We start from the raw sequence: 72,089 nt of genomic DNA, 5'->3' as shown, positions 1-72,089 counted from the left end.
AAATCTCATTACCTATAACATTTATACTTTTCTTTTTTACTTTTCTTTCTCTCTCACTAGGTATTGTTAGCATATTAGGTATTTATCAATAATTTTTCTATTCTTTATGATATACTTCATCCTCTGTTCTTAAAAATATAAGATTATTTTAAAAAAAATCCTTAAATACAAGGCATAGTGCATTTTAATTATTAACAATTATTTTTTTATATAATAAATTGTAAATTTTTTCTATTTTAAATAATCATCATAATTAAAGTTTTTGACTCTATAAAGCTCAATATAATTTTAAAAATTTGGATCTTTTTGAGCAAATCATTATAATGTTGATTAATTTTCATGGGATATAATCACATTTTTTAAAATATGTATCTTTTTAATGGCATGTATTTAGTATTATGCAAGAATCATATCTTAAATTAATTTTTAGAATTTTTTATAAATAACAATGATTTTATATTTATTCTGAAATATGTCCATTGAAATAAATTATTTTATCGGTCAAAGAGATCTGACTAAACAATTTTTTTTTTGTCTTTTCTTGGTTGAATAGTTATTATATATTTTTATGTTTAATTTTTACGAATAAAAAAATTAATCAATCCGACCCTACACTTACTTGGGTAGTAGTTACACACTACATTTGGACATTTGCGGTAGACCGATCTTTGACAAAAAAAAGTTACGCAAGATTTTAATTTCTATAAAGAAACCATATAATTTTTTTATATCATTCATTAGTTAAAATTTATTATTACTACAATTTTTAGGATAATTAACATGAGAAAAAAAAATTGTACATAATAATTTATTATTAAATATTAGTGTAAAAAATTAAATTATTAACATACACTATTTACTCTTTTTTTTAGTAGCATCCACTATTTACTCTTAACACAATGCATTTGGTAATAACCAAAATATTAAATTTCACCTCCATGTGTATGTTGGTCATTTAAGCAGTGAAGAAAAAACTTTGCTTAGTCAAATGACAAAAAATATGGCGAAGTCTGGTCAAATTTTGTTGATTAAATAATAATAAAATTAAAATTAGGAAATTCATTTTAAAAATTTAGTTTAATTTTTAAATGTTTACCTTTTGAATTTATAATTGTTTCTTAATTATTATATTTTTTAATTAAAATATAATTAATAACGCAATATATGATTTTTTTTAAAATATATAAATAATTAAAAAAAAATTTATATTAACATCGATTTTTTGGAAAACCGATGTTAACATATCATATGTTAACATCGGTTTTTCAAAAATCGATGTTAATTAATGATGTTAACATCTAACGTGTATGCATTAACATCAGTTTTTTTTAGAAAACTGATGTTAACATATCATACGTTAACATCGGTTTTTGAAAAATCGATGTTAACATCATTAGTTAACATCGGTTTTTAAAAAACCGATGTTAACGTGTATGCATTAACATCGGTTTTTTGGAAAACCGATGTTAACATATTATATGTTAACATCGGTTTTTGAAAAACCGATGTTAACGTGTATGCATTAACATCGATTTTTTGAAAAACCAATGTTAAGAAAGATACTTTATTTACAAATATGTCACCGCGTTGAACTTAACATCGGTTATGTATAAAACCGATATTAATAAGCCGATGTTAAAACTACTACAAAGTAGTAAGTGTCTTTATTAAAAGTATAAATGTACTTTTTTATAATTTTGACGTTAAATATTTGTTATTTTAATTTTTTAAACATGGGTTAGCAAGATCCATTTCTTAATAATTATACGGAAAAATCTTGTATATATATATTTTTTAACAAACGAAAAATTCTTGTGTATGTATAGTGAAAGTAATTGCGTGAAATAAGATTTATGTTCATTTATTAAATGTTCCTCAACGATCAGATTCCTAAAACTCCACAAAATTCACCACTCATCACAGAGTTCTTTTACGTATACTTGGATATTAATTCTCCATGTAAGAGTTGTCACATGTGGGTGATATATGCAAACATAGACACTTAGCCCCACGTAATCTGGTCCAAAGATACGTTCTCCCTTTCTAGTAAACATTGCTTCATCAAAGGACCCTTGACTTCCATGAATTAAGCCCAACTAATTGGTAACAAAAAAATTATCAAACTTACCACCCCGTTGGAATTTTTCATTGACAAGACACATAAAATAGACATATTTCCATGCCTCACGGGAAGTTATTGAGTCGTTAGTAAATTGGCATGTGGAGACAAAAAGATCTGGTCATAGAAATTGCAATCAGATCATACATATAATAATGCATACAAACTTTGTGTGTGTAATAGTAGTTATTTTTTGTATATGAAATGTGGGTCGTTTTTACTATATAGATACATATCTCTTCTTATTCTCAATTGTGACCCGCATATGCAACTTATTGTAACTACTTAATAATGTTGATGTGAGATGTAAAAGATGAAGCGACATGAGTCCAATCAAATGTAATTTGAGTTAAGGTCATGTTAGGTATGCTAAGTACTCTTTTTTATATTATTATTTTTGTGTTCCAAAAATGCAACTTCGAAACATCGAAAATGATCTTGCAAAGTGATGGTTTGGTGGTAGAGCTAAAGGTCCTTATCCTTTCCATGTGAAAAGTACTTTGAATTGTCTGAGCTGACCCCACTAAGCCAGAACTTGAGGGACTTCATAGCACTCTGCCGACGAAATGAACTTCCTCTTCCATTTGGGTGAGATCAATTTTCATTGGTTATTTAGCATTTTATATGCACAATTTAAAATGGATATATGAAGTTAATGAACCATTTGCATTATGTAAACACACATATTTGTGAGTACATGGCATTTATTTACAACTTATTTAATCTTATCTTGTATTATATGTTTGGAAAACTTTTAGAAATAACTTATGATATGTTTAGAAGTTGTTTCAAACTTATATTTCAATATGTTTTTCAAGATAACTTCTAAAAGCAATTTATATATAGTTTATATGAAAACAATTTAAACTCATTTTTTATTAATTATAAAGCAACGTGTGCATAAGTACTTATAAAATAAGTGTTTATTCCATAAGCACTTCATTAATTAGGTTGTTTATCCAAACACACATGTTTAATTTCAACAATTTTTTAAGGAAACAATTGTTCTTAAAAACTTTTATCAAATCGTAAATAATTTAAGAAACAAGACACTTGGTTTTCTTAAAAACAAATTTCAGATTTAAATTTTATATGAAAAACAATTGGTAACATTTAAAGGTTGATTTTGAACAACAAAACCCAAATATTTTTATTAAAAAGTTATTATTACTTTTAAATATTCAAATTGAAAATTTGATGAAAAGAATAGACAATAAAAAAGTGACCTTTTCATACAAGTTAATTCGATTTGATTCTGATTAATTAAATTTAATACAAGTTTTAAATGTTAACTATCTTAAAGTAATTATCAATACCCGATCATTTCTTTAAATTAAAATAAATCAATTCAAACAAGCAGTTATTAATTAATTTGTTGTTTCTATTCATGTATATGGTATCAATATCACGAGCATAGTATAATAGTGACAAGTAGATATCGTGTCTGCAGATGTGAATAAATACCACATGTTCGAATTTAATGAACAAGCACTATTGCATGCGTGCCAGCCAAACATATATGTCATTGCAGGAACTCCTCTGTTCTGTTAACTACCCCATTGTATTGCGGAGACGTAGACATAACCGTTGAGAAATTATTACATACTCTCATAGTATCCTGTGTCTATCATTCTAGCCAATTTCATATACCTTATGATTATGAATTTTTTATTTATGAATAAAAATAATAAATTTCAATTATATGTTATATCATATGAAGATGGGTTTATATTTTAATGATCTCAAATCATATAATAATTTCCTTATAAATGTTGAAGATCTTATGTTAATTAGTGATTTAACTAAAATAGGACATAAATGAGAAGTAATAATTATCTCATTAGATAGTTTTTAAAATTAAATTAGGTTAAAAACTCAATTATAATAAGGTATATTAAAATTTATCTTACCACAGTCTATTGTTTAGTCAATCAAGCTACTCATTTTGAAGTCATTGTCATGCTCGCAGATGTTTTTCTTTAGTCCTATAGACTAATGACAACTAAAATTATATATATATATATATATATATATATATATATATATATATATAAAGTAAAAGTATTTCTCACTCTACAGCTAACTCAAGTTAATTAAAACCCAGTTAATAACTACGGTAATGATATTTTTATTTAATTATCTTTTTGAATTGATCGATTATGAATTGTGATGGGATAGATATTTATATTGATTGCACCATAAACCACTGTGTCTGTGTGTGCTTTCTATGTGTGTGTATATATATATGTGTGTGGATGAACATTGTACATGGTGGCCCTCCTTGGCGAAATGAATTTGGTGTAGTTGGATGTATATTTCATATTTTCACGCAGACTGCAGAGAATTATAATAGTTTGATAAAGATTGAATAGTTCAAATCGCGACTTAATGAATAAAATATGAATTATTTAACTTCATTTAAAAAATTTAATTTAATAGTTATGAGAATGTGTGGAAAAGTTCACTGCAAACAACCTCGTGGTATCCCTTGATAATTGTAAAAAATATTAACCGACACATGTGGATTTAAATAATAATTTTTTCTTTTATTTAGAATTTTGTTTATGTTATTTTGATGTAAATTGTTAATTTGTAATTTATAGTTTTTAATTTGTTATTTTACTAGATTGTATGTGTTTATTGATGGACTATTTTGTAAAATATTGAATTGGATTGAATTACATTTTTAGAGTAAGATTTAGTGAAAGCTTAAAGTAAAATTTTTGTCTCAAATAACTTTAAGTAGAAATTGGAGGATCCAAATTGAAATTCTTTTTTGGAAAAGATGAAAAAGAAACTGCAAAGGAAAATTAACTTAAGCAAAATAGTATTTAACTTAAGCTGAATTTAGACAGAGGTATAGAACTGCACAGTTCTAGTATTTGTTTAAACCCAAAATTTTGACTTACTTAAGTGCAGATTTTTTGTTCTGTATAAATGGACTCTTACTCTTTTAGGGGGGATGTTTCCTCATTGTGTAAAAATACCGTATTTACTAAAGTTCTCCTCCAACTCTCTTCTTCTATTGTGCTTCCATCTTTCTTGTTTTTGGATGTTATCCATGAAAATGAGTAACTAAAACCTCTGTTGTTGGAGTTAGATTGTATTAGAACCTTATGCTTTCATGTATCTCTTTTGAAATAGTATTATATATTCATTTTGTTCTTCAATGTTAGCTTTTTACTCCTATGCTTCATGTTTGTTATGGATTGGTCACTCATAGCTTGATTTCTTGGATGAGATTTCTATTCGAAAATACTTTTTTTATCTTGAATTGTGATAAAATGTCTATTAAACCTCAGAGCTAGGAATAGAATGAGGGATAATAGTTATCTTTGGGTCATTGAGCTTAAAGTATGTTTCTTTGTTAAATGTGCTAGGAATTAACATTTTATGGAGTAACTTAGGTCTTTTCACCTATGGAATTAAGGATTAGAATATTATTTTTGAACTGTGATTGATATTAACATTAGATTACAAGTTGAATATCATGTTTTAGCATGAAGAGATGTTTGGTCAGAGAAATCTAACCCCAGCAACCTTCGTCATCTGAATTTCATATCGCTTTATTGTGTGTTTATTGAAAATTCCAAAAATATTTTAATTTTAGCTTTGTTTTACTTAATCTTTATTGTTGACTTTTATGTTCAAATCATCATTGTTTAATTTTTAGTTTAGATAATAAAACTTGTGATATTTGTCGAGTATTATACAAGTCCTAATATTACTTAACAACTTTGTATGTTTGCCAATGAGTCAACACCCCTCCTTCCTACACCTTGAAGTTGAAAATATTAGAAGTTAACTTCTTTTTATCCTATTATTGGTATGAAATATTTACTTGTTTTGTCGGTAACTCTTTTATGTCAGGAACTTGACTTGCCATGTTTAGTAGATTTTCTTCTCTTAATCACATTTTTTCATGCTCAAATTTAACATCTTACTCAAAAAGATAGAATTCATACCATCCGGATCAATGACTTATTGATATATTGGAAGTTAAATGATTAGGAGAAGACTGAAATTGAAAATGAGAAATACTATTCCTATGAATATACCTTCTATTATTAATTAAAATTTATTATAAAATATAAAATTTTATAGTTCTGTTTTTTATTTAATAAGCTTTACTTGTACATGATTTCTAATTTTTTTTTACTAATAATAAAAGATATATGGAAAAATAATATTGGAAAGTGTGCTATATGTGCTCTTCATAGAGAAATACAGTATATGTTAGGATTCTTATATTTGCTTAGTGAAAATGGAGAAAAACAAAGTGAAAAAACTGGTCGGAACTTTGTTTGTTGTAATTATATAGGTAACAAAACGGCTTTACTCGCATCGCATCCAATGAATGCACCTCACTATTACAAGGTAAGTATATATCATTGATGTTTTAGTTCTTTTAAAAAATTATTGATATTTTATCAAATTTAAAGTTGTACTTTAAAAAAAAAGGACATTTATATATTTTATTGGGTCTCAAACTAGATTATCTTTAAAAACCGATAAATATGAAAAAAATCATTCTAGTTAAGACTAATTTAGGAAGAAACAATCAGTTTTAAGTGTAATTAAGTTTTCTCATGTTGATCCCAAGGATCATAATTTGTGAGGATACTTTGGGATACCATTGGAAGCATAAAATCCTAATTATGATGGTATCAAATAAAATAAATATTGAGTGAAAAAATCAAGACACGTATATAGTCATCTTTTTCATAAAATTGAATAGTTTTATATATTTGAAATTTTATTTGAATTCAATAAGGACTTCGGACTTACGATAGTTTTTCAGATAAAATAAAATAATATTGATAACTCATCATTCAAAATCAAATATCAAGTCAGTGAATAAAAGACAACGTCTTTTAAAATGTTTTTATTATAATTCCTTGCACAAAAAGACAGCCGAGTACACAAGGCTCTCAATAAAGTCTAAAACGAGCGAATGTACGCAACAACCTTGCAATTTACCTCAATAATTCTCTTAAAAAATTTGACCAATTGACCCATATAGTCATATACAGAAATGATATCCACATATTCTAACGTACTTTTTTAAACAGTATTTATTGTTGTTTTAAATTTATTAAAAATACAAAATTATGCAGATCATACTGTTTACTTAACGAACTCAATCATAAATTTATAGTTTTTCAATGAATTTTAATTAATAAATGTTTTGAGAAGTGTATTGCTTCAGATGATTGTTAAGAGATATGTTAGAAAATTCTACAATTATCCGTTACAAAAGTTTAAAAGAAAATAATTTTGACTATGCAATATGACTTGTAACAAATACGAGTACTAACATATAATAGAAAAATATTGTATATGGAACACCAAGATTAACTAACACAGATTGATTCAGTTTAATTAGTGATTGTAAATTTAAACTTTAGATATCTAAGATATGCAACTATGTTAAGTTTAAGTATGTGAAGGGAAAAGTCTGTTGTCCTCCATAATGGTCCTCTAAAAAATACCAATGATTCATAAAAATAAAAATATTATAAGAGTAATTTGGTTTGTATAGTTAATGCTTTGATCCCATTGAAAAGCACAGTTTCCACATAACAGAGTTCCAATGCCGCTTACTCTCTCACAGTTTTTCTGCACTTGCATGGTCCCAACAGCTCAAGTGAGTGTGTCAGGGTTTGATGTTGACTGACCTCTATTTATTCCATCTCCAATGCCCCCCTTCATTTCCCAAACAAATTCCACTCAATGTGCAACTTCATGTAATTAATTTATCTCCCCTTATGTCTTCCTTATGTTTTCTTTCAATTTATTATAGCATTATAGTGTGCTAGCTCCATTTGTACATCACATTGCTGAATGAATGAATTGTGAACACTATACTCTTCTTCTGCATTTATGCAGGAAAAAAATGGTTCATCTTGGCTTCTTCCTTCTGGGGTGTCTCTCCATGATCTCATATGCTAATGGTTATGTCAGCAATGGGGGTTGGACCAATGCCCATGCTACATTCTATGGTGGAAGTGATGCTTCTGGGACAATGGGTATGTCTTTTTTTTTGGTCGGTCAATGCTAATTGTTTATTATTAATTTTTTGCTAGTAAGATATGATCTCTCCCCTCCTCCCTTATTCCTTTATCATCAAGTTAACCTTATAACCCCTGAAACAATGAATATCTTATTATGCATGTATGAACAAATGTGACTAACAAAAAGTATGTGTATGTCAAAGTTTTGCTTATATATCTTATCATATTGTAGGTGGGGCTTGTGGTTATGGAAACTTGTATAGTCAAGGATATGGGACTAACACAGCAGCACTTAGCACTGCCTTGTTCAACAATGGCTTGAGTTGTGGCTCATGCTACCAAATCAAATGTGCAAATGACCCACAATGGTGCCTCCGTGGCACCATTGTAGTCACTGCCACTAATTTCTGCCCCCCTGGTGGATGGTGTGACCCTCCCAATCACCATTTTGATCTTTCTCAACCTGTGTTTCAGCAAATTGCCCAATACAGAGCTGGTATTGTGCCTGTAGTTTACAGAAGGTAATTCAGAAATCTTATGTTTTCTTTATCCTTCAAGATACTTGCACATTGTATTGTATGCAGTATGTGAGGGTGTGTGCATAATTCAGACCACTAACAAAAATAATATAGAGCTTTTTTCCAGAAACTCTCAAAAGTACTTTTAGTCTTGTATCCAAACAGACTCTAGAAACAATATGACTAAGTGTTGTCAAATAACTTATATACAAGTATATAAGCAGTGTACGTGTGCTAATGTACTTAATCTGTACAAGCATAATTACTTTTAAGGTGAAACTTAAATGCAGTTCTTTGAATTGATTTTTGTACTATTCTCCGATCACAATTAAAGTTTCACTTCACAAATTACCCTGACCTTAAATGTTGACCTCTATTCTACTAGTTGCCGAGCTTAAACTAATAAACTCTAATTTTAATGGGAGAACACGTGAAATGAATGTAATCAAGTTTTGATTTTAATTGTTATTAAAAAAATAATTATATGATTAACCAATCAAAAATCATAGTTGATATGATTTTTAACTTTTAAGTTTATTAATATAAAAGTTAACAAATTTATTATACATAACAACAAATTGGATCACAGTTACACGATCAGGGCATACACTAGTTACTCTATGTTTTACCCTTACTTTTTATTTTTTGGTCTAGAAGCTAACATTTTTATCTTGATGGATTTTGTTTGAAGGGTACGGTGCATGAGAAGAGGTGGAATCAGGTTCACCATCAATGGTCATTCATACTTCAATTTAGTCCTTGTGACTAATGTTGGAGGTGCTGGTGATGTGCATTCTGTGGCCATAAAAGGTTCAAGAACCAGATGGCAACCCATGTCAAGGAATTGGGGCCAAAACTGGCAGAGCAACTCCTACCTTAATGGACAGAGTCTTTCCTTTTTGGTCACCACTAGTGATGGTCGCAGTGTGCTCTCATACAATGCTGCACCACCAAGTTGGTCCTTTGGACAGACCTACACTGGAAGGCAATTCCGCTACTAATTTATCAACCCTTTTCATGGAGGGTGCATTTTCTCTCAGGTACAGAAACTTTCTAGTAGGAGAAAGAAACACAAAGAAAATTGTATTTTTTTTCTCTCTCTCTCTCCTACTGAACGACAGTTTCAGTAACCAGAGACAAGGCAGAGGAGCCAATTCCTTTCATGGAACATCAATTTCATAATGTTGGTTACCCACATGATAATATGGTTGCATTATAAAAAAGAACTAAAGCCGTAATTTAATAGTGTACATGATGTGTCAATATTGGGCCACAAAATAGGTGGCTTAGTTTAGTCCCTTTAATATATTTTGGTTTGTGTTGCAAGTTTTTTTGCAGATGAATTGCTGGTACCTTAGTTTATGCTAAGCTATAGTCTCAAGGGTACTTCTGTTTGTTTGCCTGCTGAAAGAAAAGTAGGTTAGAGGTGGGATTTTGTGAGCCTTATTGCACTTTGGCAAATGGGATTCTTGCCTTGTTCAGAAAGATCAACTTAAATAATAATTGAGTATATTCTTGTTGTGCTTTAGTTATTGTTGACTGAGCAATGTCAAATATTTATGCTTGGTTTGTGTGAGAAAAATTAAATTTCTTAACTCTACGTCCTAAAGTTCAAATGTTCAGTGCACAAAAATGATCACCCGTTCTGAAAGAGGGATGGCTCTGCTCTAACATATATAAAAGAGGTGAATGAATTCACTTTAATTAACTCGTGGTTCAAGTCTTCAAGGAAACATGGATAAAAACTAATTCATTAACTGGGTCGGATTATTGATACTCTAACGTGTTTATTTACGTTGTTCCTTTTTTTTCAGAAAAAGAAAAATGCCAGAAACAAAGGTTCTTCCCTTTTTAGTTTTTATCTGACTTTTTTTTTTATCTTTATTTGAGTTTTTATTTTAAAAAAAGTTAAAAATAATTCTTAAAATAAAAAATGTAATTATGGTCTGCTTTAAGCTTAGCAGGCAAAATTTCGTCGAAAGTCCAAAAAAATTTGTCTTCAATTTTACTTGACTAGGCTTAGAAGCATAGGGAGTTGTTATTGTCACCCCATTTTTAACTTTTACACCCCAACTTTTTGAGTTCTTCATAAAAAGACCAAATTACCCCTTTGGCATCCCACCCCACCCCTTCCCTTCCCTCTCCCTCTTCCCACCCCACCACACCCCCTTCTTCTCAATGATAAATATATTTAGAATAAGAAAGCATGCATCTTCCATATATAAAAGTTAAAGGCTTAGAAATAATTTTACATTTGATTTTAAGAAAATGTTGATTTTCTGATCTTAGATTGTTCCAAAATCTTCCGTCACTTTTCTTTTTGCAATCATGCACATAATTTGTATTTTATTTCTTTTCTTAATTAAAAATATAAGGGCGTGTTTATTTCTAATTAAACAATAAAGTGACATTTGAGCAATTTAAAATAATTAAAAGATGAAAATAGAAAAATTAAAAATCTTCAAACCATACAAGCAGCATTAAAAAATAAACTAAATAATGCATTTACTAATATATTAGAAGAAAATTTTCTATGAAACAATAAGTTGAATTTAGGACATACTCTTGAACAAATGGTTGTCTAAGCTTCCTTGAGACATATACTCATATACTAGTAACCTTTTAGCATCTTCGATGCAATAGCCAACCAATCTAACCAGATTTGGATGATGGAGCTCAGCTCACTAAGATAATTAATTTCAGCCTGCCATGCATGAAACAGTAAAGAGATTCAATTGTAAATCGATCATAGCACTTTGTACCAAAATAAAAATGAGCAAAATTACACTATGGTTGCAGCCTTTATGTTTATTTGATTCTAGTATTGTGGTTTGATTGTGGTTTCTAAGCCTAGAAAAACTATGTTTCGGAATGCTTTCTGGATGGATTTAGTGTAAAATTTTCTTGTGTTTAGGGATGATGTTAATTTGGTGCTGCAACCATATGGCAACAAATAATTTCTGTAATGTTTGGCTTATATATTTATGTCACATCTTGTGGCTTTGATAAGTTTATGAGAATAAAATTTTGTTTTGTCTCTTCAAAAAATCAGCAAAATTACACACTAATACCTTCCTTGATATCTTGAGATTGCGTAAACTTCTCTTGCCTTTTTAACATTTACAATATTTCCCTTAGAGGACACACATTGTAATGTGTCTTTTTTGTGAAATAAGGGTGTTAATGTAATGTATTTAGAACAATTAAAAGGGATTACTAGAGGGGTTAGAAAGATGGGATATTTTTTGCAATCTCAAGAAGTCGAAGGATGTGTCAAAGTAATTTGCTTAAAAAATGGTGGAAATTAAATAAATGGCTAAAATATAAAGAAATATAGTTAGGATTAGAATGGTACGTCACATACAAGCCATTCTTTATGACCTTGAAATCCATTTGGGTTGAGAGTCTTCACTGCAACTGGAGTCCCTGTTCCAGGTCGTGCTGCAACGTTCTCATGCTCATTGACCCAACCTTTCAACACAGTTCCAAACCCCCCCTCACCAAGAAGATTCTTAGACTCAAAATTTCTTGTGGCCAACCTAAGATCATTAAAGGTGAATCTTCGAAGAAGGGAAGAAACTTGGATTATTTCCTGGCTTAAGTTGGTGGCTGAGGATCTTTTTGACCTTTTGGTGGATAAGGATCTTTGAGTAACTGGTTGGTGTCTAACCAAATCATTTGTAACATTTCTTCCTGTTGATTTAGATGGAAAATATAAGATAGCAAAGCAAATTTGATTAACAACATAAAATGTATAGACCAATGAGGAAGATCCTAAATTGTCCGTTTTGTAGCATGCAATATACATGTATAAAGTAAATTTCATTTAAAAATTTTAGGACCATTAAAAGTTTTAGGACCATAGAATCAAAACTTATACTTTATAATAATCATTAATTTGACAAAACAATCTAAACTTAAAATTTAACCGTTGATTAAAATCTAAACTCTACAATATTAGGCATTAAATAGCTCACATTAATAATTTTTATTATACAATTTATGCACATTTTTTTATACAACTAATAAATACAACATACTAAAATACCTATTTATATAATTTATGAATATATTTATAATATCTATTTATATATTATTATTATTATTATCTATATTTACACAATTTAATAATAATATACTAGAATTTTTTTTAAAAAAATAGAAAAAATAGCATCATTATAAATACAAATGTATTAAGTATCTTTTTATATAAGATATAAGTAGGTGTATTGCAAAAGAGAATTTGGAAAATTGATTTAATAAAAATATATTTTTATTAATAGAAATAGAGAAATTAATAAAATGAGAAATCATGTAACTACTACAAATTGTAGTATTCATTCTCACTTATTCCGTCTTAATGACGATAATAATAATAATATATAATTTTAATTATATTAAATGAGAGTGTTCTACTTATTATAGAATGAGATTAGTCGATGCAAATCTTTAATATTATCACATAGTTAAATTTATATCTTTAAATTATTAGAAATGTTATTTTAAGATAATGAGCAACTATATCTATCTAATAAAAACTACACTATTTCAATAAATTTTAAAAAATTAATTTAGATGATAAATGCATTTAAAAATTACTACATATTAACATTATATAATGAATAAAATAAAATTATTTAATTAATTAATAATTATATTATATTATAAATTCATATTTATTATTTTTTGATTATTTTTTAATATAGAAAAAATAGACTTAAAAATAAACAAAGATTTTATCATACTTTCTCTGTCCCTTACTTCAAATTAATTATATGAGTGAGAAATTACATAAATATAAAATTACTTACACTGTTATTGTGATTTTTTTCATAACCATTGTTATGATTATGTGCTATAAATATAGATAAAATGTTTTGTAATTGAAAAAGTATAATTACAAATCAATCATTATATAATTACACTTGTATAATTATGTATAGGGCTATTCTTAATGTATATGATGTTAGAGATTGCTCAATCTATAGTTGTACAAGTATAATTAGATATCAATAAATTCATAATTATATTCATAGAATTATGGACTGAGCAATCCATAATGTATCGACTTTTATGGATTGATCAATCCATAATTGTACAAGTATAATTACAGATTTACTTTCTTTTTACTTAGTAGGTTATGCAAAGAAAAGAAAAAAAAAGGAAGGAATGAAGAAGAAGTAAAAAAGAATAAAGTTAAATTTTTCAAAAATATTTTGGGTGTAGAAGAAATTTGTTGGGTGTAGAAAGAATAACCCAATAAATTATACTACTATTGGACCGAAGTAGAGTCGAGGAGACCTTAGTGGACAGGTCCAAGTTCGCCCAGAACAAATGCTAATGCTAGTATATAACAGCGTGACAAACCTATTTCAAATTTCAAATTTATAACATCAGACTTTGCTTCCAATTCCTGTTCTAGAATTTCTTTAACCCTTCCTCTCCCGAATTAGCTTAAAAAACCGGTTCGGCTCTTGAACCGCTTTAAAAATTTGGTTCGTAATTGAGTTCAGTTATTATAACTGAGAACATGGCCGAAAGCTCTTCGGCTACGCCTCCACCACCGAAGCCCGTGGTGGTTAGGGTCAAACGCAAGCCCTCGCAATCTCCACTTGATGCTTTCTGTAAACCCCTCTTCTTCTTTTTATTTATTTATTATTTACTGGGTCTCATCTGGGTTTGAAGTTTTGGCATGTCTATGTAGGGCTCGAAATTAACGAGAGGCCGTTGAAGCGTCCTCTCTTGGATTTTGGAAATTTATCAATCTCCTCCAATTCTGCTCAAAAGGGTATGCTACTCTTAATTTGTTTCTTTTGTGGATTTGTTATATCATGTATGGTTGAGCCTCTTCATATTTTTACGCTAGTAAATGTGTGTGTATTATACGAATTATGAATTGCTTTTACTTAATGTGCCAATTAATGAGAACTTAATCTGTGTTAGCTTATTTGATGAACTCTTGGGTATTATATGGTGTTTCATTGCTGTATAACTGATAATACTTACATACGTGAAGTTGTTTAGCTAGCATTGGTTTATGGTAGAGAGGAAAAGTAATGGAAACAACGCTTATACTATAAGTTAATTTGTGTCTGTAGGAGGTTTCCCATGACATAGCACGTCTCAGACAAGACTCACCATGACCTTTAATCAATAATTGATGAATAATGCGATTTGTGTGGTGCTGCATTAATCAAATTTGTCTATGAAATCAATCACAGTGCCTCACAGTCAATTCTATTCTTTTATAACCATAATTATTACAATTTACAAGCAATGATCAAACGTTATTAGAGTATTATAAGGAGCTGCAGTTATTCAACTGTTAGACACTCTAACAGAACTGTCTATATAAACTCCTTTGTGAACCTCAATGACTTGGGTTAATAAATAACATTTTACTCCTTTCATCCCTTATCCTCTGAGACTAGAAATTCTATGATGGTATCCAGAGCTTAGTTGATCATCAACGGCGACAAACTCTTTTTCTTCTTCCTCTTCTTCTTCTTCTTCTTCTATCAAGAGCTTAGTTGATCATTAGAAGCTAGTTAGATAATAAATGTTAGACACTCTAACAGAACTGTCTATATAAACTCCTTTGTAATCCTCAATGACTTGGGTTAATAAATAACATTTTACTCCTTTCATCCCTTACTCTCTCTCTTTATTCTCTTAGACTAGAAATTCTATGATGGTATCGAGAGCTTAGTTGATCATCAACGGCGACAAACTCTTCTTCTTCTTGCGACAGAAAATTGAGCATGTCATCAAATCTCACAAACTTAAAAGGTTTGTTGTGCATCCGCAAATTCCGTTACGATTTCTCACTGAAACAGATCGTGATGCAGGAATTGAGAAAGGCGTGGTAACAAGAAGATCAGGTTCTTCTCACTTGGTTGCAGTCGACTCTGTCTACATTGATTTTATCTCGAATCACTGGTTGCATTCATTCGTATGAGGTTTGGGAATGAATCCGTGATTATCTTCACAAACAGATGCGAGCCAAAGCAAGGCAGCTTCAAACTGAATTGCATGAGATGATGCTTGAAGACAAGTCGATGCGTAAGTTTTTTCTTAGAATCAAAGAAATTTCCAACTTACTTGCCTTTGTCGAAAGTTCCATTTCTCTTCAGGAACACATTAATGCTATACTTGAAGGGCTTTCGCAAGATTACCATTCAGTAATCTCAGTTATCGATAATAAATTCCAACCTCTTCCTGTTGAAGAAGTTGAAGTGCTGCTATTAGCTCACGAAGCTCGATTACTAAAGTTTTGAAAACACATTTCTGATTCGCCTTCAATTAATCTTACTCAGGTGAACCCTAACTCTTCTTTGTCGTTTGGTTTTGATCCTTATGCAGCATCGAACAAATTTTCCCAATGGTATGATTCGGAGAACTTTCGTGGTAACTTTGGCCGTGGTGGAAGTTTTAATAGAGGCGGTCGCGTGGTGGTGTGGCGGCGGTTGTGGCCGTGTAGGAGGATGCTTTGCAAATTTTCAATGTCAAGTGTGTTACAAATATTGGCATACAGCATCTGTCTGTCACTATTGGTTTGATCAGAGTTATCAATCGAATCCTTCACTAACACTACATGATCCTTCAAATCAAGGAAATACTCAGACTAATTCCTTTTGGTCAAAATCAGTATTCAAATCAAGGAAATAACTCTGGTCAAAATAACTATGGACAAAACAATTGTTTCAGATCATCAAATTCATGGAATCAAGGAACCAATCAGAACAGGTCAATGCAGAGCAGTCAGAATCAACAGCCTCCAAGTGCAATGATTGCAACTCCAATTTTCAGCCTGGATCCTCTACAACCTGGATTCCAGATTCAGGTGCCTCTTTTCATGTGACAAGAGAATCACAGAAAATTCAGCTATTCTGTCCTTTTGAAGGTCCAGTTCAAATCTATATTGGTAATGGACAAGGTTTCGCCATTAATTCCACTGGTTATTCCACTTTTATTTCTCCTATTAATCTTAAAGTGTCTTTATCCTTGAATCATTTTCTACATGTGCATACTATAACTAAAAATCTAATCAGTGTCAGTAAATTTGCACCGGATAATGGTGTATTTTTTAAATTCCATCCTAATCATTGTCTTGTGAAATCATAGGGAGCCAATGAAGTCTTACTTCAAGGCTCACTAGGACCTGATGGTTTATGTCTTTCCAAATCTTCAACTCCAAGGCTCAACTGCTGCTAGTTCAGCTTCTTGTTTTGTTTCAAATTCTGTAAATAATTCCAGTTCTGATGTAAATTATCTCAATTCTGATGTAAAAACTACATCTGTTGCAAGTGCATGTACTAGCACAGGTTCTCAAATTCTTTGGCATCTTAAGATTGGGTCACCCTAGTTCTAATGTTTTGAGACTTGTTCTTAATCATTGTAAGATACCAATTTCTAATAAAAATATCTTAGTTTTGTGCAGCATGCTGTGTTGGTAAGTCTCACAAATTACCTGGCACTTTATCTGAAACAGTTTATAATCAACCCTTGATATATAGTGATCTATGGGGTCCTGCACATATTCCTTCCAAAAATGGTTTTCACTATCATATAACCTCTGTTGATGCCTATTCTAGGTTCACATGGATTTACTTGCTTAAAAATAAATCAGAAACTTTCACTGCTTTTCAACACTTCAAGTTAATGGTTGAACTTCAGTTTAATTCCAAAATAAAAAGTATTCAAACAGAATGGGGAGGGGAGTTCAGACCACTAACCAATTTTTTGGCAAGTCATGGAATATTCATGTACTCACACACGACCAAAATGGTGCAGTGGAGAGGAAACACAGTCATGTTGTAGAATTGGGCCTTACTTTTCTCAAACAAGCCTCTCTGCCTCTCAAATTCTGGGACTTTGTTTTCACCACAGCAGTGTATTTGATCAATAGATTACCTACCATCTCCCTGAACTTTAATGTTCCCTACACTGTTCTATTCAATAAACCCCCAGATTATAATTTTCTTAAAGCCTTTGGTTGCTCTTGTTAGTTTCCCTTTTCTTAGACCCTACAATCGACACAAACTTGAATTTAGGTTTCATGAGTGTTTTTCTAGGATATTCCACATCTCATAAGGACTATAAGTGTCTCTCTCCTACTGGCAAACTCTTTATCTCCAAGGATGTTGTTTTCAATGAAGTTAAATTTCCTTATCTGTATCTGTTTTTGCTTCCCTCCAAGCTTGAGTCACCTTCTATTAACCCTACTTCTCTTATCACCTTCAACTCATTCCCTCTCAATCCTCTTCCAGCTACTCTATTGCTGGTTCTTCCTCTGTCAATCCCACAGCTGATTGAAATCCTGATTCTAGTCCTAATATCAATGTTGATTCTAGTCCTACAATTGAAACTGAGTCTGCTAGTCCTAACATTGAAGCTGGATCTACATCTGTGCAAGAGAATTCTATTCAGTCATCAGATCTGTCTCTTTCTGATACTTCACACAGTGTAGCATCAGAAAATGTTCCTGCAGTTTCCTCACCTGCAAGACCAGTTAATTCCTATTCAATGCACACCAGATCAAAGCCTGAAATTCATTTACCTAGAATTAACCCAACTTAGTTACTTGCTCACTGTGAACCAAAGTCTATAAAGCAAGCTCTGGCTGATCCAAAGTGGTTTACTGCAATGAAACAAGAATATGAGGTACTGATACATAACAAGACCTGGGATTTAGTTTCTCTTCCCTCTAATAGAAAAGCAGTGGGCTGCGAGTGGGTGTTCAGAGTCAAGGAAAATGCAGATGGGACTGTCAACAGGTATGAAGCTTGACTAGTAGAAAAAGGGTTTCATCAAGGGCTGGTTCTGATTTTAGTGAAACTTTTTCTCCTGTTATCAAACCTGTTACAGTAAGGTTGATTCTAACCTTGGCTCTAACCAATAATTGGGAACTATTTCAACTTGATATCAATAATGCTTTCTTAAATGGTTTTCTAGAAGAAACCATTTATATGAAGCAACCTCCAGTCTTTGAAAATCCCAATACTACTCTAGTTTGTAAACTAAACAAAGCTCTATATGGGCTTAAGCAAATAACAGGACAGTGGTTTGACAGACTTAAATCCAGTCTTTTGCATCTTGGCTTCTCTGCAAGCAAATGTGGCCCGTCTCTCTTTGTTTTCAAAGATGCTTCTCATATCATTTATCCCTTGGTATATGTTGATGATATCATAATCACTGGCAGTTCTGTCACCCTAGTCCAGCAATTTACTGTCAAGCTTCATTCTAATTTTTCTCTAAAACAACTTGGGAAGCTAGATTACTTCTTGGGAATTGAAGTCAAGACTATGGCTGATGGCTCTATTCTTCTAACTCAGAGGAAATACATAAGAGATCTTCTACAGAAAACTAAAATGGCTGAGGCTCAACCTATTGCTTCTCCCATGGTTTCTGGATGTAAGCTCACTAAAACAGGAGCAGATATATTCTCAGATCCCAATCTATATAGATCAGTGGTTGGAGCACACCGATACTCCACCATAACCAGACCTGAGCTTAGTTTTGCTGTAAACAAAGTCTGTCAATTCATGGCTAGTCCTCTTGAAACTCACTGGACAGCTGTAAAAGAATACTTAGGTATCTAAAAGCCTCTTTAAATCATGGCATACTTCTCAAAGATGCTACTCCAGGGGTTCCTATTCCGATTAAAGCTATATGTAATGCAGATTGGGCATCTGATCCTGACAATTGAAGGTCTACATCAGGAGTTGCCATTTATTTTGGTCCTAATCTTATTTCTTGGTGGTCTAAAAACAACAGATTGTTGCATGGTCAAGTTCTGAAGCTGAGTATCGACTAGATTTCTTTTCTTGAGGTCCAAACTCAATGTACCTGAGCCTCCTTCAAAGACTCAACCCCATTGAGTTTGAGAGGGGGGGGGGGGGGGGGTATTAGAGTATTGATTTTGCCCTAGGCAGGCTCTTACAAATTCATTTTTCAAGTTGATTATTACTCATTCTCCTTATTGGGCATGCAATCATGCTGCTACTTTTCTGTTTCTTTCTGTGCTATCTGAGAGCAATTAACATGACTCGGAGGTATCTATTTTTAAGTATATACCTAACCTAAGTAGTCTGCACCAGATAGTGGTGTAGAGCAACCAGCCCCTAAAAGGCTAAAGTGGGATAACAGATAGCGGGATGACCGCTATTGGAAAGTCCAGAAACAATATGCATTAATTTATAATTTTATCTCATGAATACTGAAAAATAGAAAAATACACAAAAGATAGTAATTACTAGGGGCGGCATAAGTGAGTAACAGAAAAGATTTAAAAGATAAAATAATACAAAAAAATGAAAGACGAAATTGCCAGTTGTTTAAAAGAAAATAGTTAATAATCAATAAGGGACAATTATTGGGAGGGGGTAAGCGGTAATCGAAATGTTTTAAAAAAAATACAAAAAAATGAAAAACAAAATTGCAAACTGTTTAAAAGACAATAATTAATAGGTAGGGATAATTAATTTTGTGGGTGGGTGGGGGGTGGGGGGTTAAGTGGTAACCGAAAACCTTAAAAGATATAAAAGGATGATCTCAGATTTTTATTCGATGTTGTAATCGATAAGACGATCTCAATTATAATCGTGCTTCATCCTGCACACACCTGCTGCTAGCTTGCAGCAAAATTTGGCCACAACTGGCACTATTGCAAACCTGCATCGCACCAAAGTATTGCGTCATGTAAGGTGAAATACAGTACCACTATTTACTATCTGCCGCTAACACATGATGCATTGTAACAAGCATCCACCATGACAGAGATATGGTTTAGATGATAGTGGTTTTGCTTTAATGTGTCTATAAGCATTTTCTCTTTCATTTATTTTTGTATATAAGAAAACAAAGTAGTCATGGTGCTATCGAAAAATAAGGTTGTCAAGTGACTCATGGAGAAAATATAAAAAAAGTCTTGCTAGAGTTGAGATGACTAATGACATAGAATGAAATGCTGTGAAATTGAGAGAATAATTTTTTCCATTGAATGCGTGTTTAGTATTATGCATGACTCCTGATATTACGTCTCTCTTCTTTAGTGGAATTTTATAACAAGAAGGTTTTTGTGCAACATGTGGAGACAATAAGCAGCTCTGAGGTCACCTTTGATATCGTGCAATCCTTTGTGGTAAGTTGCCCACCTAGACGGTGGCGACAAATTCTTTCTCCATATGATATAGAGTAGCAACATGATGTGTGTATTTTTGGACTGATGCTCTCTTGTCTAAGTCACTTTGTTCTCCATTTTCAACATCTTTTATTTCAGTTTATTGAGTTGGTCTTCTCAATAAGTGGCAACTTTTAAGCATCATTGATAAACTGGATAAATGTGCCCTTATAAATTGTCTGTTTCTTTAGGATCTTGGTTCCAGTGGTGCATCTGATTCCAAGTCAAAAATTAAGGAAAGAAAGAAATTCTTCAACAGGGACAATGTAAGCCCTTTCTTCTTCCCTTCTCTTCCCCTTCTCATCTGCTTGTGCAGAATCACAAACTAACATCTGCTTGTGCTTGCTTAAAGTAACCAAATAACTGCCCACCCTAATTGTACTTTTGTATTAACTTACATTTCTAATTATACTTTGTCTTTCAACATTTCCTACTTTTAATGTCTACAGAAGCAAGATCAGCTATTGTCTAAAGCTAAACAAGAAAAGGAGGTTTGTTACATGACTTATATTACTCATATTTATGGATGTGCACATCTTTGGATACCCATAATGCTCTTTCTTAAGGGATGGTAATATATACTTGATTGTTCAACCTATTGGAAATTGTATTGAAGTCTCTTCTCTCTCTATGGATGTGGACATGCCCTTGCATCATTTCTTCTTATATCCTTTTATACTACTTTCATCTTACAACCTCCTTTCTGAAATTTTGTATGATTCTGTGATTAGTTTTGCAACTGTTTTGTTTTTGTTTTTTCCTGTTCCTTCTGTATTTGTGCTGAAGAATTTCATTTCATTTGATTTTCCTAGTTGCTTTTAACTACATTACCTTGACCTTAAATTAATGAACTTAATGTGTAGGGCAAATTTTCGCTCATCTATTTTGAGTGTTTTCCAAACTCAGATCTAGTTTATTCTTAGTCCTGTTCAAAAACATTGCAATTTTATTACTTTAGGTAAAAAGTACGTTGTTTCCTTCATTAGGAAAAATAACCTAGTTTCTGAGATGGTAAGATTTGAGAAAATAGGCTATTAAGCTCAATTTCATATGACTTTTGAGAATTCTGTAATTAATTCTCTTGCTAGAAAATAACAAACAAACAACAACAAAGCCTTGTCCTACTAGGTGAGGTCTCCTGCTAGTAAATAAAGTACATGTTTTGCATTTTTATTTGAATTATTCTAAATTTTTCAGGGTATAATGCAATCTCCTCCCCTGTTCTGTATCCTCCAATAAAACTCTTTGTATAAGGCTTTGGATATGACTGTGATATGAAAGTCCTATGCTAATTTTCAGTGTAATTGTAATAACAACATTCCTGGAATTATTCCCCAAGCATTAGTTCAACTAGATATGAACTCATTTGTAAGATTGGGAAGTTTCATTCAGCCTGCCAGGGTTCAAAATCTGATCATTGCTTTATGGTGTATATGGGTGCATACACTATGCTATAATATTATGTTTTTGGTTAGATATGGTTGTTCCATTACTCAATTAATCAGTGACTAATGTTTTTTATTTGTTTTTTTTATGAAATAGGATGAGGATTTAAGTAAATGCACCTAAATTTAAGAATAGTCAATGTGTTTTTTGTTATTATTTTTGTATTAGAACTCCAATGCTATTTCCAATATTAAATTCTTAATTAGGGAGAAGATGATAAACATGTAAGTCTATTAATAATTGTGATATCCTTGCAAACTCAATTTCCGACTTCCATTTCAAAAATCTGCTTTGCTGTAGGTCCCCTCCCTCTTAACCCCCTCCCCCCTTTCATATTTGAAATTATGTTTTCTGTAATAATATCTCCTCCCACTGATGTTGCATCATCTATCTTGAGTGACAATGAAACCAATGTTGATGACATACTGCTGCTTCTTTAGCTTTTATACCTAACATGGTTTACTTGTTGGTATCCTGAATCACCAACTGACCTGCTTGAGTTGTAATCAATTCACTAAAAATATCTACTCAATAAAATCTTGTTTGAGATTTTGAGTGTTGTTCCTTGTATAACTCACCTTTTAACGGTTTGTATTATGTTTGGAAATTGTTTAGAAGACAATGAATTAGGTACATGTTTGCTTATAGTCATGGCAATAGATTTTTGTTAGGAGTACACAAATTTCAATTCTACAATTTGTCAAAAGTAATTGGCTTTGGAGTACAGCACAAACATGAAATGATTTTGTCAGTTTCCTTGTGGCAAAATTACATCTTTTCTATTCTTTCTTCCAGTCTTTGGCAAAAGATGCTCGCTTTGAACAAATATGGAAAAACAGGAAGGGAAACAAAGGGACAGCACATGATAAAGCATTACAAGAAATGTGCCACTTGTATGACATTGTTCGCATTGACAATGAAGAAAAAAATAAGGAAGTGCAACAGGAGTAAGTATTTCCATCAGAATGTTAATGGCAGCAAACATCTTGGTCTGTGGAAACTGGCAGAAGCATGGCAGCAACAATAAATGTATAGTTTATATATATATATATATAAAAAACCAAACATGACTGAAGAATCTGATAGAAAAATAAAAGCGAACTATAATTGTTGGAGTGTTGTGAAGTTTAATCTTCATTTGCCATTGTTAGAGAGGACTGGAGGAGAGTCACTGCTCAAACCAACCAATAGGACAAAGTATAGGGAAATCACTTGGCAGTGGGCACTTGGCAAAGATGAGAATAAGTGAAGAGGCATAATGAGATTAAGAGAACTAGAGGGCATGATGGAACAAGAGAACACAAGGGCAAAATAAAAACAAACAAGATCACAAGGATAATAGGTGTAAGAAAAACACAGTAACAGAATTAAAAAAATGAAAAAGATAAAACGGGCAGAATACAAACAAAGCAGAGAGAGGCGAGAACAAAAATAGAGGCAAAAATAGAGCAGAATATAAACAGAAAATAGAAAGTGAAGATAAAAGGGATATACAGAGGGAGAAAAACAGAACAGAGATGTTAGTTGCCAGAGTTAGAGTTGGGTTGATGGAGGTCCCTGTTGCTATAGATGGAAGAGAGATGGAAAACTTGAGCGAAAATGGAATGGTGGAGTAAGAAGGCTGGGGATGTGAGTCTTTTGTTATTTATAGGGAAGCTGGAGTAGTGAGTGAGATTTCTATTATTTAGGGTCAACTGGACACATCTTTTGTTTTTCATTCTTTTTGTGGGCTATTTCTGCCATAATCACCACCTGTGCCGTGGTCACTGAGAATGGTGCTGCCATGGCCCACCATATGAAACACAGCCATGCCATGACCTATGTTATCTTATTGTATTTTTTCCATGCCATACTGTCATGGTAGCCATTTAACAACACTGTTCCATCCGAGTTTTTGTTATCCTTTGTTTTGATAATTATCATGGGAAACCACATTTCTTGTTATCAATGCAGAGAAATGTCATTGGAGGATCAACGACTTTTGTCTAGTTACCTCCCTTTACTGAGAGAGTTTATTCCTAATGCGGCTGCAGAGGTTGAAACTGATTTGATTGCTCAGTTGGTTGGTCATTCCAAAGAAGGTAGTTATTTAGTTGCTAAGTACCATTAAAAATTGCTACTTTTTGCCTAACCTTTATTTAAATAACTGACAGATGAGTGGAGGAAAACACATTTTCTTATTCTTGTTTATCATACAATAGTTATATTTTAGAGTTATCTTGTGAAATTTTATCATTGATGTTGACACTTCAATAAATGCTGACCTTTTTTTTTTGTTTAATTAATTGGCTGCGATGCATTGTTTTTTGTGACATACACAGAAAATTATGTGTACGACCTCTACACCGTGAAAGATGAGATGGATATAAACATTGATGATTCTTCGTGTTCATATCCACTGTGAGTATTGTCAATACTTGTTCAATTAGGTTTTGTATTTTCTTGCTTCTTGACACTGTCGGTTATCATTGGCTCAGAGTTCAAGTTGATGAGGAGGAGGACTATTATGATGGGACACAGCATTCAGATTATGAATCTGATGACTCAAATGGTATTTAGCTAATCTACCTTTTCTCATCATTATTCTTTAATGCAAAATCACAAATGGTTAAAGAATCTATTACATTTGTTGGTTACAGCTGAAAACAATCCACTGAATGATTATCCAGATGAGGTTTCTGAAGAGGATGAAGAGGATGAAAATTCTGAGAATGAATCAGAACGTGAGGATGGCAACACGAGCAGTGAATCATCAGATGAGAATATAGAACATGGTTTTTCTGAAGATGATGCTGATCCATTATATGATGAGGATTTTGATGAATATGAAGGTGCTCATAGTGATGATGTTGAGCATATGGATGATGAAAATTGGAGGTGGTCGTACCGATGAAGTTGGCTTTAGTTTTATTTTGCAAAATGTAAATCTGATGGGGTAAAAATGTTGTAGGAACAAAATCAAACCTACCATGCCGGAGCCATCCAACTAGACAGGCTTTTTTGCTATTATAAGGGATGCTTTAAGGCATTTTTTATGGACCTATTAGTTTTATGTTGAAATTTGAGCTAGAATGCTTACAAAAATGGCATTTACACGCTGGTTTCTTTAAGTTTTCTATCGTTACTTGTTTATTTATATTATTCTTTGGTAAAAGCTTGTCACTGAAATTTATATGCCTTTAGATATTAGAATCTACAACAATAGTAAATGGTGATATCATTTTAGTTTTTACACATTCTTTCTCAATTTTATCATGTTTAACTCCCTACTTTACCATTTAGGCTCCTCACATTTCTCTATTTGCTTTTTTTTTTTTTTAATTTTCTTAATTACTGTTGCAAATTATTTCACTATTTTATTTCGATTCTCAATTAACTACGTTAGTTATATTGATAGTAAATCACATTAACTATATATAACATTAACTCTAAAAATTAAAAAACATGAACACCTAGTGGGTTTAATTTTTGAGTCCTGATATTTGAATACTCACACAGGAACAGTCACTCGTACACTTTTTTTTTTTTCCACTTGTATAAAATGATGATTTAGCAATGCTTATATGTAATTTTTTTAATAAGAAAAGGGAAAATTGGAAAAATAAAAGAAATCATCTAATAATTTCGTTTAGAAGTATCTGCAAACCAATTACCCATATATGAAACCAGTTTTGGGATTTAAAGAATACATTTCTAAATTCTTAGTAGAAGAAGGAAGCATTTCTACAATTTTGACAATGGCAGCAGATACAACAAGCAAAGTCAATTTAGATTCTTCAGTTTGTTTCATGACCTTTTTTCTTCAGCTTTTTTGTTCTTCAAGGATTATCTTGTAATAAATATGATGTAAAAAATATTTGTAATGTAAAACTATACTGCCTCCATTCTTTTTGTAAACAGAATATTTTACTTACCATCCTTCTCCAACATGCTGTAAAACGCAGAGCATCTAGGACACAGGCCCACCAGTGAATAAGGAAAATCAGACTACTATGAAAAAATCCCTAAAGCATGGATATCACTTGCTTATTTATTTATTTTTACTGAAATACTCATCATTTCATTCATAATAATAGTCTTAATACATGGAATAGCATGATATAAATTATAGAGACGAGACAAGATGGAGCCACCCTAGCCAATTCATGAGCAAATTGTCTCTTTACAAAACCTATATCATAATTACAATCATCTATAAGAAATCCGAACTAGGCAACAAACTTCAAAGCATGTACATCACTTTAAGCACTTGTTATGATATCTCAACTCTGGCCATGGGAGAGTTTTGAAGCAAATACTCTACTACGCTACTTCTGTTGGAATTTTTAATAAACTTTATAAAATATCCAATGAACACCAAAACATATTAGGTTAGATTATTAAAAGGTTTTAAAGAATACCTTGATCCATAGAACTTGATTAACACGCAATGGAATCTTATAACGGTCACGAACAATTGGTTTAATGAACTTTCTCAACCAAATCACTTTCTTCCTTATGAGACCTTCGTTTTCTCTTCAAATAGGTAGAGGAGAAACTGTTTCTTGATTTGATGTATTGGGGACCATAACCATACCTTACGTTTTAACATATTAAGGTTTCTATTATCTCTTAATGGGCCAAACTAGTTTCCTCTCATTAAGTCCATATCAATCTTTTGGGTAGTCTAATAGATTCATTGAATTAGATCACTTTAAATTGAACCCATATAAATATAAATAATTAATATAAATGATATAATATAATCTGCAGTCCATATTAATTAATTAGGAATTATAAAATTCCTAACAACTTCCTCATCAGATATCTTGTCTATAGGTAGTTTTCTTTTCACTTTCAATGACTATCATCTAACAAAGTGGAGGTTTAGGTCTCATTGGAGTGCTTAAGAGATCCTAAAAAAATTTAGAGTTAATAGAATTTAAATGGATATTTTGAAGTACAAAATTTAGTAGCAAAAATTGACATATGAACGCAGATATGAGCATTAAGAAATATATTTTTGGACATAAATAATACAAAAAAATAATTATTTATGCAAAAAATACAAGTGATTTTTTTTACATGGATGATACATTTTACTATTTAGGTTACGAAATTAATTTATGGAGAATTTGTCAGACAAGTGGCCTTAGTTATCTTAAGAAAGGAGGGTTGAATTAAGTTACAAAAACTAATCCTTAATTAAAAATTTCACTCTCTCTTTTTGGATTGACAATGCACCCTTAATATGAATTACTCAAAAGGCAATTCAAAATAAACTTCTTTAAAGCAAAAGATAAATAGCAATAAACAAAAAAAGTTTAAGGGAAGAGGGAATGCAAACTCAGATTTTATACTGGTTAGGCCATGCCCTGTGCCTACGTCTAGTAGTTCCCAAGCAACCCACTTGAGATTTCCACCATCTTGTAAAATGTCTTTTACAAAGTCTGAACCATACAGGGACAACCCTTCCCTGGTGTTCAGAAATCCTTACAACTTAAGAGACCTTCGGTCCCTTAATCAACCTCTTTGAATAAGAAGAATTTTCTCTCTTTAAGAGAAGGATATTACAATTGAAGATCAATCAAGATTCCTTATTGAATATGCAAGTGTTTGACCAAGGAATCTTTTTGAGAGGATAAGACATTTTAGTTCAGAAAAACTCTCTGAGGAATTTTCTGTCCCAAGTCACTTATTTATAGGCCTTTGATGACCATTCAAAACTCTTTTGAACATATGTGACTCTTGGGAGTTATTTTCGAAAATTACTTATTGGTAATCAATTACAAGCCTTGTGTAATCGATTACATGCTTTAAAATTTGAATTCAAATTTCTAATAGCTGTTATAAACAGTTTTCAACTGCTGGTAATCGATTACAAGCCTTGTGTAATCGATTACATGCTTTTAAAATCAAATTCAAAATTTTAAGAACATTTCAAAAACTACTTTGGCCACTGGTAATCGATTACATCCTCTGGTAATCGATTACTAGAGAGTAAATATCATACTTTTGAAATTTTAAAAAGCTCTTTGGAAAATGTCCTTTGGCCAAACCTTTTGGATCATCAAGTAAAGAATGTTGTCTAAGACTCTAAGGACTAATTTCATCATTTATCATGAATTTTTGAGTTCTTGACTTGGATTGAACTTGAGAAGTGCTTGTCTTATGGCTTCATCAAAACTTCATATTAAGTATGCTTCTACATAATAGATTTCTTAACATGGAATATTATATTTTTCCTGAAGAACAGATTTCATAATGTGTTATAAAAAAAATAAATGTTCAGTTGAACTGATTTCATAAAGTGTGTTCTTTTTTTCATATCAACGTTAAGAAATTAATTTATGGAGAATCAATTTCTTAACGTGAACAATTATATTTTTCCTGGATAATAGATTTCATAATGTGTGTTGTAAAAAAAAAATAAATGCCAGTTGAACCAATTTCATAAAGTGTGTTTTTTTTCTTTTCATATCAATGTTATGAAATCGGTTCCCAGGAAAAGAATTCATATTGCGGTTTTTATTTATTTATTTTTTAAATAGATTGATTTTAAAATATAGTTATTTTGTATTATATTTTTTTTCACATATTTTGTTTTATAATTCATATTACAATTATTGAATATATTTATTTTAAAATAATTTAGTAAAATGAAACAAAGTTGATTTAAAAGAAAGTGTTGTTAAAAAACAATTTTAAGATGATACTTCTACTACATAATTTTGATTTTTATAGATTATAGTTTGTTTTACATGGATTTTTTTTCTTCTTAATGTTTATGAGTCTATTGTCCAATATAATGAAAATTAGACTTGTATAAAAACATTAGTATAAAATAGATCTTTGAATAGATTAATAGACCAAATTTAACTTTTAAATAGATTAAATCAAACCTAAAAAAAAATCTATAACAGATAATAGACCAAACACAATCCTTACATTTCATTCCATACTTATTAACACATTTAATTTTTTTTACACATTTCTTTTCTTATCATATCATAAATCCTATCAAACTTATATATTTTATTTTATATTAAAATTTTAATTTAATTTTATTTTTGTTAGAAAATTAAATGAGCAAAAGAAGATAAAAATGTAGCAACAAGTTGAATTGAACTTAAATATTTAAATTTGAAACAGTACAACAAATTTTTTTAAATAGAAGGAATATGACATAAATTCAACGTTGTTGGCTTGAGCCTACACCATGTGGACAATTTTTCTTTGAATGGCTTGGGATGTGACACAAGAAACATCACCTTGGTTGATCCGGTTCTCAAATATCCATTTCGGTGTGGATATGAGAGGAGACAGAATGACCCTTAGAATATCTTTCATCTAGACTATTCATGAAATCTCCACCGGGCTGATTCTTTCTTGGGTTTATTGTCTCCTAGACCAAGAATCGTGTGTAGCATCGATTGAACTTAAGAATATTGTGAGTATTTGCCTTTCTCTGTGCGTCTTCGATGGTCTTGTTTAGTACTTGCATATAAACTTGGCTAGATGCAAGCATTGCTGCAGCTGCTCTCCCTCTTTTGTTGAACAATGCATTACACCTAGGTATGTTGATTTTACTAGCACACCTATTGGTAGATTTCTTGAGTACCAAATTAATTGACTCAGAAAGATTGGTGGTCATGTGCTCCCATCGTCAGCCACCATGCCATGGAAAGTCCATTTTTCTCGTGAAATCTCATTGAGCCAATTAATTGCTTGATCAATATCTACTTCCTCTCTCAGAATGTTGTAGTGGTGATTGAATGTAGGTTTTATCCTTGCATATGTTGAGTAGTTATAAACATATAATTTCAATATTCTAAATAATGCAAATGAAGTGATATTTAATATGAAGAGAAAGAAGTTTGACACTCACCCATATTGATAATTAGTTTTTTGATGGCATTGTTCTTATACCTCATCATGTAATTTTGTGCAATGTGTCGAATGCATAAAACATGCACAAAATTCTGTGTCATCCATCCATTATCACGTCTTGAGTAGACACTTTTTATTGACTCGTGTCTGTTTGAAATCAAACGTAGACCATGTTGTGGGGTGGCATGCCTTTTTAAATTTTGCAGGAAGAAGAGCAATGCTTTCACTGATTCACTCTCGACAACAACAAAGACTATTGGAGGGATTTTATTGTTTCCATCTTGTGAAATTTCCACTAGGAGGGTCCTCTTGTACTTACCGTACAATTATGTTCCATCGACCTAAACCATGAGCTTGCAATATTGAAACCCATTGATACACAGTCTGAAACTCTAAAAAAGATGATAGAACATCACAAAACCCTCTACTGCTTGACTTTCTTGTGGTGGCATTGGCAGTGTTTCCTTCCCCGCGACCATACCAGGAAGAAATTGCTGCTTAACTTGCAATAATCTCGGTAAATCGTGATACAATCTTTCCCAGTTGGTGTAGATGTTTTCAATAGCTTTTTGCTTTCCCAACCATGCTTTGCAGTGCATGGTGGTGTATCCTTCAGTGCTTTTGATGTGTGCTATCAAGGGTAGCAATGAAGTTCATGGATCATTTTCAATCAAGTTGTGGATGCTTTTACTGATGAGAAAATATGAAAACTTTGCATGATCTTATGAGATTTATGGATTTGAACATGTATGGGGTTTGTAGAGCTTTCTTATTTTCCACTGCTTACTTTCAAGGATGTATGATGTCTTGCACCTCCAAGCACAACTATCATCATTACAAATGACAATTAGCTTTGTTGGGTTCGGTAGTTGTGTCTTGTAGTTAGCTCTTTTGCTCACATGATACTACAGCAAAGCATGTTGTACTTTTTGTTTTGTTAGAAAGCACATCCCTTCAAAGAGAGTCCCCACCGGATTAAAAATCTATGAAAAGTACATTCTTCAAAGTTTTGCATGTGTGGTGGTATGTAGTATGGTGGTACAATTGTTATTGGTGAAACAGGCACAACTTTTTCCTCATCATCTTCCTCTTAGGGTTGATTGTGTAGAACATCATCTTCGTCCTCACTAAAGGAATCAAGTTCTTTGTTAGGTAAGACAAACTCTATTGTAAACTCAAGCTCATTTGGTTGGGTTGATGAGGTAGGCTCTATTGGAGGGATACTCAAATACGGGTGAGGTTGATCCTTAATAGCATCAAATTCTTGTGAGTTTAAAAAATTGGTGGAAAATGGTGCAGAAAGAAGTTGGGTAAAAGAATATGTGTTTGGCTCAAATAAATTTTGTTACAATTCACATCATTGAAGTATCTCACTTTGGCGAATAACAAAAATCATACCTTTGATGTCTTCATCATCAACAAGTTGCACTGTTGTAATCTTGAGCATTCCACGCCCCATTACTTATGGGTATCGGAATGAAATATCGAATACTTGGTCCAATGGTTGAAGACAGAGCCTTTCATGGATTTTTCTTTTCAAGGCTTCAAGTGTCAAACCTTACTTTGTTTGAAAGAATAATGGCTGAGGGCATTGAAATGTATCCCCTTCATCTGTTTTGAATATTTGACCATTGTAGTGCACTAACCATTTGATAGATGAGGAACACATGTTGTGTTATAGAGAAAGAAATATGATAGAGGGTTTGTGTTTTCGAAGTTGGAAGAAAGTAATAGAGCAAGAAAGTGCTATGCGAATGTATTAAACGAAGGTGAATATGACTTCTATATATTGGGGTCAAGGTTAAAGGTTTATAACCTAGGGTTAGGGTTTGAAGCATTGGATTACCTGACATGAATAAATGAGGTTTTGAAGCATTGAATTTCCTGATTTGAATAAATGACGATCTAAAGCATTGGAACCTATGCACGTGAGAAAAAGAAGAAAAGAAGAAAGATCAGAGAAAAGAAGTTCTCTTTTATCTTAAGTGTATGGTCTAGGGTCAGATTTAAGGGTTTATGACCTAAGGTTAGGGCTAGGGTGACTTTTAGTGTCAATGTATTAGTTAGTATACTAGGGTTAGGGTTTGTGTGGTAGACATATGGGTTGAGGTTGAGAATTAGAGAAAAAACAAGAAAAAATTACTAAGACTTGAAGATGTCAATCCATGGGGGTAACTTTTGGCACTTAGATTGTTAATAGTATCAATTGTTTTTGTTAAAGTAATCTCTCATTCCTATAGTTTTCATATCAATAAGAGCCATTAAGACAGCTTTTGGGTCTCTATTTGTCCCTCAAATGCATTAACAAAGTGGCCAAAAACAAGAAAAAATTACTAAGACTTGAAGATTTCAATTCATGAGGACAACTTTTGGTAGTTATATTGTTATTAGTATCAACTTTTTGGTTAAAATATTGTTTCATTACAATATTTTTCATGTCAATGAAGTCATTAAGATAACTTTTAGGTCTCAATTCAACCCTCAAACACATTAAGAAAGTGGTCGAAAACAAGAAAAATTACTAAGACTTAAAAGATTTCAATCCATGAGGGCAACTTTTGGCACTTAGGTTGTTATTAGTATCAGTTGTTTTGGTTAAAATAATATTTTATTCCCATAGTTTTCGTGTCAATTAAGCCACTAAGAAAACTTTTGGGTCTTAATTCGGTCCTCAAACGCATTAGCAAAGTGGCCAAAAACAAAATTGTTTTACCAAGACTTGAAGATTTAAATCCATGAGGGCAACTTTTGACACTTATATTGTTATTTGTATCAGTTGATTTGGTTAAAATAATGTTTCATTCACATAGTTTTTATGTCAATGAAGCCATTAAGATAACTTTCAAATCTCTATTTGACTCTCAAACGCATTAACGAAGTGGCCAAAAACAAGAAAAAAATGCCAACACTTCAAGATTTCAATCTATACTTCAAACTTTTGGCATTAAAACACACATGATGATAACTCAAAAATACAACAATTGAAAAACACACATGATGACTACGAATCATTAAATAATAAAATAGCAATAAAATATAATGGGGTGGGGGGGGGGGGTTCTTAAAACTCGATTCAAGGTTCATTGCTTCATCGAGGTATTTATAAAACCCCTCCAAATTCAAAGAGTTGGCAGAAATTGGTGGTGGATGCGCACATGTTTGTGTAGGTGTGTCTGCAGTGGTAGTATATGATGCAAGCTTGCTTGTGGAGCTTCTATAGAGGTTGGATCTTTGAGCTTCAATGAGGTCCTTTCAATGGTGATTTTCCACCATGGAGATGCAGTGAAAATTAAAGGAGAAGAGGAGAGAGGAGACACCATCCACTAGGGAATAAGCTATGAAAGAAGGAGCTTCACCACCAAGAATATGCCTTGGATAAGAAGCTTGAAGAGGATGGTTTAATGGAGGAAAAGAAAGAGAGAGAAAGAAAGAGAGAGGGGGGAGCACGGAATTGAAGGAAGAAAAAAGGGAGAGAAGTAAAACTTTGAAGTGTGTCTAACAAGACTTTCATTCATCAAAGTTACAACAAGTGTTACACATGCTTCTATTTATATACTAGATAGCTTCCTTGAGAAGCTTTCTTGAGAAAACTTCCTTGAGAAACTTCTTTGAGAAACTTCCTTGAGAAGCTAGATCTTAGCTACACACACCCCTCTAATAACTAAGTCCACCTCCTTGAGAAGCCTCCTTGAAAAGCTTCCTTGAGAAACTTCCTTGAGTAGATTCCTAAAAAAGCTAGAGCTTAGCTACACACACCTCTCTAATAGCTAAGCTCACCTCCTTGAGATGAGAAGCTAAAGCTTAGCTACACACCCCATATAATAGCTAAGCTCACCCCATGCCAAAAATACATGAAATTACAAAAAAAAAGTCCCTACTACAAAGACTATTCAAAATGCTGAAATACAAGGCTAAAACCCTATACAACTAGAATGACTAAAATACAAGGCCCAAAAGAAGGGAAAAATATTCTAATATTTACAAAGAAGAGTGGACCCAACCTTGGCCCATGGGCTCAAAAATCTACCCTAAGGTTCATGAGAACCCTAGGGCCTTCTTTAGCAGCTCTAGCCCAATCTTCTTGGAGCCTCTTGCTCATGGCTATGGTAACTGGTACCTTCCTAGAAAGGATTGCATCATCCCCTCCCCCTTGAACAAGATTTGATCTCAAATCTATTGGTTCCTCCTCCTCAATATCAGCTCTACCTGCAAAAGGAATTAAATCAGAAATATTAAAAGTGGTGTTGACTCCATACTCTTTTGGGAGGTCCAACCTATAGGCATTGTTATTGATCCTCTCCAAGACCTGAAAAGGTAAGCTTGAATTTACTTTTATTAAGGAATCTATCCTTCCTAAGATGGAGCCAAACCCAATCCCCCTTATTAAGAACTAGCTCCTTTCTTCCTCTATTGCCTTTAGTTGAATGCACCTTTGTTTGGTTCTCTATTTGGTTATTAATCCTCTCATGCAACTTCTTTACAAACTCTGACTTAGATTCCCTTTCTTTATGTATAAAAGAAGTGTCAAGTGGGAGGGGAATATGGTCTAAGGGTGTTAAGGGATTGAACCCATAGACAACCCCAAAAGGGGATTGCTTGGTGGTTCTATGAACCCCCCTTGTTGTAGGCAAATTCTACATAAGGAAGATACTCATCCCAAGACTTATGGTTGCCTTTCAGAAGAGCCCTTAAAAGGGTGGATAAAGACCTATTAACTACCTCTGTTTGCCCATCAGTTTGTGGATAACAAGTGGTAGAGAAAAGAAGCTTAGTTCCTAACTTAGCCCATAATGTTTTCCAAAAGTGGCTAAGGAACTTAGCATCTCTATCTGACACAATAGTCCTAGGCAAACCATGGAGTCTGACAACTTCCCTAAAAAAGAGTTTTGAGATGTGGGAAGCATCATCCATCTTGTGGCAAGGTATAAAGTGTGCCATCTTGCTAAACCTATCCACCACCACAAAGATAGAGTTTACACCTCTTTAGGTTCTAGGAAGCCTAAGGACAAAGTCCATACAAATGTCTACCCAAGGTGCAAATAGAATGGGTAAGGGTGTGTATAGCCCATGAGACAGCACCCTAGACTTGGCTTATAAACAAGCCACACACCTAGTGCAATGCTTATGGACATATTTCTTCATATGGGGCCAATAAAACTTTTCTTTGAGTAAGACAAGGGTCTTGTCTATCCCAAAGTGGCCCATGAGCCCACCCTCATGGCTCTCCTTCACAAGTAATTTCCTAATGGATCCTTGGAGTATGCAAAGCTTTCCCTCTTTGAACAAATACCCCTCAGCCAAATAGAATCCATCTTGGGCCTTTTTCCCACAACTCTCATAAATGGGAGAGAAATGTTCATCTAAAGCATAAAAGTCCCTAATGTTATCAAGTTCTAAAATTTGAGCTCATAGGGAGCAAAAAAATGTGTGTCTCCTAGAGAGGGCATCAACTACCACATTTGTTTTCCCCTTTTTGTATTTGATAACATATGGAAATTGTTGTAGGTACTCTACCCATTTTGCATGCCTTTTGTTTAACTTGCTTTGCCCTCTAATGTACTTAAGTGATTGATGATCACTATGAATGAAAAATTCCTTGGAAACAAGATAATGTTCCCAAGTTCGGAAGGCTCTTATTAAATCATAAAGCTCTTTATCATAGGTGGGGTAGTTGAGGGTGGCACCATGAAATTTTTCTCTAAAATAATCAATAGGGTGCCCACCTTGTAACAAGAAAGCTCTAACTCCCACTCCAGAGGCATCACATTCTAGCTCAAAATTTTTAGAAAAGTCAGGAAGAGCTAGAACAGGTGCCTAGTAAGCTTTTCTTTGAGCAAAGCAAAGGCTTGCTCTTGTTTTTCACCCCAGGTAAATGCCACATTCTTCTTCACCAGCTCATTGAGAGGTGAAGCAATTGTAGAGAAATTAGGAATGAATCTTCTATAGAAGCTTGCTAACCCATGGAAGCTCCTAATATCTCCCACACTTTTTGGGGTGGGCCATTCTTGGATGACCTTGATTTTCTCAGGGTAGCACAACAACATCCATTTCTCTAATTCTAGATTGTTGGGAAAAAGTGAGAATTATAAAAACTAATGACACTCAATGAAAAGATCTTAGATATTTCAGTTTTTGACAATTTTTTTGTCATCCCATTACTACTGGGAATGGCACAAAAGTTTGACATGGTCAAACAAATTAAAGCTTGGGGTAAAAATAACTTTTAGAGCTTACTCCTTTTTTTAGAGTAATTTAAATCATTATTAGTTAGGATTAATGTTCGTTTTCCCCTGCAGTTACTTTTTATCCAATTTTCAACAATTATATTCAAGGGAAATGAAACATCGAAAAACGCATTGAGTCGTCAAGTATTTAAAATTAAAACGGAGTGATCCGAGTATCAAACTCAGGGAACTTGCTTATTAGACATAGTTTTAATCATAAATAAGGCTTTGTTGGAATAACATTAATAATGGATGGTTAAAACAGAAATAAACTACTTCTATGGTAAAAACAATAAATGCAAGTAAGTAAAAGTTGACAGCAATAAGTAAAAAGCGTTGGGTCTTTCTAACAAACAAGCTGATGCATATGAAGATATTTCTCTAATCAATCATGCTTTGGTGTTCTATGCTGTAGCCTAAAATACTAAACCTCGATCCCTCGTAAGTTTAGACTAATTTAACCTAAGCTTCGTCTGCAGATCCCTCTTGTAAGACTAGACTTAACTTAAACAACATTATCGTAACAACATATTCAGAAAACCAAAACCCCAAGAATTCATCCCTGGTAATGTGGTTATTCAGTCTTGCTTCTATCAAGTTATAAGGCAACAGTACATTTCCCAATGCTAAAGTCACCTAATTGTACACACATATGAGTGATCAGACCAAGAGCATGCAGAAATTAAGCATTGAAAGAAGCATTGAACACATAAAACATAATTAATTAGATATTAAAGTAATTACATCAGCTGTTCCTTAGAAATCCCCAACAAGGATGTTTATTCAGCCATTACAGAAAAACCCTAATACAGATGAGATTGAGAGTACAAAATAATTGTTCCTTACACAAGAAGGGGAATCCCTCCTCCTCTTCTCAACACCTCACAATCACTCTACAGGTTAATAATCTCTCTCTAATTGAAGAACCCAAGGCTTCTCTGCACAGCTGCTCCTCTTTACTGCCTCTAGAGCACTATTCTCGAAGTCTGTGCCAAAATATGCAGCTCTGGTCTCTCACACTTGTACCCTAATTCTGCATAAGGCAGACTTTAAATAGGCTCTGAATCCGTGACGTTGCGCTTAGCGCCACCCTCACGCTTAGCGCAAGTTAGTGAATTTGGGCTTAGCGCTAGTCATGCACTGAGCCTGGCTAAAGACAACTATCGTGCTTAGCGCGTGACCTTGATATTTATGCTCTTCCAGATTCTACTGTCGCGCTAAGTGCGCTAAAGTTGCGCTTAGCATTGGATGCACGCTGAGCCCAAATGGTGAGCTGAGCGCAACTGCTCCTTTTAGCACCTCAAGATTTTAGCCTCTTTTGATATGAAATTGTGCAAATTCTATCATTAAATCACATGGGAGATACTCTAGAGACAACTATAACAATAAAACAAGATTTATTTACAAATCCCTACAAAATAACTATAAATTGGGGAAACTATACAAGTTTTAGAAAATGTTTTCTATACAAAAGTTAGTCGTATAAGACGACTAACAATTAACCATCAAAAGAAGTGATGTATATTGCTAGGCTAAGCTCCTTGGTTTTACACGTATTAAATAATTTCCTATAAACAATAATCAAATAATTAAATAGTTAAATAAATACGAGCTATGCATTTTCTTACCAATTAAGACTAAAAATTCAACAAGCTTACATAATATATTAAATTAAATTCGTTTTCTCTAGATACGTAATTGCTTATTGTGTAACTTTCTAAGATACTATTAGATCTGTAACTTCTGGTATTTAAAAGGGTTCGGTACAAGGAATTGTGCTCCTTGAAAGTGAGCAACTCAGTTTAAAGGAAAGCTAAAGTATAAGTTTTTCCGATCATTGATGTTAAAATCAGCAGTCAATGTCATCCTAATATTTAAATTTATTTTTTGTAACGTAAAGGTTCAAATGAGCAACTCATTTTTAACCATTAGATTATGAAAAAAAAAAATCATTCATGTTTTTTTTATTTAGTTTCTTTTTACTAGAGACAAGATAGTAATTATGGGTTATTATATTTCTCTCTCCTTTCTCTTCTCATACTAGTTTCTTTTCTGTGTTCTCTTAATCCTCATTCCAAACAACATTCTATCACAATATCGCTTAGAATCATGCCCGACCTAAACATAGCCCGCACCTTATGATCACTATATCTATAACATTTACATATATCACTTTATCTGTAATAATTACATTTTCTTTTTCCTTTCGTATTTTAGTTGATAAGGTTTGTGGAAGGTAGGATTGTACTATGCTAGTTTTAGAATGAGGATATAATCTTGATTTCATAGCAAAGTCAATGCATGTTATGTTTGGAAGTTTGCTAGAAAACGAAGCCTGTTATTGGATCCTCACAGGCCTGTCCATTTGAGTCTACATGGTGTGTGATTCAAGCCGTAAGAATTGTGATATTGATATATGGTGTTCCCCATCTCTTAGGGAGATAAAATTAAGAATTTAGCTGGTGTGACATGTGGTCAAGTCAGGTCAAATCGTTGACAAATGTGATTGTAGGTTGTTAGGGGTGAAGATGAAGGGAAGAAGAAAAGAGAATAAGGAAATGGAAATTAGTGGGAAAGGAAAGAGAGATTTTTTTCTTTAAAAAGATGATTAAACCCTAAATTACTATCATGTCCCTAATAAAAAAGTAACTAGAACAAAAAAACATGATTAGTTTTTTTTTTGTCTAAAAACTTTTAGTATGCGTAATGGCATATTGGATTTTTTTATCACTCGAGAATAGTTTAATCCAAAAAACTTAAATACTTGTCTTGATATTAAAAATATATAAATGGCCCACATTTTGCTCACTGGGTTGGTATCTACCACCTATGAATCATAACTTGAGAGAATGAAGTTGGTGTTGGATTGGGTATTATCAGTCAATTTTAGTGTGGTCCTTCAAATTAACGTGTTTTCATGAGCATCAATTGAGTCCTCTTTTGGTTTGAAAATTGGTTATGATATTTGTTTTATGCTATGTGATGTTTGAAGCCCCACGATGTGAGTTTTCATCATCATGCTTCTACCTGTAATTTTTTAAAATTTCATGTTTTAATAGGTTTGGATTGAAGAGTGGAAAGGGTAAGGGCATTTTGGGGGGAAAATTCAAAAAACATGTGCTAGCTAGTCACATGAGGCATTTTTTGATTAGATTAATCAAATTTTGGGGCATAGGGATGGATAGTGTAACATGATACGAACAATTAGACAGTTTTTTGTAGGTTCAAATAACAAAGGGGTATCATAAAGGGTGTGAGTGCAATTTGTTTTTTCAGATATTAAGACTACTTTTTTCCTTGAATGATCCGTTGGGCAGAAAAAGCATACTCATGCAAGCAATGGATTATATTTATTCCTTTATTTTTCACCTTCATTAATTTTTGTCATTGCTTGATAAATCTTAAAATTGTTGAATTGCTTATTTTTTTTGTGCCCAAGTACTTCCTCCCAATGTATGCTTGTGGTTGTAACTTTGGCATTGAACTTAATGCTTCAAGATCTTAATATACAAGTTTTAGTACAACTGTACATAGTAGGAAATAATAGGGATTAAATACAGCTATCATTTAGTGTTCCTCTATTGTGTTTAAACATTTTTTTAACTGAGTTCTCAAGAAAATTGTGAAAGCCTTTGCATCTAATTTATCATGGTACTCTCTTATCCGTGAAACTTCACTCTGAAGTTCTGGTGGAGAGGGAATCGTTTGCTTTCTTTGTGGACATTTTTTTTGAGAAGCTTCCTCCATTTTCCACTTACTATCAACTTGTTGGGCATGGTTTGGAGTTGATAATTGTGAAATTTGAATTAATTTGATAGTCAATTTTGGCTAATAATGATTGCAATTTCTTTACTTTACCATTGTTTTTAATGAAATAATAAAGAAATTGATATCCTTACAATTTTTTATTAGTAGAAGTTAAAATAAAAAGATTTCAAGTGCTTTGAAGGAAAATTGATGCAAAAACTTGAAGAAAATGTTAAAGATTGGGACAGCACGCTTAGTGCCCAAGACAAGCCCACGAAGAAAAATTTTGGAGGAAAAGTTTAAAATTGATGCAAGAAGGCCCATGAAGAAGCTCAAAGGCGCGCTTAGCACGAAATCCCACGTTAAGCACAAGTCGGGTGAAAATTAAGCTACCTTAGGCCTATAAAAAGAGTAGGAAGCAAAGGAGAAACACCAATCCCTACACACCTACAGACCGAGACATTAAGACTCAGCGTTCTCTAATGAATACATCCTAAGTTTGAGTATCTCAAATAAGGGAAATTCTCTATCTATGTCCATTATCCCCTTCTCTTCCTTTATCCATCCTTCTTCTTCTATCCACATTAGCCCCTAAAGTGTAAAACCTCTCATGTCAATGAAAGGCTAAAACTCCATTGTTGGGAGCCTGACATGCCAACTCTTGTAATGTAATTTTTTTCATATTATCTATTTAATGCAATCTTGTTTCTATTGCTCTTTTTTGTGCTTAATTATTTATTATGGTCTGGCCATCCATATAGTGGTTAAGGGATAATGCATTGAAAAATTATTATTTTCTAAAGAACTTAGAAAGGGTATTTAAATGAAATCATTACTAGAAATAGATTGATATTCGTTTAGTTTATTTCATGCATCTCTAATCTTAATGTGATTTATTATTTTTATCTTTGCAAAGAAATTTGGGAGAAAAGAATAAATAAATTAAGCTCTTCATGTGGGAAAACAAAGATAAAGTGTCTTTGTAGATATTGGTAGAAATAGAGATATCATAAGATAGAAAAAATCATTAAGATTGCATCACAAGTAGTTTTGGAATACTAGGCCCCAACATATTTGCATTTTGAATTATCTTCTTATCATCACCTTTATCTTTTATATTTTTTATCTTTTACTTTAAAATTTCTTATCTATCTTATATTCTATTTTTTCTCTTATCTCTTTAAGTTTCTATCTTATCTCCTAATCTTCTATTTTAATTTCTTATCCTTCTTATCTCTTTCTTTCTTTAAATTTTACATTTAAATTTCATATCTCTTGCTTGTAAATTGGTTTTGCATCAATCTAAGTACAAATAAAGTCCCTATGGATTAAACTCTCAGACTTTCGAGTACTTTACTCCTTGAGACAATTTGATGCACTTGTCAATGTGTTAATAGGAGCACGGTAAGAAGGAAAATTCACATCAAAATCATAAGGCACGCCATGGAAATCAAGCATTGAATCCTGGTAATCAAGTTCCATCTTTGGGGAATCTAGTGAAACATTATTCTTTTTAGCGAAGCAAATAAACATAGCGTTTAGCCCCCCCCCCCCCCCCCCAAACGACTGTTCAACAAAAGTCCCAAAAGCATTTTGTCTTGGACAATAGACATATCAAAGTATCATAAAATCAACTTCAGTTTGCATGAGTTCAACCAGAAATTGTCGAGGGCTAAGCTTATTGAAACTAACCCCTCAGTTGTTCATCATAAGTCTCTAGACCTTGTTGACATTGTCACAAAACAAGCCAATGAACCGCAAAATAATACTTCTTCTAAGGTTATGGAAGCAATCAATGAGTGCATTGAAGTTGATCAAATTAACTTAGATGAAGTGCATGCTATCGTTGTTGCCACAAATTCAAATGTTTGACTCTCAATATATGTTTCTTTAAAGATTTATGAATATATTTAGTCCCCCCCCAATTTATCTTTTTTTTTTTGCTTTTCATCTGTGTAACTTTTTTTTCGTTTTAGTCCTTGCAAATTATCTTTGTTTTGTTTTTTGTACTTTAAGCAATTTAAAGACTGGTGGGAGTATATAATAATTAAATGTAATTGTGTTATGTTGTTTTTGTGTCTATTTCTAGTTATGTATTTTTAGTTTTTGAATTAGAATATTGTATTTTTAAGAGACAATGTAGTTTTTGTGATTTTATTTTTAAGATAGACTTTCTATACATTTACAAAGATGACTTTGCTAGATCATTTATATCTATAATTGATATACAAAATGACTTTAAACATCAATTACAAAATATATCTATAATGTATTAACTTTTTATATTGTCTAATTCTACATTTGTTCACAAAATTGATCTAGAATGTCAAAAACAACCAATGTTAATCTTTTTTCTACTATTTAACTGATGTTTATGAAGCTCATTCCATATATAATTATTATTATTGTTATTATTATTATTATTGAAAAATTTGTCATCAATAAAATAATGTATCAAGAAATTAAAAAGCAAGGTTGCATGGTAAATATTTTTCATGTCATTTAATGGGAATTGAGGCATGCATATTAACAATATTAATGATTTCACTATCATTAACCCTAGAGGGTATTATTGTAATTGCACTTAAATTTCCAAGAACATGAAATTTTTTTAACATAAAATGACATCATGTGGAAACTACTCATAACATAAGCATGTTCTTACATTGAAATAAAACTTAAAATATCATATAAGTTAATGAAGTTCATTTAGCGCCGGAGGGTGTACACAACATAAAAGAAAATACAAAAAATATAAACTAAGGTTAGAGCTTATATATATTTATTAGTTGTTGAGGTTTTAAATTTTTTGAGTATACTTGTTTATGCATTTAAGGTGTTAATCTTTCTAAAGAGTTTGTGTGGATATGTATATATAGATGTGTTTGAATACACATTGAAATTACATTCAATGTAAAAGTTTCAAATTTGTACAATCATGTTTAGTGCTTGAAAATGTGTGAAATCTAGTTCATCAAAGGTCAAAACGCCTATACAAATGTATGACTAAGGCTATGGTGCACAAGTTATGTAAGCTGTGTATGGAGCACAAAAAAATAATTGTCTTTAGATTGATCTCATTTCCATAGTATTATGGTGCACCCTTCAAACCTTATCACCACCACTCTTCTCCCCCGTTACCCTATTCCTAACCACCTTTCACCATGTTAGAGACGATTTTCGGCAACAATTCACCCTTTGCACCACAGTCTCTATAGCTCCTTAACCGTCACCGGTGGCTAGTCACCACCCACCAATGTCATCACCCACCAACCCTCATCCACTCCCCTATTCCCTTTCTTCCCCAAAATCCCTTCTCCATTCCAATGAATTGGATCTGAATGTAACAACAGGAAACCAGACTCGTCAGTAAATTTACATCATATGTTAATCAGAATGTCAATTTTCAAGAAAACGTAACTAGTAAATCACTTTATACAGTAACCCAGAATGTTAAATTAGAATTGACAATATTAAACCAAATTTTAGTTGTTCTAAAATCAACACACCATACTTTCACTTGTCGAATAACAAAGTTAGGGTCGATTTCTGTTGTCGTCATCTTCATCAATGTTGGAGTCGATGTTTTTCAATATCGTCATGAAAGGTTTGGTGACACTTCCTCCATCGGTGCTAGGCAGATCTGTGATCCCCAAATGTCATTGCCACCAACAACATCAATGGCTTTCGGTGATTGGAGGGGAATGGCAGTGCTTTTGGTGGTGGTAGGTGTTTTGCTTCATGGAGGCGGCAACAACTCCACGCATGGCATGGTCGATGTTGGAGAAGCTTGATTTGACATCCTCACAGGCCACGATGGTGGTGTAGACAAAGCCCGATGGGTGGGGAACAATGACAATGTAGCTAAGGAGAAGAAGACATTGTGGTAAGGTGTGAAGGGTGCACCATGATACTGTGAAGTGAAATCAATCCAAAGATTACTTTTTTGTGTGCACCATATATACACAACTTACATATCTTGTGCACGACGACCTTAGTCACAAACATATTATACTACATCACACTAACTATGTAAACTAGTGAATCATGTTCTAAAGTAATACATGCAATTTTTTTTAATGCAAATGTTAATAAGTGTCTTTATTAAAAGTATAAATGTACTTTTTTTTTATAATTTTCACGTTAAATATTTGTTATTTTAATTTTTTAAACATGGGTTAGCAAGATCCATTTCTTAATAATTATACGGAAAAATCTTGTATATATATATTTTTTAACAAACGAAAAATTCTTGTGTATGTATAGTAAAAGTAATTGCGTGAAATAAGATTTATGTTCATTTATTAAATGTTCCTCAACGATCAGATTCCTAAAACTCCACAAAATTCACCACTCATCACAGAGTTCTTTTAAGTATACTTGGATATTAATTCTCCATGTAAGAGTTGTCACATGTGGGTGATATATGCAAACAGACACTTAGCCCCACGTAATCTGGTCCAAAGATACGTTCTCCCTTTCTAGTAAACATTACTTCATCAAAGGACCCTTGACTTCCATGAATTAAGCCCAACTAATTGGTAACAAAAAAATTATCAAACTTACCACCCCGTTGGAATTTTTCATTGACAAGACACATAAAATAGACATATTTCCATGCCTCACGGGAAGTTATTGAGTCGTTAGTAAATTGGCATGTGGAGACAAAAAGATCTGGTCATATAAATTGCAATCAGATCATACATATAATAATGCATACAAACTTTGTGTGTGTAATAGTAGTTATTTTTTGTATATGAAATGTGGGTCGTTTTTACTATATAGATGCATATCTCTTCTTATTCTCAATTGTGACCCGCATATGCAACTTATTGTAACTACTTAATAATTTGATGTGAGATGTAAAAGATGAAGCCACATGAGTCCAATCAAATGTGATTTGAGTTAAGGTCTTGTTAGGTCTGCTAAATACTCTTTTTTATATTATTATTTTTGTGTTCCACAAACGCAACTTAGAAACATGGAAAATGATCTTGCAAAGTGATGGTTTGGTGGTAGAGCTAAAGGTTCTGATCCTTTCCATGTGAAATGTACTTTGAATTGTCTGAGCTGACCCCACTAAGCCAGAACTTGAGGAACTTCATAGCACTCTGCCGACGAAATGAACTTCCTCTTCCATCTGGGTGAGATAATCAATTTTCATTGGTTATTTAGCATTTTATACGCACAATTTAAAATGGATATATGAAGTTAATAAACCATTTGCATTATGTAAACACGCATATTTGTGAGTACATGACATTTATTTACAACTTATTTAATCTTATCTTGTATTATATGTTTGGAAAACTTTTAGAAATAACTTACGGATATGTTTAGAAGTTGTTTCAAACTTATATTTTAATATGTTTTTCAAGATAACTTCTAAAAGCAATTTATATATAGTTTATATGAAAACAATTTAAACTCATTTTTTTATTAATTATAAAAGCAACGTGTGCATAACTACTTATAAAATAAGTGTTTATTCCATAAGCACTTCATTAATTAGGTTGTTTATCCAAACACACATGTTTAATTTCAACAATTTTTTAAGGAAACAATTGTTCTTAAAAACTTTTATCAAATTGTAAATAATTTAAGAAACAAGACACTTGGTTTTCTTAAAAACAAATTTCAGATTTAAATTTTATATGAAAAACAATTGGTAACATTTAAAGGTTGATTTTGAACAACAAAATGCAAATATTTTTATTACTTTTAAATATTCAAATTGAAAATTTGATGAAAAGAATAGACAATAAAAAGTGACCCCTTCATACAAGTTAATTCGATTTGATGCTGATTAATTAAATTTAATACAAGTTTTAAATGTTAACTATCTTAAAGTAATTATCAATACTCAATCATTTCTTTAAATTAAAATAAATCAATTCAAACAAGCAGTTATTAATTAATTTGTTATTTCTATTCATGTATATGGTATCAATATCATGAGCATATCCAAGCTATATAATAAAAGAGAAGCCCACCAAAATTATTGTTGTACCCCTGCTTAAAATTTAGACACATGTCCCTTTTAATGTTTTTTTGTTGTCATTTTGTGTGTCCAGGTTGCAATGCTTTCCTTGTGCCATGTGTTTGCTGTTTTGACCAGTTTTTATTTTGGTTGTGTGCCACGTTGTTTGATGCTTAAAGCTTTCCAGTGGGGTTGCAATTTTGTTATTGTGCTTTGCGGGTGGTTTGCTTGCTTCTGCATTCTAAGCTGTGAGTTTTCAAAATTTTTGTGCATGGCTGTGTTTCCTTTTTTTGGTGGTGTTTGGTATCATTCTGGTTAACTTTATTTTCCAGTTCTATTGCATCAATGCTTCTTTTGTCTTTGTTTGCTTCTGGAGTTAAAAAATATCTTGTGCATGCCTCTGTTACCTTTTTTGGCTTATTTTGCACCTTTTTTACAAGTTTTTGGCTAACTTTCGTGGTTTGTTTTTCGAGATCGTCTTTGCTGCGTTGTTCGGTTTGGTTTGGAGAAGTAAAGGTAATACTTTTGCACCAATGTTGTTTTATGTTTATGTTGTGCATGGTTGTGTTACCTTTTTTGGCTTATTTTTGATTGAGCTCTGTTTGTTTTCCAAATTGTTTTTGCTGGGTTGTTCGGCTTTGTTTGGAAAAGTAAAGGTAATAGTTTTACACCAATGTTGTTTCATGTTCATGTTGTTCATGGTTGTGTTACTTATTTTCCACCTTTTTTTAGTTCTTTGCTAGCTTTCCTGCTTTGTTTTTTGCTTATTTCCTTTTGTCTTCCAGTTTGGTTTTGCTGCGTTGTTCCGTTTGGTTGTGAGAAGTTAAGGTAATACTTTTGCACTAATGTTGTTGTATGTCAATTCTTCTTTTGTCTTTGTTTGCTTCCGGGGTTAAAAAATATTTTGTGCATGCCTCTATTACCTTTTTCAGCTTATTTTGCACCTTTTTTACAAGTTTTTGGCTAACTTTTGTGGTTTGTTTTTCGAGATCATCTTTGTTGCGTTGTTTGGTTTGGTTTGGTTTGGTTTGGAGAAGTAAAAGTAATACTTTTGCACCAATGTTGTTTTATGTTTATGTTGTGCATGGCTATGTTACCTTTTTTGGTTTGTTTTTCGAGATCGTCTTTGCTGCGTTGTTCGGTTTGGTTTGGAGAAGTAAAGGTAATACTTTTGCACTAATGTTGTTGTATGTTTATGCATTTTTATGTGGCTCTTACTTTCATGTTTGTTGTCAGGGTTTTCTATTCGGTGCATGATAGATTTAGGAAGAAGCAATTTTATGTAGAGTTATGGCATGTGTTCCTGATAAGATTAAGTCCATTGATGGGTCAAGAGAAACTCTCAAGCTTACTGTAAGGATCGCTGATCTTTGGTTCATTGGGATCCCTGACAAATCTGAACAAGGGGAAATGGTTATTGTTGATTCTAATGTATGGTTTTATTGATTTTTTTGTTACTGTGTTATTGAGCATAGAATTATCTATTTATATATTTTGTATATTATAGGGAGATGAAATCCATGTTGTTTGTAAACAAGATCAGCTCAAGTTTTGGAAGGCTGATTTGAAGGAAAATTCTACCTATGTCATGTATAATTTTAAAGTAATGAATAATAATGGTCAGTTTAGAGTGTGTGATCATCAATATAAATTAGCTTTCACAGGTGTTACTGTTGTTAGGCAATCCGATCTGGATCACCTGCCTTTTAAGAAATTTAAATTTGTTGACTTTTCTACTGTCGTTGTTGCTGGTGATTTCCAAACTGGACTGTTGGTTGGTAAGTTCAGCTCGAATTTGTGCATTGGTTTTGATTAAGAAACTTTAGGCTTTTAAAAGGACATGTCTTTACTTCTTGGTTCGTTGAGACATCATTGGCGTCGTTGATGAAGTGGTGTTCCGGTATGTCTCATAAAAAAATACAAGGGTTGTTCTCAAAGTCAAGGACTTGAGGTTATGTTCTAGAATTTAACTTTTGTTGTGTGTATAGTTGTTATTTGTATTCGATGATGGTTACAAACTGATACATTTATTGTTGTTTCTTTCTCATAGTGACACTGATTAAAGTGATGTCTCCTTTTACTATAGATATTATGAAAAGATTTGGGAAATTGTCATTAGGAGGCAGGAAGATTGGGACGATAGTGACACTGACTAAAGTGTCTTTTGCAACAAATATTTTGTCTATGTACCTTGAACAATTACTCTCTTTGCAATGTTAAATTTCTTCATGCTTTACTTAACTATATGATTGCTGTTAAATTTCTTATTGTTTTACTTAACTCTGTGGTTGCAAGTTCTTGGTGTTTTACTTAACTCTATGATTGCAAGCTTTCTCATCAAACAACCCGTGGGTATAATCCAATATAATTAGAATGCTGTTTATGCTGGAACGGGCCAATCTCTTCCATTTTTGTCATTGCATCTATTTTCTTAGTTTGTCAAAACAAATAAAGCAATATTACTAAATGTTATAAATGAGAACACTTTGCTTCTTTAAACCTTTTTTTCCCATACCTTTACATTCAAATTTGTCAATGGTAACTCTATTTAAATTTGCATATTGTCTTTCATTTTTTTTATTTCTTCTTTACAAACCAATAAACATATAGACGAAAAAATTTGCAAACGATTCGTGCGTACGCACGGATTACAAACTAGTATAGTATAATAGTGACAAGTAGATATCGTGTATGCAGATGTGAATAAATACCACATGTTCGAATTTAATGAACAAGCACTATTTGCATGCATGCCAACCAAACATATATGTCATTGCAGGAACTCCTCTGTTCTATTAACTACCCCATTGTATTGCGGAGATGTAGACAAAACCGTTGAGAAATTATTACATACTCTAATCATGTGTTTGAATTGGAGATTTAAAAATTTCTAGGAAATTTAAATACACAACATTTTGATTGCCTTGATTTAAATTCCTTTCATTTTGTAAATATTTTGTTTGGATGAGGCAATTCAAATTCTTGTATTTTAATTTTCTTGTTTGGATAAAGTAATTTAATTTCAATAAAATTCAAATTTTCATTTTTATATATGAATTTAAAAATTAAAATTTCAATATTGAATGACTTACCAATTCCCGTTCCTCAACTTCCTCGAGGTACTCACCGATTGTAACGGCCGGTTCAACTTCATCGTCAAACGTGCCATCCATTTCTACACGCAAACTTCGACTTCTGATTTAGGAGTCTCACGATCTATTTCTAAAATTTAACATAGAGATGGAAATTAATAAATAAAAAATAAAGAAAACAAAATCATAAGCTTGTGGTTAGGCTACATGTTCCTTTCGCGAAAACCTAGCATTGAACCCTGGGAATAAGAAACCCTAGATTCCACGAAAACAAAAGCTAAATTGAGAACAAAGGGGGGGGGGGGGATAAAGAGCGGAATAACCACTATTTCACCAAGTTTTGTGAGTGAAACACGCTAGTGGAGTGAATGCTGGAATTGCTTGATCAGGTTGCTTTGAGAGAGGGGAACTTTGAGTATGTAGCATAGCAAAGTGGGAGGGAGAGAGAGAGCTGGTGGTGTGCTGAGAGGGAGAGAAAGAGAGAGCGCTTCATACGGAGGAATTTTAATTCCTTTTCTTTTGGTGAGAATTTGAAATTATGTGATTTTAGTAGATTAAAATGCTTTATAAAAATAATATCATTTTAATTGCTTTTAAAATATCCTATCCAAACAGGTTACACTATAAGAAGGCATTTTAATATCCTTATTAAAATACTTTATCTTGTTTAATTTTCCCATCCAAACACATAGTGATAGTATCCTGTGTCTATCATTCTAGCCAATTTCATATACATTACAATTAAGAATATTTTATTTATGAATAAAAATAATAAAGTTCAATTATATGGTATATCATATGAAGATGGGTTTATATTTTAATGATATCAGATCATAAAATAATTTCTTTATAAATGTCGAAGATCTTATGTTAATTAGTGATTTAACTAAAATAGTACATATATGAGAAGTAATAATTATCTCATTAGATAGTTTTTAAAATTAGATTAGGTTAAAAACTCAATTATAATATGGTATATCAAAATTTATCTTACCATAGTCTATTGTTTAGTCAATCAAGCTACTCATTTTCAAGTCATTGTCATGCTCGCAGATGTCAATACTACAAAAGCAGCTTTCTACGTCGGGGATTCGACGACGGTTGCATACAACCGTCTTAGAAGGTAAACCGGTGACATGTTCGTAATTAAGGGCATAAAAACGACATCATTTGCCGCTACCCGTCATAGACATGCAGTCAGCATGGCAATTCGTATTTACGTGGCTAACTTACAAAGACGGTTTTGAGGGAAAAAAAACCGTCTTTTTATCCTTAATGGTAACACGTGCCAAACATGTGAGTGGGCCGACGAGTATACAAAGACGATGGTGTGGTGAGACCGTCTTTGTTTTTGTTAGTACTTTCACGTGGCAGTCATTTGATTCGAGGATTTAAAATACAAAGACGGTCTTATCCACAGACCCGTCTTTGCATTGTTGGTGGTTTCACATGTAGGCCACGTGATTTGAGGCGTTAAAATACAAAGACGGTCTTATCCAGACACCCATCTTTGTATTGTTAAGGTAGAAACACGTCATCATCTTCGTCATTTAGATACAAAGGCGGTCTTGCGCCAAGACTCGTCTTCGTATTGTTGGTGGTTTCACGTGGAGACCACGTGATTTAAGGTGTTAAAATACAAAGACGGTCTTATTCGAAGAGCCATCTTTGTATGTTTTGTAGTGACACGTGGCGGACCCCTGATGTTCGATTTTGTTGTCATTCAATGATGGTCTTTGCTAAGACCCGTCGTTGTATTCGAAATGGTATCACGTGGCCGGCACGTGCTTGTTACTTTCTCTTACTTTGGTGCTCCCTATCACTTCTTTGCTCAAAATTACAACACAATTACTCTCAAATTGGCGCCCTAGCTAGCTACAGAGAGCATCGTCTCCGACAAAGAGCCTTGTCTCCGTTGCGTCTTCTTCCGTTTGCAGCCGCCGCCGACAAAGGCAAGGCTGCATTTAGGTCTTGTTTGTGTATCCCTTCATTTGCATGTCTTATATTCCTTCATTCATTTGACGATTCTGTTTCCTTGTCGTCTCAGGCCGTTAGTTGTTGTTGGTGGTCTACATCGTCGTAAAGCTGTGTCCCATAAAAGGTAAGGTTTATAACATTCTAGTGTTTAATGTTTGTATGCACATTGTATGGACAAAGCCGGTTCCATAAGGTAAGATACATTGTGTGTTTTATGAGAGAAACTTTGATTTTTGTTTATCTTTTTATGTAACCTGAAGCTGTTAAATTTTATTTTTTTGTGTTTCAGTGGCATTTATGTGGGCCTCCTTGATGAAGCTGACTTGCGCCCAGTGAGTGAACGACCTTTGGGAACAGCCTCCTGCCATCCTTCATCAGTGGTGTCATCCTGTGCCAGATTATTGCTTTCATTGAGCATTGTTTGGTCTAAGTTAGTACACTCAACTTTATCAATCCCCTGATGTTTAATTTGAGCTTCAGATTTATTGTCTTTATCATTAGTAGTCTCTGTAATTGAATAAGCTGGAGAATAAATTATATATAAGTATCTTCTTTATAAAAGTTTTAATTGAATTACATAACTAAATTCATTTATTTTATAATTGAGTTCTAGCTTTCGTCTAACTGTATCATAAAGACCTAATTAATTTCTTAATTCATTATTGTCATGTCTAGTTTGCATTGAATATTAGCGCATCTGTAAGTCATATTTGAACATATTTAAGTCAATATTGTCTCTTATGCGCAGGTTTAATTTAGAACCCTACTTAACCAAGTTGTTGCTTAAGTAATATTTTGACTTATGTAGATTCATTTAATTCAAGTATTATTTCTCCCCTCTTTAAGCTTCGTTCTCTATAATATTTTTACTTTGGGACAACTCCTCCTTAAGAAGTTCATCAGCTTGTAGTGCAACTGACTTCTCTTGCAATTCAATCAAACATTTGTCATGCTCACCGGATTTATCAGCTAGAGACTTCTTTAATGAATGTCGCTGTTGTACCAATGGCTTTCCTTTTGTCACAACCATACTGAGCTTTTCTTTCGTATTAGCACATTTAGCCTTTTCCTGCTCGGGTTCTATTTTCAGTTTTCCAAGTTCAGTATTTAATGTCCCTATCATCACCTTTTCCTTGTCAAGCTCATCAACAAGTTTCTGATTTTCATCTTACTTCCAACTTATGCAATTAACCAAAGTTCTGATATTACCTTACATAAATTTAGATTTTCCTCAAAATTTGTTATGAACATTTAGTCTCCTTGCTCATGGTCAAAATTTTCCATCTCCTATCATATGTCCTTCACAAACTTGAATTAATAAAACTGGATGTTCATTGGATATGTAGAAACGAAAAGGATGCAGATGGGAACTGGAAGTTAGGGGAAGTTATGACAATTATTGGTAGAACGTAGGACTACTTATTTTTAGAATATTTTCAATAGTAACTGTGATGCTGCTTACAGTTTGGGGCAGTAGCATATTAAATATGTGTGTTATAGTTACAGGGGAATAGAATAGAATCAATCATCCATGTGTTGTTTTCTAGATATATGGTATTTGTGTTTGCTTCAATAATAAAATAATTAAAAAGAAAACTGACACAAAAAATTCAAATTTCTACTTACAACATATTCAAATCCTTCATACTGCAGAAGTAAATAGGAAGCTCTCTAGTAATATGACAATTTCTCAGAACCCTACATTGAAAAGCCTTAATTACTTTAAACTAAACAATAGCAGAGAGCATATGCCAACTATTTTTTAACACACATAACTCAACATACAATATTGTCATTCCTGTCATGTTTCTTAACATAGGAAAGTCCTGACTTGGACCATTTATGTCACCAATCCTCCTGTATCAAATTTGCCATCATGAGGTAAATATAGATGTAACAAGACAAAAATAGGGGAAAACATTAAACTAATCAAAAAAATTAGAAGGCATTTTACTTACAACTGATTTAAATTACTTAAAAGAGATATATTTGATGGGATAGGTCCCTCCAGTCCACTTGCGTGCCTTTCTGTTCAATGATATACGTTGTAGTGATAATATCTATCTTAAAATAAGTATAATGAACTCTTTAGGTATTGTGAAAAGTTAGAGTGCATTTGAAGTATTGTTAAAAATAATAAGAAAGAAAAAGTAAAAACCAATCTCACAATCTTTGAAGTAATTTCCAATTCTGTATAAAGCTAGGTATTTCTCCGTTGAAACTGTTATCACTTATCCTGCTGCAATGCACCATGAAATGATATTTAACAAGGAAAGTGTCAGTATTTACTTTCTAAGTAAAACAATTAATCGGAACTTACAAATCTGTCAAATTCTGAAACTTAGCAAATGTCACCGGTAACTTCCCAGACAATTTATTGGATGATAAAATCCTTCAAAGATAATGTTGCATGTAAAAGCAATCAGATACAAAGTGTTTAATTAGTCTTTCAAATTTACTCTGACAGTGAGAATTGAATGTTGGAAAATAAATAGAAATTCCAAGTCTTACAAAGTCTTTAGGTTAGATAGACTTACAAGTTCATGTGGAACAACACCATAAAATTGGTTTGCTTCAAGGTTCCTGATTTGAGGTCAGAGAAAAAAAAGTGAAAAAAGGGGGAGCACATAGAGATGTCCAATGAGAAAGTAACATAAATGCACTATACCATTAATTGTTCAGAATCATATAATGGCACAAGAAATATGAGCCAAAATCATATAATGGCACAAGAAATATGAGCCAGAAGTTTCACTATTGAACTTCAATCAACTTTAAGTCATAAATCTTCCAAAAATAAATAAATAAATGAGAAAATTTTATTGATAAACTTACAAGTTAGAGTGGTAATACTTCCCAACTCCTTAGGAATTTCCCCTGATATACGATTAACAAATAGAGAGCTGCACAGTATAGTAACTGTATTTAATACAAAAGGCATGTAACTAGATGAAAACTTCAATTAATTTGATAAGAGCTTACATATTAGTTAGTTTTGTTGAACCCCACTCCTTTGGGATCGTACCACTTGGGTAGTTCAAAGCAAAATCACTACAATGAAAGAAAATTTCATTTCAATTGGCAAGGTGACAAGTTCCACCAAAATGGGAACAAAATTAGTTTAGACAAAAAAAAAAGTCTTTGTTTTAACATTAAAGTACTACAAAAGTATTTTTAAGGTGTTCATAGTTCTTACACATGTCTAAGGTGAGGAAGCTTAACCAAATAATGTGGAAGCATGCCATGAAGGTTGAGCTGCTTAAAGATACTAAAACATGAAAAATTGTTTAAGAAAAATAAATAGGCTCAGACAAACAGTATTAACATGAAATAATAGTGTTTCAAAATTCAAAGTCCACAATGAATTTCTCATATATACGACTACAAGGAAACTATAGATTAAATATTTTAAAATCTAGCAGAATATTCTTTTTTCTTGTTTAAGGTTGTAGAGTTCATTTTTTATAACTTAACTAGTAAAGGAGAAAGCTAGATAATTAATTAGGATGTATAGTTAAATAAATCTATTAAAATTGGCCTAGGGATGAAAGATTTTGGTAGTTTGTATGAAATCTTATGAGTACTGATGGAAAGACTTGAATGTAATTTCTTAATTATATCTGATTTTGTTGTTTTTCAATTAAAATTGGTTTTGTTAATTTTTTTAGTTAGCCAGGATGAGAGCAGATGTAACACATGCATCATGCATGTCATATCATTGATGGTGTGGGTAGTAGTAGGGATTGTACAACCTTTTGTTGCCTTTCAATTCATTTTTTATGCATCATTCATGGCGGGGGTATAAGCAAAAATAGTACCAAGGATAAAGACAAATGTTGCGAGGAAAGCAACTTCCCACGCCACTCTCCATTCATTGACAGTACTACACTAGTCTTTATCTTTGTGTCTACTTGTGTGGGCATGTGACTGAGATACCTTCCCATCGGCCACTCAAGTTTCCATCTGTTTTTTATTTCTTATTATTAATATTCTCTTCGTAAGTTTGAAGTTCTAAGTTCCAATCTTCGTAACGAATGTCATAATATCCATAGACTCAATATTTTCCCTCTTAAGTACACCTTAGACATGTCATCCTTCAATTTTTTAATAATAATAATCGCACAATCATTGTTATTAGTGTTGCGATTTGATTTTATTTACTTAGTCGGTAATCGATCTTTGATAAGCCTCCGACCAAAGATTGAAGCTTCTTGGTTCAAACTTCCAACACCCACCATTAGTTTCTTATTTATGGGTCCAAGTTATTTTTGCGATTGGTCTTTATGCATTTGCATTGATTTGACTTTGTTACCCGATATTCATTTGACTTTGTTACCTGATATAACACTAACCAAGAACTACGTTTTCCTTCAATTAATTTTCTGGTTTTCACACCTTAATAAAGCTTCTTTCCTTTGTATCTGTGCCTGTTGAATGTTGATTACAAAGTTCTCTATTGACGTTCACATGGTTCTAATTTTAAAAGGGTTTTTAGATTTGAATTTTGTTTATTTGAAATTGCTTTGTTTTGCTTGTATGTGGTGCAAATGGCGCAGGATTCAAGTAACCATATAAAACATCATTGTCCATCCCTAACAAAATGAAATATAACTAGTTTTGGTCAGAGCTTGTAGAACCAAAATCAGCACATGGTTACAAGCCAACACACCACTTTTTTCTTAGGCCGAACTTCTTCTTCTAGTGCCCCATTAATTAGGAGTTTGCTTCCTGAAAGGTGCAGACACACCTGCAGGCTACCCCTGCAAGCCACCTGCTAATACAACATTGATGACTTTGTGTACACTGGCTTATAGCTGAAGCTGCAAATGTCACAAACATAATCAATGCTGCTATGACCCCAGCTTTTGTGGCTAGATCCCAAGTCTCAATGGCCTTGAACTATATGCAGTAAGGTTGGACCTTGGTCCTAGTGGTGTTATCCCACTCCATACTCATCCCGGTGCCAATTAAGTACTCATTGTGCTTCAAGGTCAGATCCTTGCTGGATTCATATCTTCAGGTAACATTGTTTATCAAAAGATGCTGAAAAAGGGAGAGCTCGCTGTTTTCCCACAAGGGTTGTTGCACTTAGAAATTGTTGTTGGTAAGAGAAAGGCCCTGGCTTTTCTTGTTTTCAGCAGTGCAAACCATGGCCTCCAAATCCCTGATTTTGTGGTGTTTGCCAGCAACTTCTCCACTCCTTTGGTGACACAGACCACTCATAGTGAAGAAGGTTAAGGGTAAAGCCTTAAGAGTGACATTTTCAATGTCACACACACACAGTAACTGTAGAGCTTGCTTGTTCCACTTTCTCAAGTAATCAAAGGACAAGTAGATGTGTTCTGGGATGGCGACTAGGCTTAGAAACTAGTTTCCTCTTATGTAGGCTGCAATTGGTTGCTAGCTTCACTTGATGCAGTCTGTCTGGGATCCACTTGCTTAGCTACCAATATGTAAAATGTTTTTAGGTACCTCTGGTACTCAATTAATATATATTTTTATTCCTTGCTGATAAAAAAAAGGACAAGTATTTATCTAAAACACATGTGAATTGCCCTCCCTTGTATATGTATCCTTCTTTCCTTTTGAGACATTGTTGGCAAAGCTTGACCCCATTACTTTGTCCGCTTATACTATTTAATAACTTTTCAACTTGCACCAGCGCCTAATAGAGACAGTGCCTGCAACGTGGATTCACCTCTTTGCGTTATAATATTTGCTCGGTCTTGAATCCCAACACAATAAAGACATTTTGTCAGCTTCTTCACAAACTTAAGTGTCAATTTAGATTGTTATTATAATTTTGTGCCTCCAATTCCTCTGTTTACTGTCCTAAAAGTTAAATGTTACCCGTTAGCCCAACACAATGATCATCAACCTTCACAGGCCTTAATCTTTTATGTCAATAATCAATTCTTGGTAGTTATCCCCAATTTGAAGTATTAAATTAGAATTTCCTTTTCAATAAAATTTTTTTATTTTATTACTAAAACATCATATGAAGTGCAACATAGGGACTAAAAGGTACAACTTACTGTGGGTTTCATCTCATAAGCAGGTGGTTCAAGGATGTAGTCTTCATTCCTCTCAACCCCGTTAACTACAACATGCCCTTTACGAACCTGCAAATAATTGAATTAGAGATTAGTGATATTTAACAGAATAACCACCGGATGAAGCACCCCAAGAATCTGAGTTAAATTGTAAATGACTACTTACATTCATGCAAACTTTAAAGTTCGAAGACCATGTAAAAACCTACAGCCTAGTTAACCAAACTTTTGAACTAGAAAAGAATAAACTTCCCTCTAAAAACAAGAAAACAAGCAAGTGGTAAAACAAATCCATGCAACCTTTTAGGTACCTTAGCGACCTATTATGATTTGCACATTGTAATTCTTAAACCTTTTCTCCATTTGTTAAAAATATTGTTTGTCTGTTCATTTGCCTTAGGAAAATTTTCTGCAAACAAGGAATTGCAGCTTCTTATCTGATAATAAGCTGTTGTTGTTCTCCCTCCCATCATCGTACCTAGTATTACACAACAGCGAGCATGGATCGAACTTGGATTACAACACCTCACATAAGCAAAGCGTATGAACACAGGGTTGAAGAGTTTTTGTCATTTGCCCAAATAAATTCACCAACCACAGATGCAAAGTTTTTCTGCCCTTGTGTTAAATGTGTCAACGACAGGCGTCACTCGTTGAATGACATTAGATCGCATCTGATATGTGATGGCTTTAGCCCCACTTACACAAAGTGGATATAGCATGGTGAGTAGGTTGGTCATACAACAACATGTTCACCTCATCCGATTGAGCTAGAAAGCGGAGATCGAATGGAAGACATGATACGTGATCTTGGGCAAGAGGGCTTTCGGGATTTTCATGCAGATATTTATGATGATCTTCAAACAGATGCGCAGGCACCGTTGTATGTTGGATGCAAAAGCTTCAGTAGGTTATCAGCTGTGCTAGCTTTGGTTAACCTAAAGGCCAGATTTGGGTGGAGTGACAAAAGCGTCACTGAGTTGGTTTTGTTATTGAAAAATATGTTTCCCGAAGATAACACCTTACCGAAGAGTCACTATGAGGCCAAAAAGATATTATGTCCTGTTGGCTTGGAGTACCGAAGAATCCATGCATGTCCGAATGATTGCCTTCTGTACAGAAATGAGTTTTCGGATATGCAATTCTACCCCACTTGCGGACTTTCACGCTACAAGGGCAACGATGGGGAAGGTACTGAAGGTTTAGCCACCCCTAGTAGTCATCCAACAAAGGTTTGTTGGTATTTGCCAATAATACCTAGGTTGAAGTGGTTGTTTGCCAGTGCACAGGATTCTAAATACTTAAGGTGGCATGTAGATGAAAGAAGAATGGATGGTATGATCAGACACCCCGCTAATTGTACACAATGGAAGACATTTGACTGGTTGTATCCAACTTTTGCACAGGAGCCTAGAAACCTAAGGCTTGCGCTTGCCTCAGATGGAATGAATCCCTTTGGTAACTTGACCACCAATCATAGTTCGTGCCCAGTATTATTAATGATTTACAACCTTCCTCCATGGTTGTACATGAAGCGCAAATACATGTTGCTGTTGATAGTCGGTCCAAAACAACCTGGAAATGATATTGATGTGTACCTAGCTCCTTTGATAGAAGACCTGACCAAACTGTGGGTAAACGGGGTTGAAGTATATGATGCAAATGAAAAACAGTCATTCAACTTGCGTGCTATGCTTTTCTGTACTATTAACGATTTTCCTGCTTATGGTAATTTGAGCGGATACAGTGTGAAAGGACACCACGCATGTCCTATTTGTGAAAAAAAATACTTGTTACATCCAACTAACCCATGGGAAGAAGACAGTCTATACAAGGCACAGAAGATTTTTAAGCCGGAATCACCCATATCGGCGTTTGAAGAAGGCATTTAATGGAGATAATGAGCTTGAAATAGCGGCTGAACCATTACGTGGACATGATGTTTATGATCGGGTCAGAGACATACAAACTATCTTTGGTAAGACACAAAAAAAGGACTTGTCAGCGAAAAATATTTGGAAAAAAAAGGTCAATATTCTTCGATCTCTCATATTGGTGCAATCTGGATGTTCGACATTGTTTGGACATTATGCATGTGGAGAAAAATGTGTGTGATAGTTTGATTGACACCCTTCTTAACATTAAAGGGAAGACAAAGGATGGCGTAAAATCTCGTCAAGATTTGGTTGAGTTGGGTATACGGGAACAACTACATTTAGTTTTACGAGGTGCTAGAACATATTTGCCCCCAGCATGTTACACAATGTCCACAGCTGAGAAAAAAAGTTTTTGTCATTGTCTAGTAAATGTGAAAGTTCCTCAAGGATACTCTTCAAATATGAAGAGGCTTGTGTCAATTAAGTAATTGAAATTGATTGGGCTGAAATCCCATGATTGCCACGTACTAATGCAACAACTTTTACCAGTGGCCATTCGTGGAATCTTGCCTGAAAAAGTTCGTAATGCCATCACTCGGTTGTGTTTTTTCTTTAATGCTATCTGCAGCAAAGTTATTGACCCATCGCAGTTGGATATTTTGGAGAATGAAGCCGCCATTATTGTTTGTCAATTGGAGATGTATTTTCCCCCTTCATTCTTTGACATAATGATTCATTTAATTGTTCATCTGGTTCGTGAGATTCGGTTGTGTGGCCTGGTTTATTTACGATGGATGTATCCAGTTGAAAGGTTCATGAAGGTGCTAAAAGAATACACAAAGAATCAATATCGTCTAGAAGCAAGCATAGTTGAAAGATATGTTGCTGAAGAAGCAATAGAGTTTTCATCAGATTATATAAGTAACGCACAGCCAGTCGAGGTTCCACAAAATCGTCATCAACCCACGAGTCAAGGTAGGGGAAGTCGAGGATTTGATGTTGTAACCATCGATTGGCAAAGGCTGTCCCAAGCTCATCTATATGTCTTAAACAACACAGCAGAGGTGATGTCGTACATACATTCTCACAAAAACCAATTGTCAGCTAAAAACCCAAAAATGAACAAGATGAGGTTATTGCAGGAACATAATAGAACTTTCATTAACTGGTTCAGGCAGTGTATTTTTGTCGATGACACAACTTCTGATATGCTCCGACTGTTAGCCATTGGGCCAAATCTGAATGTGCCCACCTGGCAGGAATATGATATCAACGGCTATGCTTTCTACACAAAGTCACAGGATGCAAGAAGTACCATGCAGAACAGTGGGGTTAGTGTTGACGGTGAGTCAGCTCACTTTAGTAGTGTTTCTGTAACAATCCGATTAACGCGTCAATGCCGTACTATGGAGTCATTGAAAATATATGGGAGCTTGATTACGGTCAATTTAGAGTTCTTGTGTTCAATTGTCGATGGGTTCATGCGAATAAAGGGGTACACAAAGACAAAATGGGCTTTACTTTAGTTGACCTCAAAAAAGGTGGTTACAATGATGACCCATTTATAATGGCAGTGCAGGCCAGACAAGTTTTTTATGTCCAAGATCCGTCTGACCCTACTTGGTCCGTGGTTATACAAGGCAGAAAATTAGATATGACCAAGTATAGTCATTATGCAGCATTCGATGTGACTGATATGTCACCTGTCAATGAACAAATACCCGTGATGGAGGCCACCGAAGAAGATGATGTTGAACATGCAACTAGATATGACCATCACGAAGGGCTACGGGAGAATAACGACACCTAACTGCTTATCATTTATCTGGTAACCCACTCCACCTACTATTTTCTATTGTTATGGGTTCGATTTAATTATCACCTTCATGATTAATGTAGTTCCATTTACCAACTTAATCACACGTTGATCTTCATGATTACAAAAATTATCAGTCCAGTAAATATAATATCTAGGTTGGGGTGGGTTTATAAGACCATGGACTCTCTAACTACAACGGTTACCTTTTGTGGTGAGGTTCTCCCAAGGTTCTTATAAATTAGTAGCATAGCCTTCCACTAGGCCGCTTAGCGGCAAACAATGCTTTCAAGAGCTTGTTCTAAAGGTATGCTGAGTGACATATATGCCCATTTCCTAACAAACCTTTGGTCCATAATTGGTATACTGCATGCATTTTGTATGAGGTAACCATACTATTGAAGCAAGAACATTGTGTTACTAACAGTAAAATGGAATCAAAGTAAAGCTATTTCTATTTAGTACTACTATATCAACTATCAACAGAGAAAAGTAAAGCTTCATTAATACTCAACCTTCATAACTGCCTAATTTTAAAGTTGTTGATTCAGTCGGTGCCTCAGTGGTTTCCTTCCTATTCCTACCCGTTATGTGAGGATATTAGTTTGTAAACAACATATATGATAGCATGATTAACATGGTATAATATGCGCAGTTAAACAGTATTGTTTATCAGCAATGAAGTTTTTGGCTTACATATCCTAATTTGTGAAGCTGAGAGTAGGATAGTGTAAATGGGAACCAATAATGGCTATGAAAATTTTATCTGAACATGCTGTTTTCCGTATTTTTCTGTGTACAATACAATTTATGGTAAAGGTCTGTGACTTTATTCATAGTTGTAATGTGAATTTTCAGTTTTTTTTAAATTTCCTTTTTATTTGTGTGTTGTTCTGTGATATTTAAGTAAGACATTCCATGTTCCTAATTTATGGGTTTTTTTGGCACAGAAGCAGTACAGGAAGTGAGGGACCATCACCAGGAAACAGCTCTCATTGTAAGTATGCATGCTTAACATACCTTATTTGTGTTTGCATCTCCTTAGGAATAGTATTTTTTTATGAGTTCCTTAGGAATAGTATTATGGGTGTCATGACTGATGAGCATGCATTTGTTTTTAAATTAAATTGTGTATCATTTATGCTTCCATCATGATACTAATAATACTTTGATTCCATTATTAAATTACAACTTAAAATTAGGCAGTTATGAAGGTTGAGTATTAATGAAGCTTTACTTTTCTCTGTTGATAGTTGATATAGTAGTACTAAATAAAAATAGTTGGTACATGGGACACTTGGAAACATATTACATTCTATGTTGGACCTTTGAACCTCCTTCATAAAATCATTATTTTATCAAAAGTAAAATAGGAAGAGGGTTTCCAAAATAGGAAGGCTAAGCAGCCAAAGAAAAAGTATACTTGGAGTGTAACTGCAAATAAGTTATAAATTGGTGAAAGTGTGTGGAAAGCACTATTGGACAACTGATACCCTCCCTTTAATTAATATCCACCGACCTCTTCATATAAAGCTATGGTGTGTTATCCAAAACATGGACTATTATGAGTGTCCTAAATGTCATACAAAATCTTCTATTTAGATTAAGAGATGGTTTAGTTAACTCCAGTTCCTAATATAGATAGATCCTCAGGTAACAAACTTCTAATTGAACCAAATTCATTGCCTCGTGCCTCTCTGACTTCCATTCAATTCTTGTGACTTTTCTACCCAACTGAACCAAACCAGGTGGTAGCAAAGATGCTAAAGATTCAATTATGCTCAAGTAGCCTTTAGCAATTGTGATTTCCTCAGCTGGAAACATTTGTATTCACTTTCTGCTGCATAATCTAGATTGAACAAATCAGCAGCATATGTATAATTCCTCTGTGTGTTCTCATGAACTGCAAAGATTGCTTCATTGAGTAACTTTTTTGCTCCATTTTCCAAACCCTTTGAGCTCTTCTTCCTCTTTTGATGAACCACAATAACCATCAAGGCCTTGTTTAAGAAAAGAGCCAACACTAAGGTTTCCACAGTCACCCTTTGTTGTTGTTGCCATCTTTCTCTGAGCATGATCCATGAGATTGTTGAAAAGCTTTGTGATGGGGTCAAAATGGGAAGAAGGGTTTAGCACAAAGCCACCTTCAGCAATTGTGGTGGCCTTATTCTCATTCCCATCCATGCACTCCCAAGGTTGCTGAGAGTCAAGTGCATGGATTTGTTGAGCAATTTTGTGAATTAAGAGTCAAGTGAACAAGGCTTTGTTTTAATTTTTATTACTCTATACTTTCTTATTAAAATGGGCACATTGTATTTTTTTTGTTTATATTTGGCTGCTTCACCACTGTCCTCGCTCAACGGCACATCCCACTCTAGGGTGTTTCTATTTTTTTGTTGTTAAATTAATTAAAATATGTTGTTGAATCATCTATTTGCTTGCTATTTGAGTATATGGTGTATGAGTTGGATGATCTTCTCGTTTCCCTGCCTTTGTATGCTTAAAATGTAGTTTCACTTGTGCTTAGTGCCTAGTAGTGTCATGACATTAAGTGTGGAATGAAATTTTTTTAGGTGAAGGGTGTGTATGAGTTGTTAGTTATCGGCTTATTGTAGTAGTTTTGTCTTGTGTGAACTGTTGGTCAAATTATGTTTTGAATCTGTATAATTTCTTTTGAGATTGTAGATTTAAGTGTCTATTTCCAAATGGAATTGACCCCATGTGATTTAGAGTTTTCAATTATTGTTATGGTTTTTGCACGCAAACAGGTTCTAGTCAATGTGGAAGTGTGGTTTTGTTGTTGTTAGATTGAGTGTAAAGCCTATGCTGTATTAATTATTGTTTATTTTGCCACATATTTAAGGCATAACTAGACTTCCTAAGTGATCTTATCGAACTGGGATGGACCTAATTGCATTAATAGAGAATTTATAATGAATTTTGTAAGACGAGGATACATTCAAGTGGTAGGATTTTTGTTTGTGGCTGATATGTAAGCCAACTTTTGGAGTATTTGTAGGTGGTGCATAATTTCGAGAAAATTCACAGATGGATGATGTATCTTAAGCGGTTGACAATCTCCCTCCAAAATTTGTACTCCAAATTCTATGTTGTTAGTGGAAGACCGCTGAAGTAAATTGTTTGTGTCTAAAATTAAAGTTTTAAATTTTTTTTATCAAATAACGTTTATTTTAAAAGTAACTTTTAATGTAAAAAATGTAATCTGGCAAATATCAGTTTGGTGGGTTTAAGTGAATTTCACACTTTTTCTTCATATTTATCTGAGTTGGATATCATCCACAGACCTGTCTTGTCTACAACTTATCTATGATTGTGTCATCATCTCATCCTCCTTCTTTAAATATACCTTTTAATTCTTCTCAGCCTCAAAGTCATGTCTCACCATCCTGTGTTGTTGAGTCTCATAGTTCTGGTAGTGCTGTTCCACAGTCTACTGCTCAATACTCAGTGTCTTATCCTAGTCTTGCACAGTCTCCAATTAATGCTACAACAGTCGCTACTGCTATCGGTACTGAAAATTGTGATACTGTTCATTCTCATGATCAACCTGAAGCAGTTGCAACCAAATCATAGAATTCACCACAGCATCTTGTTAGATCATTCAATATTCATCCTATGATTACTAGAGCCAAAGATGGCATAGTTCAGCCAACAATTCATCCATCATTGCTTCTTGTTGATGCTGAACCTAAATCTGTGAAACAAGCTCTTCAAGACTCCAAGTGGCATTCTGCTATTACTGATGGGTGGCTATGGGTTTTAAGTCAGAAGATTGGTTTTGATTTTAATGAACCAGAGGTACTGAAATAGAGCAATAGGTGCAGATAAAATTTATGGATACAGATGAAATTTACATTTAATAGTCGCCAAAGTATGAATGCATGTATAGATGCAGACATAAGGAGCAAATGTACTTGAATTAGCTAGGATTCAATTTTTGTACGATTGTTTCCAATAAAATAATAGTGTGATCTTTATAAAAAATAACTAATGTTACTGACTTTGGAAAGATTGATCCCTAATATTCTGAATTGGTATTTGTGCTACTAAATTAATAATTTATGTGCAGTAATGCTTACTTGCTGACTGTTGTCCCCATGTATTTATCTCACTGTTACTGATTGTTCTCCTCATGTATTTTGTTTCAGCACGGTCCTTCGAATGACGACACCTCCACCATCACCTATACAGGCCGAGATTCCTTTTGATGGGACGTCTAGGAAAACTAGACAAGCCACTCGGCTAAGAAGGTTGACAGCAAGAACATTGGATCAACCAAGGGCAACAGTCAGTGTCAATCCAGCCCCTGGTAAAGGATCAGGACCTCCAAAGATAAGTTTCACAATTATCTTGGAGTTGTGGCACAAGACAAGATTCCAATTGTTCACTCTACCTGGAATGATGTACCAGAAACACTGAAGAACATGATATGGGATGACATATTGGTAAGTCCGTGATGCTGGTCATTTAATATTTGTTACAAACATTCATGTGTCTACATGTTATTTTCACACACATGTTTTGTAGGCAAAATTCGACATCCCCGAGGGTGATAATGCCAAAAAGAAGGTCATGTCAACGGTGACAACGCGTTGGAGGAAATTTAAGTCGTCGTTGACAACAAAATATGTGTATGGTAATAGTGACGGGCAACCAAAAGATGATCCTTTGGTTAAATATGTCATTGATGCAAAAGATTGGGTCAAGTTTGCAAAAATGAGGCAAACCCCTACCTGGCAGGTTTTTTTTAGTATTAATGTTTTCACCTCCTTACATACTTTTCATGCTTTTCTTTGCAACACATGTTTTTCTTAATCGTTGACAAATGCTTCTTTTTTATTTCAAGGGGATACAGAAAAAGGGACAGGAGATTCAAAAATACAATGACTCTTCGCACTTGTTGTCTAGGGGAGGGTATGAGCTGCTAGAAAAAAAATTAATGGCTGAAAAAAGGAAGATACAAGAAGAACAAGCAGCATTTACTGAGGACCCTTCATTGTACCTTCCATCATCCCCAATTTCTAGACACGAGAAGTGGAAGAGTGCGTGCACAAAACAATATGGTCAGATGACGTCTCAAGCCACCAAAGAAATAGCTGACAAAATTGTGAGCAACTAACATAATAATTGTTACTAACAAAAAAATCAAACTTTTGAATGACAACTTCCTTTATGGCTTGATCTTGTTTCGTGTTATTTGAACAGGACTCTTTGGAAGAGCAAAGCAGACAGGGCAGCATTGTGCCTTCAGGACGTGACGATATTTTGAACATGGCTATTGGAAGACCGGAGCATCCTGGTCGTGTACGTGGGGTTGGGACAGGGGTTACAATTAGCCAGTACTTTGGTCCAGCATCATGTCGATCTACCACTTCATTAAACTCCATCACTCCAAAACAGTTGGCTGATATCATTGGTAACCTAAAGGAAGAATGGCAAAGAGAGGCTGAACAAGAAAACATAAAAAGAGAGGAGGCGTGGATGAGGAGGGTAGAAGAGGAAAAACAACGCACTATGGACACATTTAAAGGACAAATACAACAAGTTATCAAGTTGGAGTTGTCACAAATTGCATCACAACATTCACCCCCACTTCAGCCATATGATATACAACTATTAGCAGCAAGGGTAAGCATGAAGGGGAGCTGTGCAGCACCAGAGACAAATGCATTAGATAAAAAACCCTTTGAGTTGCATGGTGACAGCATCGGGCTGCAAAGAACTCCAACAAATTAGTGGCAATGGGAAAACAGTGCGACACTTTTGGCACCATCCACAATGTGCCCTATGCTGATGATGTTGTTCGGGTGAGTGTGGTTGAAGTTATTTTCGGTAATGCCGAGGTTCCAATCCCTACATCAGAAATAAAGTTTGTGAAAGAAGATTTAGGGAGTTTTGTTCCATGGCCAACACATTTGGTCAAACCCATGTTGCCTGAGGTAATTACATCTTTAATGGATAGTAACATTATTGAGTTTGTAAAATGGTTAGTTACATAACACTTTATTATGTTTTGTACTCCCTGTAGGAAGCAGACAAGGCTGTCAGCTCACCATTGAAGATTGTTGAGGAGGAAAAGGCAGCTGTCATAGTTGATCCATTGGGAGAGTTGGTGAAGAACTTGTTCAAGATTTACCAAAGGCCTATTGAGGTGTCATGGGATGGCACTAAATTTGGGATCAATAATGTCAAAGATGGCTTCTTCATCACACACGCTGATGTGACCGAGATAATTTTAGGTGATAAGTGTTTTAACATCTCCATTCTACAGCTATGGCTTATGTAAGTCTATATCTTTATTAGGTCAAACATGTGTACACTGTACAATTGACTTAGTTTAAATAACAGATTAACAACTTTTATGAAAAAATGTTTTAAATAGGTTTATTCATGATTGGAGTTCAAGCATAGGTTATGGAGCATTGTATGGGTTCCTTGAACCTCAGTGTATCCACAATGCAAACACTAGAAGTCAAGAGTGTGAAAATTACATTGGAAGATGGTTAAAGGAAGCACGAAAATAAATTTACATAGCACCTTATTTAAATCAGTAAGTTGAGTTAATGTTGGTCAACTACGGTTAGGTTGAACATATTGACTGAATGAAGTTCCTTTATCTGTTCAGGGCCCATTGGCAGTTGCTCGTATTGTGCCCAGGTGACAATCTAGTGGTTTGGTTTTGTTCTTTACGAAAGAAGCCTGATGCTGCCATCAAGGGTGCAGTAAACAGGTTAGTGTTGCCTCTGCCATAGTCAATGACATAATGCAATTGTACATCACACCACCAATGATCGTAATGCTTTGTTTCTATATTTAAAATAGTGCAATGAAATCAGTCAGCAAAACTGTAGAGGGAAAGCCACCTCAGCATGGGCCTCAGTGGATTGAAGCAAAGGTACATTTTTTTTAAAATTCCAAATGCCATGTGGATGTCATCTGTGTTTGCGTTGACTGAATTGACAACGTTATGTGTGCGCGTATGGCCTGTAGAGTCATGTTCAAACAGGAAACTATGAGTGTGGATACTATGTTATGCATTGGATATGGTGCATCATAAGTGCTGGATTAAAGGATGAATGGATTCACGTATGTTTCTTATTATTCATTTAGTTGTTAATGTAATTAGACGTCACTAGTTTTGACCTCGCACTATGTCATTTACTAAATTCATATTTACATATGTGCAGTGGTTTTCTGATAGATCAGCGGTAACAAAAGATACCATGACCACACTCCGGCATAAATGGGTGGCATATTTTCTCCAAATGAAGAAATGCGAACTTAGAAAAATTTAGATAACTTAGGAACAATTTTCGTTGAAGGCAGAATTTCTTTTTTAACTAGAAGGCCCATTCTTCCTTTTTCATATGTATTTTATGATTAAACTTCAATTTAGATGATGGAACCAATTTCCAATCCAGCCCTTCGTTATGGGCATGAGCCTTGAACAGTACATTGTTTCAGTTAATATTTGAGTTGTATATTGAAATTAATTTTCAAGCAGGAGAGTGGCTGTTTGTAATTAACCTGCATTTCAATTCAGTAAATGAACAACTAACCAATGGGTATAGAAATGTTGTTGTAGTCTACTTGTGGTTTTTACAGATACAACGCATATTGTCACCATAATCCTCTGTTGATGCATCAGTGGTAGGTACAATAATCCTTCATGAATCAGTGAATCACGCCTTGTTTTGGGTTATGATGATTTTGATTGACCTCAAGTGATATCATTGACCCAAAATTTAACTTTTACTCATAAGTTCTTTTGTCTATGCTTTTTGTAGCACAAGAGTGTCTCAACCCTTTTCTGGTTTGGGCTCATTATTAATTTAGTACCTCCTGACCTATGATAACGTCCTTCTGAAGTTGTACTTAATTGTCTATCATAATGTTGTGGTGTGAATCTTACTAAAATTTATTTTGCTTTTTTACTGTTTATTACTATACTATGTACGAACATGTTGAGAAGCTAGCTGACGAGATTAAAAAAGGAGTTGCTTCTATTGAAGGAGTAGAAGCAAAGCTATGGCAGGTTTGTAATGACAAGTCTTTTGAGTTATAAGCCTCTGTCTTTCACATTTTCAGATTACTTAATGTCTATGATGTTCTTATTCATACAGGTACCTGAAACAATCTGGGAATTTTCATTATGTATTTATGATGTTCTTATTCATACAGGTACCTAGCCTGAAACACTACCTCAAGAAGTCCTTGGGAAAATGGGAGCACCTCCAAAGACTGATGTACCAATTATGACACCCAATGAGCTACCTGAGGCTGATGGCTTATTGCTTGGTTTCCCCACAAGATTTGGACTAATGGCTGCTCAATTCAAAGCTTTCCTGGATGCAACTAGAGGTCTATGGTGCACACATGCACTAGCTGGAAAGCCTGCAGGAATATTTTACAGCACTGGCTCTGAAGGAGGTGGACAACAGACTACTCCGTGAGTTACCAAATCACACTTGGTTTTGCGAATTTTGGTGATCAGAATTTGTTTTTGATTTTAAATTTCTACAGGTTGACATCTATTACTCAGCTTGTTCACCATGGGATGATTTTTGTGCCCATTGGTTACTCAGCTTGATTTTAAATTTCTGTAGAGTGACCTTCTGTTTTCTTTTGTACTTCAAGTTCAGCATATTCACCTTTGAATATTGGTACTTACATTAAACAGGTGGTTTAGGTTCTAAGAGCAAATCCAGTAATTGTTATGGCAGTTACTGCAATGGTCTTGGCTAGCCTGGTTCATCCATCCTTCGGTCCCCTTATACTTATCTTCTCTCATTTTCTTTGTTGTCACAATGCATTATGCAAGTATATCTATTCTACATTTATTAACATCTGATCAAATGATATATTCCTTATACTTTCAAATGTCTATCAATCTATCTTACCTGCAACTGACAGATGTAAGCTAATTTAACATTCATTCAGTATGAGTTTTAACAAATCCCCTCTTCCATTTTACAGTTATGAAAACAATCCTAGCTTGATACAACCAAAAAACACTCCATATCCAGTTTCTCCAACACCACCACCAGCTTCTTCAGGTTTGTTGATGCCTGTTTATCTTTCAAAATGGTTTAAAATTGGGTAAGATAATAAGTTGAGGTGACAAGGTGATATCAAGGTCTTTACCTAATGGAATTTCATCCATACATAACCTTCAAGAGATCTTATTACAAGGTAACCAGTTTTCAGGTCCATTATCCATTGATATTGGATTCTGGTTGCATCTGAATAGGTTGGATTTCAGTGATAATCAGTTCAGTGGAGAACTGCCTGAGTCACTAAGGATGCTCAGTTCTTTGAGCTATTTCAAGGCATCAAATAATCTGTGTATCCTTAATTAAGCTATGTCTCTTATTTTAATGAGTTTAAAATAATGAGACGTTATCATGCATGTATCCTTCTAAGAACCATTTTCATCTGCTTAGGATTTTTATGTGCTTATGATGTTTTCAACTTAATTATGTGTTCTTATGATTAAATTTGACTAAATGTATATTTCTCCCCATTTTTAGGATCATGTTCATTACTAAAGGACAATTGTGCACGTACTATTCCTTGAACAGGCATCGACAAGGCTTGGATAGAAAATATAGTCCTTTGTATTGCATAAATTGTTGTTTAAAAAAAACAATCAACGACGGTTCTTTTGACACGACCGTCGTAAAACCTGCACATTTCTACGACGGTCACAACGACGACACCGTAGTAGAATTGAGCCTCTCTTACGACGGTCATGGGACAAGACCGTCGTAGAATTTACAACTAACTACGACGGTCACTTACAAAAGACCGTAGTAGTATTAAGCCCATTCTACGATGGTCTTTTCGACACAACCATCGTAGAATATAGCAAAGACTACGATGGTCTCTGGAAGCAGACCGTCGTAGAATTCGACCATGCTCTAAGACGAGCACCGGCCTACATAGGCCCATCGTAGAGTACGATTAAGTCTACGACAGTGCTGTCCCCATGACCGTCGTAGTCTTTCGTACGTTCTAAGATGGGTCTGTCCGACAGCCCGTCTTAGAATTGGAGAATATCTACGACGGTTTTGGCTAACCGTCGTTAAAATCGTCAAAAGTTTTGACGTCGTCTAAGACGACGATGGTCGTTAACCGACGTAGGATATATTTTTTAATCGACGTTGAATTTTGCTTTTGTAGTAGTGTGTTTTTCATCATTAGTCATATATATATACATATACATACATATATATATATATATATATATATATATATATATATATATATATATATATATAAAGTATTTCTCACTCTACAGCTAATTCAAGTTAATTAAAACCCAGCTAATAACTACGGTAATGATATTTTATTTAATTATCTTTGGAATTGATCAATTATGAATTGTGATGGTGTGGTGAAAGTCCCACATGAAGGATATTGAAGTCTCATATCGAATGAAGATAATACTGAGATAGACTATATAAGTGGGGAGTAATCCTCACCTTACAAGCTAATTTTGTAGGGTTGAACCAAGCTAATGAAAAACCCAATTTTACCTGACTAGGCTTAGAAGCATAGGGAGTTGTTATTGTCACCCATCTTTAAACTTTTACACCCCAACTTTTTGAGTTCTTCATAAAAAGACCAAATTACCCCTTTGGCATACCACCCCACCCCTTCCTTTCCCTCTCCCTCATCCCACCCCACCACACCCCCTTCTTCTCATTTTTTTTCCTTTCTATCTTCCCACCCTCATATCCTCTGCTCCTTCTCCTTCCTGCGCCTCGTTCTCATTTCGCATTGAAGGTATTCTTCTCACGTCTCCTAATAACCTCAAAATAAACTCTTACTTACCATTTTTTGCCTAAAAAAGCATATTGACATTTCATATTTTAAAGCTTATAACTAAAACAAATTTATCCAAAAAAAAGAAAGATAAGTTAGGGAATGTATTCAAGCAAATTTTAAGGTTCGTACATCATAGCAGAGAATATTTTATTTGGATAAACTCTGGATAATTTAAACTAAATAAGGGAGGATAAGATATTTATAACAACGTACTATGAATTTTGTTGGGATTAAGTAGTACGTTTTGCAGCGAAAATGAACATTGTTGACATTAATTACTATTTTTTCCAACGACAAGCACGCTAGCATAAAAGAACACTTTTTC

At 33.6% G+C, this 72,089-nt stretch overlaps 2 protein-coding genes and 2 pseudogenes across 4 annotated transcripts; all 4 read left to right on the top strand.

The window, feature by feature from the left end:
* The first annotated feature begins 7,725 nt into the window (after window positions 1–7,725).
* On the top strand, window positions 7,726–10,190 carry LOC114399108 (expansin-A15-like). Of its 2 annotated transcripts, XM_028361214.1 has the most exons (5): window positions 7,726–7,866; window positions 8,009–8,148; window positions 8,366–8,654; window positions 9,343–9,691; window positions 9,990–10,190. In XM_028361214.1, exons 1-4 carry the CDS (start codon window positions 7,853–7,855, stop codon window positions 9,650–9,652), a joined length of 753 nt encoding a protein of 250 aa, XP_028217015.1. In that variant the 5' UTR covers window positions 7,726–7,852; the 3' UTR covers window positions 9,653–9,691; window positions 9,990–10,190. The 2 variants fall into 2 exon arrangements, with proteins under 2 accessions (XP_028217015.1, XP_028217014.1); XM_028361213.1 differs by having other exon boundaries at window positions 9,343–10,185.
* A 3,845-nt stretch (window positions 10,191–14,035) lies between these two features.
* Window positions 14,036–25,419, top strand: LOC114400190 (RNA-directed DNA methylation 4). Of its 2 annotated transcripts, XM_028362514.1 has the most exons (11): window positions 14,356–14,439; window positions 15,500–15,713; window positions 16,014–16,575; window positions 20,705–20,793; window positions 21,024–21,098; window positions 21,282–21,323; window positions 23,074–23,225; window positions 24,232–24,359; window positions 24,600–24,678; window positions 24,756–24,829; window positions 24,918–25,419. In XM_028362514.1, the coding sequence occupies exons 3-11, from the start codon at window positions 16,371–16,373 to the stop codon at window positions 25,169–25,171; spliced, it is 1,098 nt and encodes a 365-aa protein (XP_028218315.1). In that variant the 5' UTR covers window positions 14,356–14,439; window positions 15,500–15,713; window positions 16,014–16,370; the 3' UTR covers window positions 25,172–25,419. The 2 variants fall into 2 exon arrangements, with proteins under 2 accessions (XP_028218316.1, XP_028218315.1); XM_028362515.1 differs by lacking the exons at window positions 15,500–15,713; window positions 16,014–16,575 and adding an exon at window positions 14,036–14,275.
* A 30,295-nt stretch (window positions 25,420–55,714) lies between these two features.
* On the top strand, window positions 55,715–56,405 carry LOC114400417 (annotated as a pseudogene).
* A 5,255-nt stretch (window positions 56,406–61,660) lies between these two features.
* LOC114400416 lies at window positions 61,661–69,524 on the top strand (annotated as a pseudogene).
* The last annotated feature ends 2,565 nt before the right edge of the window (window positions 69,525–72,089 follow it).

Source organism: Glycine soja, chromosome 19, assembly GCF_004193775.1.
Source record: "Glycine soja cultivar W05 chromosome 19, ASM419377v2, whole genome shotgun sequence".
Taxonomy (NCBI): domain Eukaryota; kingdom Viridiplantae; phylum Streptophyta; class Magnoliopsida; order Fabales; family Fabaceae; genus Glycine; species Glycine soja.
Note: the sequence above shows the minus strand (reverse complement) of the source record. Positions and strands in the feature narration are given on the sequence as shown.

Coding starts and splice junctions, on each gene's coding strand:
- LOC114399108 (XM_028361214.1), top strand. Junction 8,149..8,365: donor TGATGCTTCTGGGACAATGG/GTATGTCTTTTT, acceptor ATCATATTGTAG/GTGGGGCTTGTGGTTATGGA. Junction 8,655..9,342: donor GTGCCTGTAGTTTACAGAAG/GTAATTCAGAAA, acceptor TTTTGTTTGAAG/GGTACGGTGCATGAGAAGAG.
- LOC114400190 (XM_028362514.1), top strand. CDS start 16,371: ATGGAATCAAGGAACCAATCAGAACAGGTCAATGCAGAGCAGTCAGAA. Junction 21,099..21,281: donor AATTCTTCAACAGGGACAAT/GTAAGCCCTTTC, acceptor TAATGTCTACAG/AAGCAAGATCAGCTATTGTC. Junction 24,360..24,599: donor GGTTGGTCATTCCAAAGAAG/GTAGTTATTTAG, acceptor TGACATACACAG/AAAATTATGTGTACGACCTC.